We start from the raw sequence: 72,089 nt of genomic DNA, 5'->3' as shown, positions 1-72,089 counted from the left end.
ACACAAACTATAGCATCTCATACTATAGATCTACCTTTGTTCAGTTTGGGGAAAAATAATTAACCCTAACCCACCAACTATGAGAACATAGTATATTTAACACAATAATAAGTTAGTTAGAAAACTTTTAATTGTGACTTTATTTGTGACAGAAATATTTGACAATAAGTATGTTGTATTTTTAAATATTAATGTATATGAATAAATTGATAATATTGCTTACTCAGAAATATTAGTATCAGCTACCTTTAATTGTAAAAGATAAGATCAAAAGTGGTACTTGCATAACTTTGACAGAGGGAAGGTGAAAAGAGGTTCCATTGGGTTAGAGAAAAATCACAATTTTCTCATTTATTTTTTATTATTACATTCTATTAAGTTGACTATTTGTATATGTCTTATATACACATAACATATTTATGTAGATATGTAATAATTTAAGGTTTTTGATTGGTACTCAAGAGAGTCTAGAATCCAATGGATCAGATGAGTTTTGCTAGAACTTCAGTACCTCACAGACAATTTTATGAATTTTGCTGTATTTGACTATTGCTAAAGGTGATTAATGTGCTGCTGAAAGGTATACAGTGAAGGGCTTGGAGATTCAGAAAGTGAAAATCCACATTAAACACTAACTAGATATATAGATGATAGATGAATGGGTGGGTGGGTGGCTGCATGGAAGGATGGATGGATGGATGGATGGATGGATGGACAGATAGACCTAGAATGCCATTTTCTCACAAGATCTTCAGCTAAAATTCACTTAATAAACACTTGGAACATTCATGGTCCTCAGAACCACACCAGTAAATTGTGTTTTCTTTGTAAACTAAATTATAATGACCCTACTTTATTTTTTACTTTGTCCTAAAGAAATAATATAGCTGACACAAATTATTGACATTTGTATAATACAAATTAAGGTAAATACATAACTATTAAAATAATATAATTTTCAGCTAACGCCATTAAAATATCTTCCTCATTCACTCACTATACACATACTCCATTATTCTGCACTTGGAGTAATTAACACTAAATGCCCATTTGGCTTGGTAATCAGAGGCAAGTATGTATAATATACGTGAGAAGAGTCTGAGATTCCTTTCTCTTACCTCTGTCACATGTAGACTTAGGTCATTCAGCAAATAATTCACGTATTGTGACCCTCAGGTTTCACTGCAAGAGAATGTGACACTGTGTATGGGACTAACTCAGTGTTAGGCACATAGTAAGTCACTCAATACATTAGAGCCACTGGCTGCTGAAATATTAGTGTCTTTGTGTTTGTGTTTCCACTTGTTCAAAGGAACTTTCAGCTAATATCGATACTGTGAATCCAGTCTTAATAAGCCTTCAGATGCTGTCCCATTTCTCTCCTCTGTGTTGAAAGCTTGGATTTATGACTGTGGCAAACCAGGAAATTAATTTCAGATCCAATTTTGCAATCTCCAGTATTCCTTTTTTCAGGTATCTAAATGTTGATTTTCTACATCGATGTTCATATACCACATATGAGGAAATGATCTGGTATCTATCTTCAAAATTGTTGCTATATCTCAGTGCTCACAGCTAATATTAAGAGTCCTCTCAGACTCATTTCACCAAGTTTCTGAGTTCCTTGAACTTCATCTAAGGTAGGTACACATATCAGCCTTTCTCATTCTCCTTTCAAAATGAAATTTCCTTTCTGCCTTCTTCTCTGCCCGAAGCAGGAAACAACCCTTGTTCTCTTCATGTTTTTACAATATTAGGAGGCACTGTCTGCAATTTGAAATAATTTTGGCTTATTATAAGGTCTCATACTGTACTTCATTAGCAGGGCTGCTGTGAAACTATGAAACATTTTTGTGAAAATTACAAGATATTTAGACTTGTTTCTCACTGAAAATATGCAAACCTCTTCAGGGAAAATACAGGCAGATGATGTTTGAGACATTTATTGTTTTCCTATATAGTCAGAATAATATTTAGGAAACAGACTAGCATATTAATATATGAACTATTAAATTAAAGGAACTGTGATAACTATTTCCACCTTACCAGTGTTTTGAAAAGGTTTCAGAATTGATTCAAAATCACCTGTCAAAAAGCTCCCTCCAAAAAGCAGCAGCCTCTTTTTTTTATGTACATTTTTTCGGTAACTCACGTTAGCCCTATGATTAACACTACCAAAAATATTATTATTTCTCTTCCACCATACATATATGTGATTATATATATCTTGTGTCTACCCAGAAAACCTTAAGTAACAATTCTACTGACATCTGGAAATGAATTAATTACTTCTGACCATTTAAAGATCTAAAAATGTAATTCATATTCTTTGTGGATTCTCTCTGGGGACTGTTTGTGATTTTATGAAGCTAACAGGTGCTATTTTGAGGCTTTATTGGGGCAAGTGATAGCATGTGAGTAACTGCATGAAGAAAAATAATCTTAGTTCTTAGCTACTTTGACCTATATTATTCCAAGTTTCTATGGCAAGAAGTTACTTACTAGTTGTAATAGAGTTTAAATAGGACTCATGGAAACTGAAGAGGTATATTCTGGTAGCATAAACCACCTATATCTCTCCAATAACTGATTTAATAATTTCCATTCTACTTTGCCTAATGTTATTTCCCCCTTGTTCTCATAGTAATCCCCCTTCACATCCTATTCTTTTGTTGCCCAGTTTTGTTTACAGGAAGGCTGAGAAAAGATCCAAATGAGGTATTTGATCACCAGAAATTTTTCTAAGGAGTATATAGTGGAAATAAAATACCTTTTAGAGTAGACTTTTGAAGCAATGCTATTTCAGTGCAAGACATTTTATTGTCTCTTGACATTCAGATTTTTCTCTGGTTGAAGATGAACACAAATAGAGGAAAAAAACATTCTACTATAGTGAAAAAAGTTAAGCTAGTAGATCGTATTTTCTGACTCTTACAAATAGGCAAGCATTTTCCCAAATATTCTCATAAGAATTAAAGTTAGATATTGAATTGCCTATGTTTTTTTCATTCTCTTTCTCCTTTGCTGTATTCTACCCCATATTCTCATTTTTACACAGAGCTTGATAAATAACACATTTCAGAAACTGCTGGGAGCTTATGGAGGGTTATACTGAATATGAAGATGCTTCTAATGTCATGAACAACTGTTTGGTGCTCCTCTTAAAATATAATGCTGATGAAGGATGAGCTATAACTAGTCCAGCTCCACATTCTTTACAGACTATATGAGTAACTTAGTGAAAATCATTTATGTGAAGTACTAGGCATTTAAATGTGAAGAAGAAATAGTCTCATCTGCTGAAACCCCTACCCAGCAGGAGAAATAATTACAATATAGTTCTCTAGGTCTTTATTAGTAGTTTTGAGTATAAAAATAAAGTTAAATAAAATTGGTTTAAGAAATCCAATACTGAAAGCCTATTCTAGAATGATATTAATCCTCTCCATTTGTTAAACCCTGCTTCTGAATTTGAGTGACTTAATTTATTCAAAAAATTCTTCGGTTGAACTTTTTTATCATGTAGCAGAGCTTCCTAATTGCCATAATTCCCATTTCAGACTGTTCCACTTTGTCCTTAAGAAACCAGTAAAATGTTTGTAAAATACCCTGCAGAAAGTATGGCACATTATCCCCATGAATAGAGAAAGATAAGTAATCTTTCTTCAGACCCAGGACCAAGACTACAGACACTTTTCTCTGTCCTTCACAACAAACATGAGAGCACCTGGAAATATCACAGTCATCACCCTTCTTGGTCTTTCATATGCAGAAAAGAATTATAGATCCCTAACTATCATGTACAGAATGCAGTTCCCTTATCACCTCTCTCCTTTGTTTCCACCTTCCTTGAAAAGCAAATCCAGGTGTTTAAAGTTTAATCACATAAATGGAGTCAGAGAAGGAATTTCCAGACAGTATCCAGAAAGCACTGGAAATTAAAATGTGGGTTCTTCAGAGTTTATATTTGTTTAAGAAAGCCTGGAAACATTTATGATATAATTACCTGCAATATCTTGAAACCAAAATGTGGCCACTTGGGTGTCCAGGGCACATGCTTCAGAAAATAAAGCACCTCGATCGTGTGTATTTTATGGAGTTTCCTGTCTAAGGCTGTGGAACTTCAGAGTTTAGAAGCACCCAGGTACTCTGAGTTAGTGAATTTGTCACCTGAAAATGATAGTTCTGCCTCAAAAATAAAATTGTGCACTAGAAATACTGCTGTGAACAAATGATGAATATAGTTTCCGAAGGGGAATCAGACTACCAGCTTTGGAGAACTGAGATTGACTAAACTATGCTGAAAGAGAAGAAACTGCGCAACTGTGGCAGAAGACAGCCATTGCTGTCATGAAATGATTCCTAGTGGACTTGGGACAAACAACAGGTGCATAAGATAACACCTGGGCATCTCGACATCTGGAAGAGATTAACATTTAGCTTTGGAGCTCTCAAGTTTTACTAAAGTAAGATACAACTTCACATTTCCAAAATAAAATAGCATTTTAAACTCATAAATACATTGAATGGAGAAGCTTTAAAATAACCTTGAATATCCCCCCTTATCTTGTAGATTGTAAAAAGCAGACCCAGAATCAACAAGTAATGTAACCTGAGCCATACCATTAAATCAGGGTATAATTTGAATATGTTTTGTTCATTCAGTAAAATATATATTAAGTGTCTGCTCTATGCCAGGCAACATTCTAAGTAAACAAAACAAGGAACATCCTTCCCCAACTGGGCTTGCTTTTGAGTATGGAAAAGAGACAAACAAATACATAAGTAAATATATAGTATATATGAAAGAGATTAGTGTAATGAATAAAAATAAAGTGGCAGGTAAGAAATAGGGCAATAAATAGGTAGGGGAAAGTTGTTATTTATATAGTGACTTCAGGGAGGGGCTCACTAACATTTAAGTAGAAACTGAAAGAAGTTGAAGTGGGACATTTACTTATCTCCTCACTCCTTTCTAGTGCTTCCCCACCAAACCAGGCTCTCATTTTGATTTCCTACAGCCATTAGAAAATTTAATTATATGAAACTGATGCAGACTTTGTATCATTGAGAGTGTGGTCATTGAGAAGGTCACCTTTCTTTATTCTAGGAGACTCCAGAAGTAGTTCTCCTGAAGAGTCCATACTTTCTAATCACCTGAGCTAATGGTCCTTAATAGGTCTTCATTCTCCTTGGTCTCTCCCTCACTGTTCTCACTTTTTATGAAATGCTTTTCTGTCTTGAACATTGAAAAATTATACAATTCAGATTTTCCTAAAAACTCTCCAAGCCATGCCTTCTTTTGCTCTCTTCACAAATTCCTTGGCTTTTTTGGGTAATCAGTGTAAATTATCTCATAAATGTTCTGTTGTCCACCTGTCTTCTCTCTCTACTATACCCTGTATCAGCTGAAATTTAGGCTTTGTGAATAGATTGCCTGAGTTTGAAACTCTGACTCTGACACCTTTTAGCTGAGTAATTTTGTGGAATTTATTTCATTTTTTGTTCCTTTCTTCCCTTGTTTGTCAAATAGGCAGAAGAATGATATTGTGTTGGTCAAAAAGTTTGTTTAGTATTTTTCTGTAAGATGGCTCTAGTAGTGTTTAGTTGTCTTTCACTTCATTTGAAATGATCTTGTTAGATTGTATTGTGACAGCTATCATATCTGCATGCATTTAAAAAAACATCAAAACTGGTGAAATTTTGCGTAGCCATTTTAATATTGAAGATAAAAGAATGTATGCAACATTCTCAGTATGTCATGCTTTATTATTTCAAGAAAAGTAAAAATGCAACTGAAATGCAAAAAATAAGATTTATGCAGTATATTGAGAAGGTACTGTGACTAATCAAATGTATCAAAAGTGTTTTGCAAAGTTCCATGCTGGAGATTTCTTACTGGATGATGCTCTACAGTCAGATGGAGCAGTTGAAGTTAATAGCCATCAAATCAAGACATTAATTGAGAACAATCAATGTTATATCATGCAGGAGGTAGCTAATATACTCAAAATATCCTAATCAATAAAGTTATTAGTGAAAATGAAAAAATGTATTTTTTATTTTATAAAACAATAATAAATGCACTTTTTGGCCAAAACAATATTTATCTTTCAGGCTATTTGTGTGGATTGAATAATTCAATTCATGAAAAGGATTTAAGACAATTTCTGTCTGTTTTGTTGATTAGGTTCCACTTATAGGTGAGATCATATGGTATTTGTCTTTTGCCACTTGGCTTATTTCACTTAGTATAATGCTCTCCAGTTCCATCCATGATGTCAGGAAGTGGAATCTAATCAACAAGACAAATAAGCAAGCAAAATATAATCAGAGACATTGAAATAAAGAACAAACTGACAGTAACTAGAGGGGAGGGGTGAGGGTGATAACGGGGAAAGAAGGAAAAGTGTCATCAAGGAATGTGTATAAAGGACTCATGGGGAAAAAAAGACAATCTCTGGCATACAAAACCTGCTTAATGTGTGTTAGCCATTACTATTGGTCCTTATGTATCGCCTATTGTAGATTAAAAACTTTTGAATTAACATCTCAGATTCTCAATTCTCTTCTGAGATTTATCTTCAGATTTGCAAATTTATGTTGAAAATTGAGAACTTGAGATGTTAATGGACAGACTTTAATCTACAATAGGTGACATATAATGACTATTAGTAATAGCTAGCACAGATTAAGCATGTTTTGTATGCCAGAGATTGTTTTAAATGCTTTTCATGAATTAGATCATTAAATTCACACAACAAACTTCAAACATAAATATTGGGTTGGCCAAAAAGTCTGTTTAATCTAGGAAAGATCAAAACTTACTACCTCAAATTACTATGTCTCAAATGTCACTTTTTATCTTCCATCAAATCACTCCTTTCTTCTTTGTCTCATTATATCATCCCATTCTGTTATATGATTCTCTGAGTATAGAAAAAGATGTCTCAGTCAGTGTATGCCAAGAAAAACTCTCCCAAATGAGATATTTTTTACAGAGTTGCCTCATTTCTTTTTTAAAGAAAGAAACCTAATACTTAAATAAACATTTATTAATATACTTATATTACAATGAATACCTTAAAAGTGAATCTAGAATCAGGACAGGATAGGTAAAATGTTGAGTCATAGGACAAGTAAAGAAAGGCAGTGCACTCTTTTTCCTTTGCCTTTTTCCCCTTTTTCTTTGTTGTATATTTCTGTTTTGTTTCAATCAGTTATGGTTGTTAAAGTAAATGAACATCTTTGTTTCCATGAATAAATATTCATATATCTATGTGTACATATGTATAAACTAAAGAAAACATTTTAATTACCAGAAAACCCCAAGAATTTCTAGTAATAACATCCAAGAGTAAGAAAATGGTACAGATGCTATAGAGTTGCTGGGAAGCCATCCATCACCAACCAGGAGCCTGTGTCGACTCATGAGTGGCCATAGACATCCTGGAAGCCACTTCTAGTCAGGAAGCACATAAGAGATGAAAGGAAACAAAAAGAAATGAGAAAAGAGAGAAATAGATTTTTTGTGGTTGCCTTGTGAAATCTGAGTACCCATAATGTGTATTATGCACTGCAAAATCTCTGGGCTGGCTTCTTCAAAACTACATATAGTAATATTCATATTACTTCAGATTCTAAGTAAATAATATTCAAATTATATAGTGTTTTATGTGAATAATAATCACATTATTTAGGGTTCTAAGAAATTTGTGATTTAAGAGAAACTTTATGAGAAAGCTAAACCATGTATAATATACATACACAGAAAGAATTAGAATGTAACTGTAAAGATTTTATTGTCTACTCTTACAACTTGAGATAAAACTCCTAACAAGTGATACTAAGTCACCTGTAAATAACATTCACTAAAATCCTGGTCAGAAGTCAGTATTCAATAACATACATGTAAATACAAGGGTAGGCAAAAGTAAGTATACAGTTGTGAGTATATTAAACAGTTTATTCTTATTGTTATTTATTTATTAATTATTGTATTATTAATTATTATCAACCTACTTTTTCTACCATTGTATAAACTATAAGATGTATAGTTCTCTTAGAATTCTGATTCTAATTTGCTGGATCAGACCCAACCTTCGAAGTCAGTGGCAGTGAATATAGGAAGTGATGTATTTTCCTTGCACTATAGGTAAGTTCCAAAATTATTCTGCTATTGAAAGACAAGCAGATGAAGGAGGAGAAGTGTACATATGGGGTCAGCAAAAACACTAATATTAAACTGATTTCCACTTTCTTTCTTCTTTCCAACTTTTGCTAATATGCAAGTTCCCTATACTGCCAAGAATGTCCATTAGAAATACTTCTACACTCATTGATAATGTGACTACCAGGAAGAAAATTCAGGCCAGTTACAATGCATGGTATAAAGCTTTCTAAAATGTAAGTGTGGGTGTTTCAGCTTGGGTCTTATCTCATTTGAAATTGAAATATGTTTGCAATGCTTGAATGTGGGAAGATTAATTATCACCTCTGTTTCAAAATAAGCAGCAGTAGTAACTCATCACATGAAAATGTGGAAGTGACATTGTCGACAGCTAACAAGAGAGGTTTTCAGCTGGAAAAGAGTGCAAACAGAAACAAATGCATTTATATTTCTACTCTGGAGCCAAACAAAAATGGTGTTTGATATGAGCTGAGCTTGCTTTGGAAAACTAGGGCCTCATTTCAGTTGAGGCAGTAAGCAAGATGAACCATGGACTTTTACCTTCCATTTATATCGATTTCACATTTCCAAGGTCAGCACAGGTCTCACTTTTTACCCAGTAAGAAAGAAAATACCTACATTCTCAAAACTGACTAGCAATGTGGACTTAGGCAAATAAATTGATTTCTCTAAGCCTCAATTTCTCCATCTATAAAATAGACATAAGTGTATGATTAACTCATAGAGTGGGTATGAGTCTGTTGTACATTAACATAAACAATTAGTACAGCATCTAGCATGCAGTAAGAACTCAATAATTGTTAGCCATTGCTATTACAAACATCCTGTAAGACACCTAAAACAAAAATTATTCCTGTCAAATGGCAGCTCCATCTGAAATAGTAATGGTAATATGAGGTTCAGTTTATCCCTCCTTAAAATCCAGTGATTATAAGAGATCGTTTTGATTCTTCATTCCAGAAAAGTGTTTTTCAGATATTTTTCTTTCTTTCTTTCTTTCTTTTCATTTTAAATGCCATGTCTCAACTTTAATAGTTAATATCAGGTCTTTAAGAAAGGTCTCTTGGCCCATTTGAGCACTGGCATTTTGAAGCCCAAGTCTCATTATGCATCCTTTTTGTTAATAGGAATGTTCAAAATTAGTCTGCTGTCTGTACCATACATTAAGATAATGAGATGAAAATGGAGGTATAAATTCCCATCATTTGCTCTGCTCCCACCCCATCTTTATTTCTCTCTCAATTTTTGCTGCACAATGACATAAAGTACCACCTTTGGAGGTAAGCCTGCCCTATGGTTAATCATCCCAATACAGGCTGAAACACCCCACACTGTAATTTAACATGAAGAACAGCTAAGGGTTGTGTTGAAACTGTCATGACTCACAAGAATCTACTAATTTTGTCCTGTTCACCTTCATTCTATAACTTTTCAAGAATTTTTGCCAACATTGGCGGAGGTGGAGAGAGAGGGAAAAAAAGAGAGAAAATTAAGCTCTTTGTGAAGTGGCACCTCGAGTCTATGCCATTGACAGCGTCTTTCTGATTCCCCAGGCAAGCTCTTTCTGAGCTGCTCCAAGCCCTCCAGAGACAATTTCTTTTATGAAAGTCAAGCTTCCTTCTATCAGGCTCTCACATCTTCAACGACAGTAATCATTCTCAGAGCTAGAAATGTCGTCTGCTATCTTGATGTTGCTGGTGCTGACGAAAGAGGCAAACAAAATCAGCCTGATTGTCTTAGGTTTGGATTAGTCTGGAGTGCATACAGACACATTTCAAAAGACTTATTTTGACTATCAAAGTGAGTCCATATGACAGCAGTCATCAAGGGGAAAATGTGCTCCATGCAAACACACAAACACCCCAGAGCAACCAGCTCCAGCTACTCTGCAGTAGCACCTTAGAGAGAAAATTGCTTTTCTGAACATCAGAAAGAAGGCAGCTCTCTGAGTCACTTAGGAAAAGGTGCAACCCCAAAGTGGCATCCAAGATGACATAGAGGTCAAACAAGTTTGGAATAAACTCTTACAGCACATAATCTCATTGTGTTTTCTGTGGTTTGATACACATGCACCTGTGAGAATGTAATTCTTTTAAATCATGCATAAATGAACAAATAGTAATCAAAAATGCCAAAAACACTTAACAAAAAGGAAGATAACCTGGGTTAATAAATTGGGGGAAAACAAACTAATATATAAACAAAATAAAAGCAAAGGCAAAATTAACTAGTTATAACAGCATTTTCTTGCTGAAAGCAGCTTTAGAATTCAGCACAACCACCTAAAAATCCAAATTTGTGAATGAAAAGCTACTTAGACCACTCTGATATATTCTGAGACCCCATTTTAGATTTATCATTCAGATGAGAAAGCGCCATTAACCTGGCATGGAAACTACATGACTTCTCACCAAAGTGCATGAAATTAAAGGTGTTTTTCTGCTAATGCTTCTAAATAATCAAACTGATATTTAATTACTTTGAAATGTCATATAATTGCATTTTTCAAGAGAAATTCAATCTTCCAGTGTTTATGCCAATGAAATACTGTTGTCTACCTAAAAAAATTTACATTTACTAGCTCTTTTTTAAAAATAAAAAGAGCAAAAATATTTACTCACTTTGACACAAACAAGTATTATTTGTAAAAATCATTCCCAGTATGTTCCCAAGAGGAAGACACACATTATTGTGTGATGTGCTCCAAATGTACAGACATTTGGAGCACAGAATTTTTATATACTATATTTATGTCAAAATTTCTTACTTCTTAATAGATTCCTACAACAAGCAACAAAGCAGATTCCAGATTTAATATAGCATAAATACTAAAGAAAGATCATGAAAGTAAAATCAATCTTCATCTCATTTGAGAAGCATTTTTATGATTTTTAAGGCACTTGATCAGAAGCTCCTACCCAGTATATAGACTTATAGTGAACCCTGGGCCTCATACCCACCTCAGGATGAGAACTCATTTTGGGTTGGCTTCCATGGACCCTCTTCTCAATACCAAGAGAAGGCAGGCCCATAATGACTTTCCTGACTTCGGTTTCCAAACAAAATGAAATTTGTGCTGAGATATTTCTGATACAGTAGGCCTGACCTGTGTTTTTTTATTTATCTTCATCTGCCCCATGTCAAATCCATCCAGGTGTTAAGTTTAGAAAAGAAACATCAAGATTCATTCTTTCATTATCAAGTAATGTTTGACTTCATGATGAGTATATATTCCTAGAATAACCTTCCCTATTCCTTCCTTATTACTTCACTGAGAGAGCCTAAACCCCAAGTTTAACTTTCTTCTCCCTAAGAATGCTCTTTAAGTAAATTGACCCATCCAGTAATCAGGGCCATTGTGATTTGTAGAGACAGAAATTCAACTTGAATGAAGCCAATAAAAAGGCTCATGAACATGGAACAGATAGTGTAGAGCTAAGACCAGAAACACTATGCTTTTACTCACCCCTGCTTTTTTCTCACCAGTTGTCTTCCTTCCCTACCATGTGTCACCAACAGTTCCTAAGCACACATCCTTCTGCTAACCCTCCAGAGAAGAAAGAGCTCTTCCTATCCAACTGCACTTCCAGTGATTGGGGGGTAGAGGGAACAGATATGGATTCCAATTGACTTAGCTTGAGGATAGGCCCAACTCTATGATCAGTGAAGTAATATAATTGTCAGACCCTTCTTGAACCACATGTAAAAAGTTAAAGATTTCCCCGAAAGGATCTGGTTGGGGAGGAATGATGGTGAAGGCATGTAGTTATCAAAAGAAGGTTAGGGAGCAGAGAAGACAAAAACTGTTGATCTTGCTCCATCTTCCTTCACTATGGACAGTCCGTGCTCTTAGGGAAAAAAATTCATCATCCTAACATTCACATATGTTTGGGTTTCTCTAACATTTACCAAATACATCCATTTCATGGAGAAATATAAAATTACCCTCTGTGTGCTTTCATTCTCTATAGGGAGCCCTAAAGCAAAAAAAAAACAACAACAACCAAAAAACAGTTTAGAACCCCCAGCCAGAGTATGAGTGCCCTTGTACTAGATGGAAACACTGCAGGAAACAACTTTAGCTTTTCAAGGAAAAATTGATGGACCCAGGAGAAAACGAAATTCCAAATTAGTATATGAGTCCTGAAGCCCACTGGTTAGGAATGAGTGGCAATTCTAACATTTTATAATTCCCATAATATATAAAGCAGAATCTTAAGACAACCAAAGGCTGGGACAAAGAGAGCTTTTATTATATCTCCTTACCTTTCAGCACTACCTCTTCTGCCATAGTACCTCATGGAGATTTCATGGAAATTAAATGGCATAGTGTATATAAAAATGACAATTGAATATTATAACACAGAGATCATGGATAACATTTATTCCCTTTTTTTTCCAGAAAAGAGTTAACAGAGCAAGCCTAAGACTGCTATTCTTAGAAAGGATATCTTGGCTGGCATCTGGGAATTTGGATTTCTTGAGGGTTCACATCTTTCCCTAACTGATAATAATGACTCACTCTGCTTAAAATATGCAAACTAAACAATTTATATCGAAAAACTCCTTTTCTTTTGGGAGTCTCAAATTTTCATGCATACTAAGTAAAAGGTGCTTATCTGACCAACCCCTAATAAAAACCTTGGGCACTGAGTCTGCAATAAATTCTCTGATAGACAACATGTGACAATTTAATGCTGGAGCAATTAAGTCTACCCTGTGTGATCCCACAGAGAGAGGACTCCCAGAGAATGCACCTGCTATTTTCCAGTTTTCACCCCATGGACCCTTTTCCTTTAACAATTTTGCTTTCATTATAATAAATCTTAGCCATGAGTACAATTATATGTTGAGTTCTATGAATCCTTCTAGCAAATCACCAAAGTGGTACTGGAGGCACCTGACCCATTTTATAATTTTATAGCCACTCCTTTCAAATTCAGTTCAGATTTTAAAAATTTCTCATATACCAGTGTATGGTATACAAGATCCCACATGCTCAAGGACTATAAACTGGAATACTTGCAAAAGTAACACGAGGTTTAGAAGAGCTGTCCTTATCTTTATGATAATTTGCTGGTGGAGTTAGCTACTTAGATAAAGAAAATACAACCATATATTTTATATAAAAATGTAAGCCTATATTTCTAGTTGAGTCAACACAATTATTTTACATATACAAGTGATGCACAAGGGTTTATGTCATAAGCATAGTTACAACACTTTCTGACTAAATAAGTTTTAAGGCAGGTATGCCAAGATCCCTGCCAAAAAATAAAAATCATCAAGTACTCACAGGATGCATAGCTTTTAAACATTGCTCATTTATAGTAAAATTTCCAAAATAAAACAACTATAAAATCCACATCAAAGTAACTGCATGAGGTGGCTTATTCAGTAGAATTATTTTTACTTTGGACATTTCCTACCTATAGCTCATGATTTCACTTCAGCTGATAATATTAAACCCTTTATTCTCATGTTTATATGAAAAAAGTAAAGTTAATTTCTTTATTACTGAAAGATTTTCTACTTATCTTAATCTATTGATAAAAAATGGTTTAGGACACCAGGATTTAGCATGAGTGGATAATGCTCCTTGAAGATAGAAGTGTAAGTCTTTTTTTTTCCCCAAAATGAATAGGATTTACCAATATGAAAATTAAAAGACCCACAAAACATTCATAAATAGGAGCTAACATATTAATTTAGGTGACAGAATGGAGCCTTGAGACCTCAGAAGATGCAGAATATACAGATGATCCCACACACACTCCCTCAGTTTTCTCTGCCAACGACATCAGATAGTATATGCTGCCCATGTCCCTAAGGGCCCTCTTATCCTCCAAAACTTCCAATTTTTTTCACCTTTGTTGAGACATAATTGAAAAAATAAAACATGTATTTATTTATTTGCTAAAGAGAAAAGCACAAGGAACCAGCCACAACAGAAGGCAAGAAGGAGACTACAGAAACAGAATTAATGAGACTCTACCAACCAATTCTTGAGACCTGCTGTGGCCATCCCATCACCTCCTCTTAGCTCAGCTCCTACTGGCAAACAGGCTTACACCCTTCTCCCAGTGAAATAAAAGAACTTGGTTTTCTTTCCAAGGAAAGCAACCAATTTGAGAGAAAATACCTATCAAATTGTGAACAACCTAATAAAAAAAGCCATGTTCTTACCTGATTATCCAATAATGAATTCCATTATTCACCTTGTTATTCTCACCTTCTCAGGGTTTTTAATCAATGTTTTGTGCTTTTTGATAAACAGCTTGTTATTTTTAATAATCAATAAACTTTTATTAATAAATAACATTTTATTTATACTTTGTTTATAAAACTATGGGAAAGCAGCCAAACATTACTAAACATTTGACAACTCTCAAAAATAAAAGTTAGAAATAAGACTTCAAGATGATTTTTAAAAGTTATTTTTAACATAGAATTATGTATATAACCAAACACTAAATCAAGAGTTGAAAAAATAGTTTTAGTCATGCAAAGGATCAAAATTTTTACCTACTTTTCCCTCATTTTGTGCTCAATAGAGTGAAAGAGTAAATCTAGAAAGAAAAAAAATGGGGTCCACAAAAACAGGACAATCAATAGTAAAAAAGGCAAAAGAAATCCCTGAAATAATAATGAAGAGAAATCACAGAATAGTACACAGGCATACCAAACCACTAGTCCATGTTACAGCAGCAATACAAAAAGCACTGAAAGGGGTATCTTGCAGGAGAACATGGAGTCTCTTGTTTAATATGTGTTTGACTCCTATGAGAAGTTTGTCTACTCTGTCAAAGAGTTTGAGAAACATTTTATGATATATCCATAGATAAAATTCACAAAAGGAAGAAAAGACCATTTTTAACTTACACGAAAACAAAGTTTTCTGGGCTTTCTATCCCATTCCATTGATCTATGTGTGTGTGTTCTTATGCTAGTACCAGACTGTTTTGTTTGTAGTGGCCTTATAATATAGTTTGATATAAGGTATTCTGATCTCTCCTAGTCTTCTTTCTCAAGATTACTGAGGCTATTTGGGGTCCTTTTTGTTCCATATAAATTTTTGAAATTCTTGTTCTAAATCTCTGAAGTATGTCATTGGTATTTTAATAGGGATTGCATTGTATCTATAGATTGCTTTGGATAGTATGGGTATTTTAATGATGTTAATTATTCCAGTCTATGAACACAGTATATGCTTCCATTTATTTGTGTCTTCCTTAATTTTTTTCTTCAGTGTCCTGTAGTTTTCTGAGTACAGGTCTTTTACTTTCTTGTCTCCATGGTCAATTAATATTTGACAAAGGAGGTAATAAAATGAGGAGTAAATAAGGAGTAATAAAGGAGGAGTAAAAATAGCTTCTTCAATAAATGGTGTTGGGAGAACTACATGCTACATGCAAGAAAATGAAACTAGGCCACCAACTTATATCATATGCCAGAATAAACTCAAAATGGATAAAAGATTTAAAATAAGCCATGACACCATAAAACTCCTAAAGAAAAACATAGGCAGTAAAATTTCAGATATCCCACATAGCAATATTTTCTCTGATATATCCTCTAGGGCAGGAAAATGAAGGAAAAAATAAATAAATGGGACTATATCAAATTAAAAAGCTTCTGCATAACTAAAGACAACATCATCAAAATGAGAAAGGAACCAACCATATAGGAAAAGATATTTGCCAATGATATCTTAGACAAGGGTTTGATCTCCAAACTATATGAAGAATTAACACAACTCAACACCAGGAAGACAAACAATCCAATTAAAAAATGGGAAAAAGACCTGAACAGACACTTCTTTAAGGAGGACATACAGATGGCCACAGGTATATGAAAGGATGTTCATCACTAGCCAACGAAGAGATGCAAATTAAAATGACAATGAGATACCACTTCACACCAGTCAGAATAGCCATCATTAACAGATCAACAAACAAGTGCTGGCGAAGATGTGGGGAAAAGGGAACCCTAGTGCACTGTTGGTGAGATTGTGGACCTGTGCAGCCACTGTGGAAAACATTATGGAATTTCCTCAAAAAACTAAAAATGGACCTGCCTTTTGACCCAGTGGTTCCACTGCTGAAATCATACCCTAAGAATCCTGAAACACCAGTTCAAAAGAACGTATGTACTCCTTTGTTTATAGCACTGTACTCTTTTGCTCACAACAGCCAAGTACTGAAAACAGCATAAGTGCTCATCAGTAAAAGTGGATCAAAAAACTGGTACATTTACACAATGAAATATTACACAGCAGAAAGAAAGTAGTAAGTCATAATTTACTATATAGCATAGCATTGAATTATAATCATGTAATAATAATAACTACAATAAATATTGATTGATCCAAAATTCTAGATATTATTTTGATGGATTTGGAGGAGGGTGTGTGTGTGAGTGTGTTTAAAAAGAGAAAAGTGGTATCATAAGTGAGTCAATCTCAATTTTCCATAGTAAGGTATCAATAAATTATATCATGTCTAATGTTGAAAAATCAAAATATAAGTCTAATCACAACACTTACAATTGAGTAATTAATTACAAAAAATATCTACAATTGATGAGATTGGTATCACAATGATTGGAGCTGGGAAGAGGTGGGAGGAGGGAAAGAGAACAAGAAATTAATTACTACAGAAAAATAAGTCATAAGAAAAGGTCCTAAGGAATACAGAATTTAACAACACATTAAGGCATAAGTAAGTTAAAAAGAGTAAAAACTATACAGAAACACTTTTATAAGGAATATTACATTTTACTTTCACCACCTAGCTTATTTAACTTAGCATAATGCTCTCCAGTTCCTTCCATACTATTGTGAAGGGTAGGAGCTCCTTCTTTCTTTCTGCTGCATAGTATTCCATTGTGTAAATGCACCACAGGTTTTTATCCATTCATTTACTGACAAGCACTTAGGTTGAAAGACAAATACCATATGATCTCACCTATAAGTGGAGTCTAATCAACAAAACAAATAAGCAAGCAAAATATAACCAGAGACATTGAAATAAAGAACAAACTGACAGTAACCAGAGGGGAAGGGAAAGAGGAGGAATAGTCGCCAAGGAACATGTATAAAGGACCCATGGACAAAGTCAAAGGGGGGTAAGATTGAGGGTGGGAGGTGGGGTAAGTGTGGTGGGCAAAAATGGTGGTGGGAAAATGAAGACAATTATACTCAAAAAACAATTTTAAAAAGAGAGAATATAATATTTTTAAAAGACCTCTGACTAATCTAATTTTAGCATGCAAAAGGAATTCCCATTTTTTCTCATTTCTCTTAATGCAAATGAAAGGATCCAAGTACACAGCTTTTCACAATCCTTATAAAAATCTCCTTCCAAAAATATGTGCATAGTCTGGAATGTGAGATCACGATGCTCACAGCTACTACACAGATGGAATACTCAGGGCAATTTATTCCAAGGTCCTTGCCTTTGCCTCAGTGTAACTGACATTAAAAGGCTCACAGGGCAGCAGTAGAAAACTAATAGATTATAGCTCTTTCTATAGGGTCCTTTAAAATTTAGAAAGCAAATAATTGTTTTTCTAAAAAAGGCCAGCTTCCTCACTTGTGTCACTCAAGCCCTGCTTGTGAATTTCCAAATAGACCATGAGAGAATCTTCTTGCAGGTGGTTGGCCCACATGCCCACACAATTGCAACAGACAACAGAATTTATTAAGATTAGGCAGAAGCAAAACAACACATGACTTTGAATTTAAAGGTGCTATTTTAGATTAAATAATGATTATAAATACTAAGTTCATGAGTGGAAGGAAAAGTTAAGAAGTCATAGTTCCCATTGATTAATAGAGGTTATAAATAGACATAAGAAAATATATTTTAGTACCCAAAGGTGAAATCAGGGTTAATAAGAAGGACCTGAGAACCAGATAGATGCATTGTACCTTCATTCAGACTACACTGCACTATAGGGATTGCTGTTTCTCACATTCAAGTCCAAGTGAGTCTTGCCCTCTGGAGGGATGGAGAGTATAGATTGAATGGATGTAACTGGCAGCATTATTTATAAATTTTCAGATTTCTGTTGTGGAACCTAACTTTATTTCTTCTTTGGAAGAGGAGATGCACTTGTGAAACTGAAAGAACAATTTCTTATTTGATGTAGTGATTTAGAATCTCTAACTTCTATTTCTCTGGCACAACTAGGACCTTCTCAGGCTTAGGGGGGTCTTCCTCCATGGCTCCACTACTGCAGCTGCAGTCTGAGACCTCTTGTCTGTTGCTCCATGCAGCTTATTCAAATCTGGAGTATTGTTTCTTCTATTTTCTCAAGAATTTACCATATTTACCATATTTTACCATATTTACCATATTTTCTTCATTAAAGGCTTTATACACCATGATTTAATAGCTTCTCTATACTTCCCAACACACACACACAACAGATTTGTGCAATTGACTTTTTACCTTGTGTTGGGAACCGCCCTGACTGGTATCAGAGGCTGAAACCCCCACCTAGGCTAAGGCTAAGGGAACGCCCTTGGAACCGTAAGCCGGCAAGGAGATAAAAGCTTATCTTCCTGGCAGGAATGCTGCTTCTGCTGCTTTATTCATAACTGAACCCCAAAAAGCTTGGTCGGTTAGCCAAAGACGGGTAAGATTCCCCACGGGGGGAACGACCTAAGACAGGCACGATCACTTTGGGAGGCCCCCCCCAAAAAGAAGGACTTGGGGGGGCTGCAGCAAAAGGGGGTGATGGACCCTCGCTCCTCGGCTCTGACATAGCCTGAGTTCTCAGCGTCTGGGAGAAAATCTCCTTATCTCTTGGTTGCCTTAGTTCCCTTGCTCCACCTAAGCCTGAAACAATGACAGGGTGGTGCAGCTCGGTACTGAGAAGTGCGGATTCCCCAGGGTGATCAGGCCTAAGAAAGAATATGTAAATTACTGTGAAACCTTCTTTGTTTAGAATGCTCTCAGTTGAATGAGAAGGGTCTTAGGAGGAAGTTAGTTTGTTCCTCAGTCTTACAGCTCTTTGACCCCCAACTCAATAGACTGGCAGAGTTCTTTGTTTTCTATAGTTCCTTACTTCCCCCTAATATGTACTGTACTTTGCCTGAATTATTATGCAGAATGAGCCTAATAAAAGCAGGTATGGACGGTAAATCAGCGCGCTCTCCACTAGGGGGGGTGGCCATTTCATCCCTACTTCTCCACAGAAACTAGTTTGTCTCTGTGCATGTGTTGTTTTTTCTCGCATGTTTTTCGTCGAGCCATCCACAGCGTTCCGTGGTCACTGCTGGCTGGTGACCCACGCGCAACACCTTGAAAATATTTAACATGTCCATATTTTAATTAATTTTAGGATGCTAAATAATAGCTCACATTCAACATTTCCTAACATTGGCTTATCAATGGATGAGGTATATGGATTCTTTATGTTATGAAACTTGAGATAAATAACTATGTAAACTTATACAACTTTATCACTGTGAATTGTAGTTTATACAACTCAGAACAACCTCAAATGAACAAAAAATAAGTAAATGTATTGTCTAGTGGAATGTAAAATTACATGTGTTTGTCTTCCTCAGGTGACCTGATCTGACTACTCACCCATCAGGATAATCCTTTTGGAGAGCCTCTCCATTGTACATTCAGACAGTGGGTATCATTGCCTTGAAGAAGAAATCTATAGTAGGGCAACACACAGAATGTCCCTAACTTCATTCTCAGTCAAATGTCCAAAAGTCCCTGTAGTCAAGTTCCATTTAATCTTTCGTTTATGATATATTCCATTCTTCAACTGGTGGCCAAGGAAATCTGGGTATTGTTACTTCAAAGTACTAGAGCAACACATCTCTTTATTCAGCAAATGTTTATGAAGTATATTCTATGTCCGAAGCACTAACTTATGTGTTTGGGATACACCCCTAAACAAACAGAAATCCCTCTCAACACACAGTATGCATTCTAGTGTGGCTATTGTGGGGACAGTGAGGTGTTATTAAATAATAGAAAAAGCAATAGATATAATAAACAAGTAACTTATATGGTATATTAGAAAGTTATAACTGTTATGGGAAAAAATTGAGCCAAGCAAAGGAGATTAGAAGTGCTGGAGGATGTAGGTTGCAATATCAAATGGGGTGATCAGTATAAGCCTCATTAAGACTTGAAAGAGATGAGGGAATTTAACAGACACATATATTTGTTGGATGTGCATTTGAGACAGAGGAAACCCAATGCAAAGAATCTGGTGTGAGAGCATAGCTGGTATGTTGAGTAAAAGTAAAGAAGATATTTTGCTGGAGACATTTTGCCTTCAAGGGCCTTTCTTCCCTAGCCAGAGTGCCCTCTCTTAATTTTCTTTATCTCGCCCACTCTCAGGCTCTCAGACATCATTTTTCCTCGGATCATCTCTAAAAATAACCATTTTAACGATAATCTGAAGGTTCTCCTATGTTATCCTCTTTCAGTTTTAAATCTCTGAGGAAAGGGACATAAATGCCTCCACTGCAAAGAAGAAGAATCTGATATTCAGAGAGCTTAACACTTAAGTCACATGGCCAACGTCAAACACTTCACCTTTCAATCCAAGTTCAATAGTCTTTCTGTTTCTGACTATAAAGTCCTAAATTTTCTGTTACTGAAGAAAATCTAGTCAAGTCTTTACTTTGGGAGGATAAAGAAAAGAACAGAACATGATAGACCTCAGGGAAAGATGGAAGGTAAGCTGACATTAATAAATAGTTGGAGTGAGAAGCAATGCCCATTGTGTTGCTGTTCAGGTATGCATATTACACCACTGTTGCTAAAAATAAATCCAACTGCACCCATTTCCCACACACACACACATTTATAAAACACTCACATTCTTCTGCATACTTCTCTACTCTGCTCTCTGCCATGGGAGTGGCAAAATGAAGTTTACCTAGTCCAATGTATAAAACAGATACACAGCATCATCCTCACTAAAAGTCTCCATGCAGTATCTGGAATGCATATTATGTACAAACTGTTTCAATGTTTTTAGGTTGTTCTGAGTCTTAACAGTAATAAAGTTGCATAAACTTACATAGTTGATCTTTCCCTCATGTCTCATCACATAAGGGATTTATACATGTGACCTATTCAACCAGTGTTAGGGGTAAGGTAAGATGCAAATTGCAAAAATCACTCTAAGTGAGCATTTCATAACCTTGTGTGCATGTATGAAGGAGAACAGATATAGTCAGATTCCTCTTCTTTGTCCATATAAAAGGCAATCTCGCCTTGTCTCCTTCTGCTTCCATGAACCATTCCCTTTCTTCATGTGTTCAGGTTTTACTCCACACCAGCTCTGGAGTATGACAGTATTGATCTTCTTTCCTGCACCCTGACAACATCTTTTTCAGTGGTCTCTTTTTAAAACTTGCCTTGAATTATACTAATTTGAGTGTGCCACCTGTTTCCTGCTGAAACCAGGACCGATAAAAGTACCATTTCCATTCTTTTAAGACCATGAAATGATAAAGTAAAAGTTAAGTAAATTATTGGTGTCAAAAGATAAATACTTCTATGATCCCACAATGAAAGAGAGACATAAAGAGTAGTCTGTTCTGAAAAGCAGACCCACAGAACCTCAGGTTTGGAAGCAGGGACTTCTGTTCCTACAGGATAATGGAGCTTAAAAGTTCTTCATGAGAGGAAGGTAAAGTAAACTGAACCTAGGCTCCTAACCTGAAATGTGCAGCTTGTGGCCTCTCTTCTCGACCTACTGAAGGAGACAGAAAACTAACCACTTGACCTAACCTTGAATTATGGCTGCCCAAATAAAGCTATAAACTGTGGCAGATAAATACTTGAGGCAATCTAATAACTTTTAATGGCTGTAACTTTCCAAATTATTACCTCCTCAAGATCTCTTATCTACCAATCTATAACTGGATCTCTTATCTACCAATCTATACCTCATCAAGATCTCTTATCTACCAATCTATAACTGGAATTGAGACCTCCTAGGAGAACAGGTTAGGGTTAGAAAGCTTTGAGAAAAGATGGAGGAAGGATAAGGAGAGAAAGGAAAAGAAGGTGATTTCCTTATTGAAAAGCAATTCAAAACACATGACTAAAACTCATAGTAAGTGAAGCAGTCAATGAAATTAAGCAGAAGATGGATTCTCTCTAGAAAAAAAAATGAAAATAGCATAATCAAAATGACTTTAAATGTACACATTAAAGTGTTATATTAATAGTATAAAATAAGGGTGTATTTAAAACAGGAAAATTATGCTAAGAGACAGAGATTCACAGTTTCAAAAGTCATCCAATAGGGGTTACAGAAAAAAGAAAATAGAAGAAATGGAGAGGGAAAATCATTAAAAAGATATCAACTAAGACTCTTCTTGAATTGAAGAGAGATATATAACCTTATAATGAGAGTAGATATCAAGTGCTGGGCAGGATGCACAGAAAAGAAGTCCACGTTTATTTCTTAAAGATAGAATTATACTCAAAGTATTTGACAATCTGGATGACATAGGCACAAACACATCAGGGGGACGTTAGCCGTAGTGCTCAAGCAGGACTCTGGATGCCCCACTAAATTTCCTTGAAACTACGGTTTTTGGTTCATAGGGAAGCTGGGGATTTCATGAGTATAAGAACTAGGGGCTTCTGCAAGTAGCTATTTACCAAAAGTTATAAAAAATGGAATATGTTTTAAACTAGTATGGGCCTCCTAATATACAGTAATGCCATCTCCTGCCTACACTGTTTGTGCAAACATGTACCCTTCTCTCTGTTCATAATACAATTGCTGTTTCTCTGCTCCTTGTCAGGAATTGCCTGGGCAATTGAATGTCCTACTAATTGTAATGCAGATCACCAATTCCTTTCTTCATAGCTGTGTTCTAGTTAGTGATGATGTAAATCCTGCCTGTTAGTGTTTTCACCCGCTACACTTTGGTAATACTACCATTATTATAAAAATAGTTACTACTTGCTTTATTTTCTTCTCCTTTGATACTTTATTGTTTTTATAGGTATCAGATAGTGTAGGTCTTTACTATTTTAGGAAATTTTCAAAAACCAAGAAACATTTTTATATCTTTATTTTGATATAGCAGAGATGTGCTTTGGGGGCTGAGACTAAGGGATAGTATTGAAAGTAGCACTGAAAATAGCAAAGTTCCTGAACCACCTACAGAGCATTAAGAATAGACCTTTAAAAACACATTTTTGTTAGCCTAGTAGTTTGGAGAAGAAAGCAGCACTTGTCTTTCACTGTAAATAATGTATTTGTGCAATCTAACAAATAAGAATATATCTTAATTGACCACTGCACAGAAAGTAGTAAAAGCACATAAAATAGTAAAATATGTAAGATAATTCCATTCTGTTGTTTTCATATATGGCATGGTGTGTTTTTATAAAACATTGGGTCATATTTAGTGTTTTCCATCACTTCTAGGAGGATTTGAAAAGTTTTGAGCTTAAGCCTAAACTCAAATTGCATGTTATTAAATCAAATACTAAAAGAAGAAATGATCTGCTGATACCTACATGTGATCTGCTTTCAATGTGCACCTAGCTTCTGTCATGGAAATAGCAGCTCTCTGCTCATTTATACAGTTTAAAACTCATTTAGAAGTGAAAGTGACCCCCTGTAACAAACAACTCAATGTAATTCATGGTGCAAAGCTTGTGGGCATGTGGTTGGAGAGATAGTTTTTTGTAACTATTTTTTTTTTTACTGAGCATTTTATTTTCTAGTGCAGGTCCCTTTACAATGATTATATGGTTTTCTTTAAAAAAATGTATATTTCTATTATTTATCCATTTGATCCTGAAGTATATTCAGCTAATTTTTATTTTACTTTAATAAAATAAAAATTAGCTGAATATACTTTTAGCTGAATATACTTTTAGCTGAATATACTTTACTTTACTTACTTTACTTTTACTTACTTTACTTTATTTACTTTAATACTTTTATTTTTATAGCAGTTTTAGGTTTAGAGAAAAACTACAGAGTATATGAGTCCCCATTTATTCCTTCTACTGCCCCAACACAGATTCTCCCATTATTAACTATTTGTCTAATTTTGGTGTTACTGGTTATCATTTGTGATCTAATATTGATATATTACTATTAACTAAAATTGATAGTTTACCTTAGCATTTCCTTTTTGTTCACTGGGTTTTTAATTTTTTTTCAATTACGGTCTACATTCAATACCATTCTCTCTCTACCTTTAGTATATGAGGAAAAAATACAACAAACTGTCAGCATGAACAGGCAATTCACAAAAGAAATTAAACAATTGATAAGCCCTAGCAAGTATTCAATTTGCTAATGAATAGGTGTTCATAAAATAATGTAAGTAATTTAGTTTTTCATTATGAAATTGGAATTTTAAAAATGACAACAGCTCTGACTGGCAGTGGATTGAGCTCGGGCTGCAAACTAAAGCATCACATTTTCGATTCCCAGTCAGGGCACGTGCCTGGGTTGCAGGCCACGGCCCTCAGCAACCGCACATTGATGTTTCTCTCTCTCTCTCTTTCTCCCTCCCTTCCCTCTCTAAAAATAAATAAATAAAATCTTTTTAAAAATGACAATAAACAGTTTAGATGTGAGCAAGGAAGACTAAGTTGGTAACAATTCTAACAAACTAAGAGAAAAACAAACTTCTTTTTGAACATTTAAGTAAATATTTACAAAGAAATTTTTCATAACAATCCCTGCCAAAGTTATAGTCTCTAGAAAAGATTCACCATTTAAAAGAGTCAGTACAACAGAGGGGAAAAAATGGCTGATTCTAAATCCTGTTGTACTAGAAAACAAGTAAGCTTTTCAAAGACTAGTGGGATCACGTCAGAAGAAGTTAAGAGCTAACATGAAGAGTACCACTGGCTAAAATTGGACAATTATAGAATTTGAAATACCTGACAAAAAAATTAAGTCAGTTTTCATTTACATACATTGCAAGAACTTTTAAAGAACTACCTCTAAAGAGAAAACAGTTATCCTTGGTTGATTTCTATTTCTGTTTTGTCTGTTAAATTCTAATATAATAAGTAGTTTTAATGAAAATGTCATGTTTTTATCCCAGTTTTGTATGCTTATCTTTTTCCCTTTCTATATACATGTATTATTTAAGACACTTTTACTTTACATTGCTTGAAGTTATATTAACAATGTCAATTATTTTTTAAATTGTATACTTTCCCAAATGAAAAATGAACTTTTAAATAATTAATAGCCTATCATTGGTTTAAGAAAACACCCATTACAATATACCTGGATTAAGACCAGTGTCTGTAAAAGCTTTGGTAAAATGATTCTCTCTTCTCTGTCCCCTATACATCCTAATACCACAGTTTGCCAAAAATGTTATAGATAGATAAAGAGGGTGTGGCATCATTTTAGAGAAATCAACATCCAATTGCTCAGGGCTTCCCACCATGTATAATGTTAAATTTGACAGTACTTTATTTATTCCAGTTAATAATATACTCAAACAACCCTACAATTCTATATGAAATCTATATCTTTTATGTGATCAATTTATACCCAAAGCAGATAGACTAAGGGAGACACTTACCTTAATCAAAGAGATTAAACAATGAATTTCAAATAAAAGAAAAAATGCTAAACTAAGTTTACTCTCCTTCACTGATTTTTTACTTAAATTATTTTAGAGAATGTGACTGACTCAAACATGTATATTTCTCAGTGCTTCTCAAACTTCTGCATGGGTAAGAATCACCAGGGTCCACTTTTTAAAACACAGATTCCCAAGGCCCTCCCATAAAGCTTCTAAGTGTGACTGAGTACACAGGGGAGGAACCCAGAATCTGAATTTCTAACAAGGTCCCAGGTGATGCTGATGACCAATTGGAGCAGCTACAATTCTGCATTCCCAATTTTATTTGCCTTGGTCCTTAGATGACTGGGCACTATTCTTTAGGTAATCAGTTTTCTTCCTTCCCATGACTCTCCTTTACTTTTAACAACACCTCCTTTTACTTCAGTTTTTATTTTCAAATGTCCTGGAAGCTACTCTTCATATGATATCCCTTTATCCAGGAGATGACTTTAACAGTTCCGCTTATCGTTTCACTGAAGGAAACACTCTAACATGGGAGGCAAGTTTAATCATCCTGTGGGTCTTTGTCATTGCCCCACACGACACTGCAATTACAAACAACTTTGTTTCAGCATCACAAGTAAAACATTTTGCTTTGGGTAATAATGTTTATGGACTACTGTTTAACAATTTTTTTCTGGTGTTGACTTTGAACTTGAAAAGCTTTGTTCCTTTAATAAACTTTTAGAAAGGGATGATATGACAACTAGTTTCTAATCATCAAACATCCTATGGGATTGTGTTCCACAGATTTAAGATTATAAAGTTGCTAGGTTGGTTATCAGCTTATCAGTAAATATCTGTTACTTGCAGTATGTTAGCATTGATAAAAGAAAATAGCCAACACCAACATTTTACAAATAATTTATAAGGTAAAACATTTCTAATAACATGAAACCAGTATTCTCTGAACATCTGGCACCAGAATTTCTTTTAGGAAGAAAGACATGTTTTGATGGAAACTATCTTGATAAGTCACTGAAATTTGAAGATAAGATGCTTAAAGGAGTCCAAGCAAGAACAAAGGAGTAATTTTTAATAAACATTTTTGTTACTTATTCTCTTTCAAGAACTGTTCTAAGTGCTTATGTATATTAACTTAGTGAATCATAGTAACTATTCTTATGAGGCATTAATTCTTCCCTTCCCCATTTTATAGGTGATGAAATTGAGGCACAGAGGTTAAGTGATTTATCTAAGGTCAAATCACTGCAAACCACAGGGCTGGATTTGAACCAAAGAAGCCTCAATCCACAATCCATGCCTCAGTCACTTTATCTGATAAAGAAGAATTTTTAGGTGTTTGTTGTTTGTTTCTTTGTTGTTTGTTCTAGGAAAAAGAAAGAGGGAAATAAAAAGAAATGAAGTGGGAAGATAAAGGAACCAGACAGATGGCAAAAATTTGGAGAATAATGAGGCATGGGCCCTGCTTTTGTTGGTGGCATGACTGAAACTATTAAGAAAAGGAGTGTTTAATATGAAATGTTACATTTTTTACTGATCACTGCAGATTGATGTCCCTTCTCATGACCTCCAAATCCATCTAAAAATCACAAAGTGTTGTAGAAAAGACCAGGAGACTAGAGTTTCACATCGGAGTTAATGCAGAGAACAGAGATTCCCCAGGGGGCAAAAAGATAGCGCTCGTGCACACACACACATGCACACACACACACACACACACACGCAAAAGCCCAGACATAGAAGTGATTAACAGATTACAATCCCAAGGAGTCTCAGAAATCTTGGATCAGGCTTCAACTTCTAGGCAATGAATTTGTGGTTCAAATAATCTTTTCTAAATCTCAAGAGGAAGAGAGCATCCAAAGGACATTTTATGGCATTTTATTTTTGAGCAAAAATTAATTTGTTCTCTCAACTATAAATTAAGAAAGGGGGGATTCTATAATCCAATTTTAACAATGGAGCATTATGTTCAGCTTAAGAAATACCATGAGTACCTACTTTAGTTATAGTAGAAAATTACACGAATTCTTTTAAAGTTAAGATAAGAGTAATAAATAAGAATTGCTTTTAAACATTTTCCTTTATCTTCAGTCAAGTCGGTTTACTTTGAATAGGCAATTCCTGTTCCAGTTTACTTGAATTATTGTAAAGATATATTTCCATAGGCATAGGTAAATCATTTTTCTTCATACATAAAGCAAAGATTTGTCTTTCTCATAATGTGACACCACAGCCCAAACCAGGACAGGCTGGTTGAATGAGAGCCATCCCCAAGCTGATGACCTGGTTTGCTGTGTACACTGGCTGCTATTGCACATCTGAGGCCACCTGAGTCCCTGAGGGTTCCCAAACAGAGTTTAGCAGGTGGGCTTCCTGGTAAAGTCAATGAGAACACTAACAAGCTTGTCTCAGCTGGATAATACTCTTTGCATATCTTTGCATTTCCTTGTTTTTCCAAGGAACTTGCCTTGAGGAGAAAATTCACCCAGTTTACCAATTCTAGTGCTCCACAATTGGTTTGTGGATGTTTCAGCACACTTATTTGTTGGACACAGAAGTTTCTTGGTTACTTTTCTTTAGTTCTCACAAATTAAAAAAAATAAAGTAAGATACCCCAATAACTTTACAAAGAAAACATTTTTATTCATTCATTCATTAAGAAATTAATACATTTTTATTGAAGATTCAATATGATCTTAACCCTATGCTAGGTACTTTGGGGTAAAATATGTAGTAATAATTGTGTATATTGTTTGGTATGGGCCTGCCACTGTGCTAAGGGCTTTAAACCCACCATCATGTCTAAACCCTCACTGCAACCATACCAGATATATCTCTGCACTGCAAATTAGGAAACTGATGCTCAGGAAGGTTAAGAATTTTGCTCCAAACAGCTTCTAGGTTATAAAGACTAGGTATCATCGCTGGTTTATGTGACTCCAGAATTTATTCTCTTAATACATCTAGTAATAAATGGTTCTAGCCCTCAAGAAGTTTACAGTTCAGAGATGTATAGAATTCAATTTAAGAAAAATCAGTATGCATTAAGTACTATATAATGGTATGATCAAGGTCCATTAGCAAGACAGATTAAGATAATTTCCACATTTTTCACTCTCCACTGGGGACATTGAAAATTGTTCCAAATTCTACAGGCAGAAAGGGAACTGTCATCATATTCCAGGTGGAGTGAAAATGAAGTAATAGGCAAAGATTCAGAAGCAACGAAGTGCAAGGGCAGATTTAGGAAGCCTGTACAGTTCACTATAGGAAAAAGCATTACAAGTTGAGTGTGATGCCTGCAAATATAGGTCAAGGCCAGATCAAGAAGAGTCTTGGATCCTATAATCACAATTGGAAGATATCTGTGTGTAGTGATGGTTACAGGACATGAAAACTGAGGAAAACTCAAACTGCAACCCAGTTTCTCACATCAGGGTGTACACTATTACAAAAGAACACCAGGTTTTATGAATTTTTTCTACTTTGCATTATCTTCTTTCCTTTGTCCAGTTAACATAGACTAGATTTCAGTAAATCACACACACAATCCCACATAATTCTAGGTCATGAGGTATATCAAGCTACAACTATACTCTTGCATTGCCCTCATATCCAAAGTTCAGTTTTCCTTACTGGTGGTTGAGATAATGTCCAATTGGCCTTGAGAATTTAACATATGAAAAATAAAAAGGGACAAAAAAGAAGGAGAGCTAAATCAGAGAGTTCTCCAGGACACATACATGTTTCTGTGTGTGCATTTGTGTGCAGATATATGTATGTATGTATGAGAGAGAGAGACAGACAGGAGAGAAACAGAGAGAGGGAGAAACACAGACTGACAGAGAGAGTGTACATGGGGGTGTAGTTTCCCCTTCCATTGTCTTTTATGTAAGATGCTATGTATGTCTTTATTAATAGGGTAAATAGAATTTCCATGTTTTAGTCAAGATTTGAGTTAATTCTTTTGTAATGGGAAACAAGTGCATGGTAAGAGAAGAGGTAAAAAATTATTATAGAATTTTAATATGAAATGTTTTATTATATGAGTTTTGAAATAACCATTAAAGTTCCTGAGTGTTTGTTTTTCAAATATATTTTCTTATCTGTTTAAGAATGCTATAACTTTGATAAAACTTTGTAATGTATACCTATACTAGCTTCTGTTTATAGAATTTCTTAATATGCTACTTTAAATATTTCCAATGGAACATGGATTGAAAGTGGTTTTTACCCTTGCAAACCTATTCATTAGAGAATTTTAAGATTTTGCCTTCCAAAATCAATGTCTTTCTGCTTTGCTGAGTATTACCAGCTAACACAGAGTGATCTATTTTCTTCAGAAGGCCAAGACAAAGATGAGCAATTGGGTTATCCTGTCTGACCCTATGTGTAAAATTGAAGGAGAGCAGAATTAAATCTGTAGATCCTCTGTATGACCTATTAGCCTTTCCTCAAAGAAAGGCAAAGTTTAAAGGCATCTATCCAGGTGATTTTAAGTTCCATTTTGCTCCATGAAAGTAAAGCTAGTGCTAGTGAATGCAGTGCTTTCTTTCTTAAACATTTGTGGACCATGAAATATGTAGTAATAAATATTATGCCATTTTTGCTGTGGCAAGAACAATGCATTGCCATCTAAATCCTTGTGTATGCATCACATCCCAGGTTTTGTGACAATAGGACAAATCACATCAGGGTGGAGGATTAAGTTGATGTCAGTTCCCTTGTTTTGTTTTAATGTCCTGCTTGAATATTTCTGAAATCTCACAAGAGACTTTGCTTTGATCAACATCCTTCAAAGGCATCCTGGAGGTGTTTGTGAAATAGCTGCTTACTCTAACAACCTTGATGGCTTATTCTAAGAACTTCACTGCATGCCTCATAGATTTCTGGAGACACTCTACAAAAAGCTGCTGCCAGCGGCACCCAACTTCATCTCTTATTCAAAGTACTAGTCTCATGAGTGTTACCTTCTTATCTTATAGTGTGCACAAATGTGCTTAATTACAAGCTACCTATGATACTACCATTTCTTACCTTAAATGTTCACCTAATTTTTATGCAAAGTAATGCAGGCTGAATTATAGAAAATTTGATAAATCACAAATATGTGGCCAAGCCCTGGCTGATGTATCTCAGGTGGATTGAGCGTGGGCTGCGAATCAAAGGTCACCAGTTTGATTCCCAGTCAGGGCACAAGCCTGGGTCGTGGGCCAAGTCCCCAGTATGGGGCATATGAGAGACAACCACACATTGATGTTTCTCTCCTTCTCTTCCCCTCTCTCTAAAAAGGAATAAATAAATTAAAAAAAAGAAACACTGAATTTTGAAAAAATAAAAAATAAACATAAAAAACAAACAAAAAACAAATATGTGGCCAAAATGGAGGTATAGGTAGAAACACTTTGCCTCCTCATACAACCAAAAGTACAACAACAAATTGAAAAACAAAAAGTAACCAGAACTGCCAGAAATCAAACTGTATGAAAGTCTGACACCAAGGAGTAAATGAAACATTCATTCAGACTGGTAGGAGGGGACGAGATGGGCAGCTGGGAAAAGAGGACTTGCAGCAAGGTGGTAGCTGGTGGACTGGGTGAAACCGAGGCTGGCAAAGCAGGCAGTCCCACATTTATGTTCAGATAAACTGGGAGGAACAACTAGGGAATGAGACAGACCATGCAGCCCAGGGTTCCAGCTCAGGAAAATAAAGCCTCAAAACCTTCTGACTGAAAATACCTGTGAGGGTTGAGGCAGCAGAAGAGTTCATTGGAGAGACCCACAGGGTCCTAGAATGTACACAAACCCAACCACCTGGGAATCAGCACCAGAAGGGCCCAATTTGCTTGTGGGTAGTGGGAGAAGTGAATGAAAGCCAGTGGGGAGCCAAGCAAGCACCATTGTTCCTGTCTCACCTCTTCCCCACATAAGTACCACAATGCAGGAACATCAGTTGCCTCACCCTGGCAAATGCCTAAGGTTTCTCCCCTTACAAATTAACAGGAGCCCATATGAAAAAACAGATCAAAACTCCAAAATACAACTAAGTGATGAAGTGATAGCCAACCTATCAGATGCACGGTTCAAAACACTGGTAATCAGGATGCTCACAGAAAGGTTGAGTATGGTCCCAAAATAGAGGAAAAAGTGAAGCCTATGCAAAATGAAATGAAGAAAAATATACAGGGAAACAACAATTTAAGGAATGAAACCAGAACTCAAATCAACAATTTGGAAGAGAAGAAAAAAATAAACATTTAACCAAAACAGAATGAAAAAACAAGAATTTGAAAAAATGACAAGAGGCTTAGGAACCTCCAGAACTTTAAACGTTCCAACATCCGAATATTAGGGGGGCCAGAAGGAGAAGAAGAAGAGCAAGAAATGGAAAACTTATTTGAAAAAATAATGAAGGATAACTTCTTCAATCTGGAAAAGGAAATAGACTTCCAGGAAGTCCAGGAAGTTCAAAGAGTCCCAAAAAAGTTGGACCCAAGGAGGAGCACAGCAAGGCACATCATAATTACATTACCCAAGATTAAAGATAAGGAATCTTAAAAGCAGGAGAAAAGGAGATGGTTACCTACAAAGGGGTTCCCACAAGCCTATCAGCTGATTTCTCAAAAGAAGCCTTGCAGTCAAGAAGGGGCTGGAAAGAAGTTTTTGAAGTATGAAAGGCAAGGACCTACATCCAAGATTACTCTATCCAGCAAAACTATCATTTAGAATGGAAGGGCCAATTAAGTGCTTCCCAGATAAGATCAAGTTCAAGGAATTCATCATCACCAATACCTTATTATTTGAAATGTTAAAGGGACTTATCTAAGAAAAAAAGATGATAAAAACTATGAATAGTAAAATGACAATCAACTCACAACTATCAACAACTGAATCTAAAGAAAACAAAAACTAAGCAAACACTGGAACAGGAATAGAATTACAGAAATGGAGATCACTTGGAGGGTTATCAGTGGGGAAGAGTAGGCAGGAAAATGGGGGGAATGGTAGAGGGAATAAGAAGCATATTTGGCAGGTACAAAATAGACAGGGGGAGGTTGAGAATAGCATAGGAAATAGAAAAGCCAAACAACAAATACATGACCCACAGACATGAACTAAGGGGAGGAATGCTGGTGGGGGGGGAGGGGGCGGGTGGCAGGGGCAGGATGGAAGGGAATAAAGGGGAGAAAAAAAATGGGACAACTGTAATAGAATAACCAATAAAATATACTTAGAAAAAGAAAATACACCATTATGAGAGAAGGAAAAATATCTTCTCTGAGATCACCAATGAAACAAGAGTAGTTCTTCCTAGTAATCTGTGATAAAAACAGATTTTTGTGTATTGTTAAAAATTTTAATAAATGTATAAAGATTAGCTCTGGCTGGTGTAGCTCAGCAGATTGTATGCCGACCTACAAACCAAAGGGTTGCTGGTTCGATTCCCAGTCAAGGCACCTGCCTGGGTTGCTGGCTAGGCCCTCAGTAGGGGGTGTGGGAGAGGCAACCACACATTGATGCTTCTCTCCTTCTCTTTCTCCATTCCTTCCCCTCTGTCTAAATATAAAAAAATAAAATCTTTTAAAAAATGTATATGAATTAGAATGCATTGGTTTATGTTTCTGTAATTACAAAATTCATGCCTTTTAATTGAAAAAAAAATGTTCTGCAGTTCACTGACTTTCTATTAAGGCTCCTGTTATTCCATTAGCATTCTTATATTTTCCTGTTTCAGTTCCCCAAGCATTACCAATACTCTCCATTGTGGAAAAAGAAGACAGCCACGTTAAATAGATGGGCACTTTGGAATGCATAAAAATCAACTTCTGAATTATAATTTTTTTTTTACTATTGGAGAAAAACATACTGGTCTTTAAAGTATTACAATTCACTGGACTGTATATAAAGAAAGTGAGTTTTATAGTCACTGTTGAACTACTCAATAAGAAGAGATGGTATGGCCTGACTGGTGTGGCTCAGTGGATTGAGTACCAGCCTGTGAACCAAAGGGTCACCAGTTCAGTTCCCAGTCTGGGCACATGCTTGGGTTGCACACAGATTTTCAAAGCCAACCAAATCAGAAAAGATTTTTTAGAGATTTTTACAGAACACACAGAATTGACAATAACTAAGATTTTATAATAATTGCTTGAATTTCTTTAAAAATTTGAGGTAAAATTTTATCATCAAGATTTCCCCTTACCTTTAGCCACTTTCCCATCTCCCTACTCACAGAAGCTACTACAATCATAAATATGGCCTATCTTTCCATTTTGGTTTTTAAATCTATTACATAATTTTAAAGTTTTCTTTTTAGTTATATATTTTTGTACTGAAAGTGAATAACCATTTTAAAGATGGTAGCATGGGGAATTCTGGTATTGAAAAGCAACCAGTTAGAGGAAAATGTGGGAGAAAGATTCTACTGCAAATTCATGTCAAGGTAATCTTTGCCAGATCCTTAAACTGAATTCATCTTAGTAAATTTCTATATTTAAAAAAGTACACAGCAACATTTCTATTATAGTGGGGTTTATGTTTAAAGAAATATATACATTAAAAATAAAATAAAAAATTAGGTTTCAAAATCCTTCAAATTGGCAATATGTTGTTATTAGAAGAGAAATACTTGCAAAAGAACCTAGCATGGTCTCTGTTATGTCATTTTCTAAGATAAAATATGTAAGTTATATTTTTAATTGTTAAAGAATTCTAAACATGAAGACAAGAAAGCAGTTTTTACCCATCTTGATAAAAACTAGTTTAGTCCAGGCATACAAAATAGAAAATACAGCCTTTTACATTTCTTTGTCAACAAAATTCTTTTTCTTGCATACTTGTTTAATGTAAATTAACAAATGAAAGAGATAATGTAATTATGTTTTGAATATGTTGGACATTGTATTAAATTAACTTTATACAATAGAATTAAAAACTATACTGATTTGATATAAAAGATTTGCTTGTAAGCTATATAACCCATATCAAAAGTTTAAATTAGTAAGAAATTTCTACAATTGTTCACTAGATTTTATGTTATGATAAGAGTTTAGCAAGTTAAAATACAAAACACAACAAAAAACCCATAAAAAATGTGAAATTGGAGGCTCTCCAAGGCCTTTCTATTCTGAAATGCCATGACTAGAATATTCTCATCTTTCCTCCACCCAACTAATAGAAGACCTTGACGGAAAGAAATGGAAAAGGAAGATATAAAATAGCTCTGGTGGATCGATTCACTCATGAGGTATAAATCAAAGGGAAAAGTCTGCATTGTTTTTAAGAAAATCTATGTACCCCCAACCCCAGAAGAACTTTCTTGTACAAAATACCATAATATAACAAAACGCTAAACTCTGTAGTTAAGTAGTTCTCAAAACTATTTTGACTAACAAAATTTTAAATTTTCCATATAGCAACATTTCTAATATCATAATTTATTTTTATTTGTATTTCTTGCGGTGTTGGTTAGTTAGCAAAATTAAAATGTTTAGCATTTGTTAAACCTGAAATGGCATAAAATGACTGATGAATGAATTGAATATGCCTTTTGGCCTTCCTCTGGACTGAACTTTCTGTTGTATTTTGGGAAGGGTAGTGAATGCACTAGGTAAGTAATTAGTGCACTGTGGTATGAGAATTATGAGAATTATGGAGAAATATATTAAAGGATTGAATTCAGCATTATCACAAATTAGCTAATCTACTCTTTTGGCACAAAATAAGCAGCCTGCTTTGTACATATTTGGAAGGTTTTAAAAATAAATCAATGTAGCTGTACACTCAGGACTATGCTAAATAGAGCCACTGATAGGCTCATAGCTCACACTGCTCCTCCACAGTGGGGCCATTGTGGAGAGCTGCCACATCCAAACACCTTCCAGCTGTTGGAGCGACCCACTAGAGGGACGTGTGCAGACCCAGACACCCAGAGTCAGCTAATTACCTTGATTAAGATTCTCAGAATTAAATGGGGTTTAATCAAGGACCCTGTGAAATTGTGAAGGTGCCAGATTTCTGGGCTTGCCCTCCTTTTCTGCAGATGGTGAAAGGCCAAACAAAATCAAAGGAGTCTTACAAGGATGAGAATCAAAGTCAAAAGGGAATGAGAATTTGTGCTTCGTGATGGAGATGGACCAGTGCCAAACAGCAGCAAACTCAGTTTTCCTCTGCGTGGAAAGAGCCACATACATCAAAGCTGAACATGCTATCAACATTCCTGACAATCTGAAGGACTGAATTAATAGCTATGCCAATATATCTGAGGTAGTGGCTAATACTAAATCTTCTTATAATTTAGTGAAATATGTGAACTTTTTTAGGCAAAATTGGGATTGATATTAGAAAAACATTCATTCCACTCCAGCTGTTACTAAGAAACCATGACCCAACTTGAATCTAAACTAAAGCATTATTAAAGATAAATTTCCATATAAATGGAAAGCCTGAAAATCAGTGCCATAGGAAGGTCAATATATTTTCTAATTTTCCCATTTCCTTTAAGTTGAGTTTGTGCTACAAATAAAAGTGATTATAAAAAAGATCCATTCTATGATATGTTAATATCTCTTAAAATCTACCCTTTTCATGAAGGCTACTTCTAAGCCTTTTTCTCCTGTCCTGTGCATCTATATTTGGTCTTTTGATAAGAAAGATCTTATATTTATTTCTGTTAACTTGTTTTGTTTTCATAAACTCAGCTTATTATTATAAATAATATCAATGAATCATTATTTATTTGTGCTGGTTAATTTGCTACAACCATTCTGCGTATAGAATATAATAAAAACCATGTATTCCCTCCTAAAATCAATACTTGTGATAATATATCTTCTCACATAAATGTGAGATATTTTATATTTTGTAAATTAAGCAAATCCCCCATATTTTTTATTAGCTTTATTACTATAAGCTACAAATGCAAACAGCTCATGGAAGATCAATTTCCCTACAGGCTTTCCTCATATACTCTACAATTCTATTTCTAGGACTTTGGATTTGTTATTATTTTGCTTAGTTTTTCCTTTGAACTACTTTTTATAGACCCCTTATTATTTGGCGTCTAAAGTTTTACGTTTTCCTCTTTTACCATGTTCCATATCACTGCCCTTTGATATTTCAACATCTAGTGAATAATAGATTCTTGTATTTTGGGTTTTTTATTCTTATGATTTATTTTTACATTTTGCTCCATTCATGCATCTAGAATCATCTCTGTGGCTCTCATTTCTTTACCTTTGTGGACTTAAAGCCAATTATTTGTCCATATGGCTATTAATTGCTTTCCCCCTGCAAGATCCATCTCTAAACTGCATTTTTGCAACTGTAGTTCATCTTACTTTGCTTTCTTTCTCCTCTTCTTGGTATAAAGTTTGCTATTTATTTCCAAAATTCCACCTAAAGTGTCCTTTTGCAACCTTTCTTTGTCTAACAGAGTACAAGACTTTATTCCAATCATACAAATCCAGGCTACAAGCCCACCTGAGTGATTTTGATGGGGGAAATGAAGAGTTGAAAAATGTTAGTTTAGATAATAGCTAATAAGCTTAGTAATCAATGCATGTAAAACGCTATTGTTCCAGGAACTGAAGGTATGACCCACCTGGACTTCAGGACAGGACACCATAAATAGTTCCACCTTTGTGCCTCAGGAGGACTGCAAACATCAGCATGGTACCTGAGACACTGTAGTTCAGGGTGAGGATTGTGCTCCACGGTGAGAGTTCCACAGCTCAGGACACAGATAAAGACCACCACCCAGGACACAGATGAAAGAATGCTGAAGCTTTTAGCTGATTAAATTTTTCCCTGAGTTCCAAACCCCTTACAAACAGTTTGCTTCTCCTTGTAAAATGGTTTGCTTTAAAATGGAATTTAAGACATTCTGTGAGGGTGCATAACCCGCTGTCTTCTCAGATCACCAGCCATCTGAATAAATTGCCCATAAAGATCGAATCCCTGGCTCTGCTTATTGGTTTTGGTAGTGACAGGCACTCCGAATGCCAGCTTTTCCAGTTTCAATTTGTCCTCTCAGCTGTCTGTTGTGTAGATAGATATGCATAAGCACTTTTTTTACCCTTTAAATAACAGGAAAATGTATTTTCATTATACACTCAAAATTCTCTATCTGCATATTAAAATCAAAACAGTTCATACAATACACCACTATCCAATATATGAGCAGCAGTGTGACACTAGTTTAGAAGTTAGGAAACTTGAATTTGAGTATTACATCAATCATTTATTTTTTGCAAGACTTTGGATGATTTAATGCCACTATGGACAGGTTTTGTTTTGGTTTGGTTTGGTGTTCATTAGAAACTGCAGTCAAGTAAAATGGTTAATTTGCTATAACACTTGGATTCTAAATGAATAGTATTCCATAGAAACCTTTAAAAACAACTGTAATTGGACAATAAAATTTTTAAAAAACACTACTTTAAAAAAATAAGCACTGCAACTCCTCCCCTAAAACTGGCTTTAAAGAAAAACAAAATATTTTTAAATGTGTAAATATCTGCATGTGTTTTCTGTAATTTTGCTTTCTGTTTAATTTTTTATATTTTGAGTTCTATGGAAATTTATTAACTATTCAGAAGAATAGCTGTCTTTTATTTCATTTTAAATTAGACATGAAAAAATGAAGTTGCCACTACACATGACGCTAAACTTAAAAAGACCAACCATATCAATATGACCATATCTTGTCTTCATAGTGATGTCGTGGAGGAACTGGAACCTGTACTCACTGTTGGTAAAGATGTAAAATGGTGCGACCAGTTTGAGAATAGCTTGGCAGTCTCTTAAAAAATTAAACATTCATCTGCCATATAATCCAGCCATTTCACTCTTAAATATTAACATAAGACAAATAAAAGTATATATCCACACAAAGACTTCTCATTAATGTTCATTGCAGTGTAATTTGTAATCACCAAAAAAACTGGTAACAATCCAAACGACCATCAAGAGGTGAATAGATAGAAGATGAATGGATAACCGTACTGGTATAGGTACTATAAACCTGTCCAGGACCAGGGTCCTCAATGCAGTGACAATGGAGTACACGTCTACACAGTGAGCACCAGGGCATCAAAGGAGGGACACCTCTGCGACCACTGATTGTTGTGCCTGGGCAAGAGCCCATGGGCATCAGCTGCAACACCCAACAGAGGAGGCTTGGAGGTTATATCAATGATGGCATGGAGAACAGGAGACTGCTTTTTTCCATTGTCCCAGGCACCTGATTGAATTGCCCTGGCTGCTCTGGCCTGAGCCAACATACATTAGTAATTGTTCATTCTTTCCTGAACCCAAGCAATTTTTCTGAACTCTACATATACTATTCTAGTCAGTCATTCTAAAACATGCTCCAGGAATCCTGAACATCTAGTTTAAAATCAGAATTATTTTTTTATTGAGAATATATAGTAAGTTCTGGATTTATATTGCAATGTTTTACTAGTGTCAAACACAAGCTGATATTTTCTAAGTTATATTTATTGATATAATAAGTTTATCATAGCAAAAAATGATGCTATAATTTCACTAGCTTCTTGATATTTAAAAATAACATACATATACATAATTAGACATGATAAATGCTCAGAGTAGTACATGTTGAGAAGTTAAAGCTTCCCATAGTCACACATCTCCAAGTCCCTCTTCTAAAAGGGGCCCACTACTAACAGTCTACAAACCCAGAAAAAACAGTTGCCATGTGTATAGATATATATACACACACATATATATGTATGTATATATACCTATACATGTATAGATATACCTACATAAATATGTATAGATATACCTACCTATATATACATATATACACCTATGTAGATATAGTATACCTACATATATAGTTATATATATATTTTAAGATATCAAAAGTAATGATACTATACTCATATATATGTATATATATGTTAAGACATCAAAAGTGATAATACTATACTCACTTTACTATACCATACTTTTCACTTAATAATGTATCTTTTTAAAAAATGCATTTTATTGATTATGCTAATACAGTTGTCCTAATTTTTCCTCCTTTGTTCCCCTCCACCAGGTACCCCCATTGCCTCCAACAATCCCCCCCCCTTAGTTTATGTCAGTAGGTCATTAGTATAAGTTCTTTGGCTACTCCATTTCTTACACTGTTCTTAAATTCTTCCTTTCTATTTTGTACCTAGCAATTTGTACTTCTTAATTCCTGTACATTTTTCCTCATTCTTCTTTGTCCCCCCCCCAACTGATAAACCACCACATGATCTCCATATCTATAACTCTGTTTCTGTTCTCTTGTTTGCTTAGTTTATTTTTAGATTAATTGTTGATAGTTGTGAATTTATTGCTATTTAATGTTCATAGTTTTGATCTTCTTCTTTTTCTAACATTTCATATAATAATGGCTTGGTGATGGTGAACTCCTTTAGTTTTTACCTTGCCTGGAAAGTGCTTTATCTGGTTTTCTATTCTAAATGATAGCTTTTCTGGATAAAGTAATCTAGGTTATAAATCCTTAGTTTTCATTACTTTGAACACTTTTTGCCAGTCTCTTCTTGCCTGTGAAGTATCTTGAGAAATCAGCTGAGAGTCTTATGGGAACTCCTGTGTAGGTAACTCTCTGCTTTTCTCTTGCTGCTTTTAAGATACTCTATTTATCTTTAACTTTTGACATTTTAATTGTGATATGTCTTGATGTGGTTCTCTTTAGGCCCATCTTCTTTGGGACTTTCTGTGCTTCTTGGTCTTGTATGTTTATTTCCTTCACCAAATTTAAGAATTTTCTTTCATTATGTTTTCAGATAAGTTTTTAATTTCTCACCCTTCCTCTTCTCCTTCTAGCATCCCTATGATTTGGATGTTGGTACATTTGAAGACGTCCAAGAACCTCCTTAGCCTATCCTCAATTTTGTTTAATTCTTTATTCTTCTTGCTGTTTTGAATGAATGTTTTTTTCTTCCTTGTGTCCCAAATCATTGATTTGAGTCACAGCTTCCTCCCCACTACTGTTAGTTCCCTGTAGATTTTTCTTTATTTCACTTAATGTAAACTCCATTTCTGCCTGTGTCTTTTTATGCCACTGAAGTACCCAATGAGTTCCTTCAGCATCCTGATAACCAGTGTTTAAAACTCTGCATCTGATATGTTCTTGTCTCCATTTTGTTTAGTTCTTTTTCTTGAGTTTTGTTCTGTTCTTTCATCTGGGCCATATTTCTTTGTTTCCTCATTTTTTACAGCCTCGCTATATTTGTTTCTTTGTGTTAGGGTAGAGCTTCTTTGATTCCCTGTCTTAGTAGTGCAGTCTATTATAGAAAAGCATGCTCATCTGGCTGAATGCGGCTTTTTGTTGTTAGTTATCAGACTTCCATACATTTCAACTTTCTGATGTCTCCAGGTGATATTTGTTTTTTAGTCCAGTTGTATTCTTGCCATAGTTGTGTGAGGAGCTGAGTTGTGTTTATCTGCACCTCCATCCTGACCAGAAGTCTAATCCCTCATCTAGCAGCACCATTCCTCTTAATAATGTATTTTGAAGTTTTTTAACCAAATCAACATATATAAGTTCTGCCCAGAAAGTATCCAGCCATGTAATATGAAAAATAGAAACATTTTGTGGGGGTGCGTGGAGTGGAGGAAAGAGGTGATGGAAAAAATGGAGACACTGTATTCAAACAACAATAAAAATGACAAAAAATAGAGACATTTATTGAAGAAAATACAAGAAACATTGTACACAGGACAATGACACCTCTGTCCCTTTTGAAGTAGGCACTATGGGACCTCACACAGTACTCCCAATCACCATCAGCTGCCCCATTGTATTTTCCTGAATCCCACTAATGGTATGAAATCTCTTGCCTTTCAAAGGTGATTTTAGTTTTTGAAAAAGCCTGAAGTCACAGGGCACCAAATCGGGGATGTAGTGGGGCTAAGTCACCTGGGTGATTTGATGTTTTACCAAAAAAACTCTGCACAAGATACAATGCATGAGTGAGCACATTGTCATGATGAAGCTGCCAATCACCATTGCCCATAGCTGTGGCCTTCTGAATCATCTGAATAGTTTCTGTAGAGGAATATTCAAGCTTAATGCAAAATTTGATCTAGATTCATTGCTCTACTGGCTTGGTAATTGTTAATGCAACAGCCACACAACTCACTCAAAGGGCATCTACCATCTTCTCTGATAAGCACAGTGAAGTCATTATTGTTCACACATGCACATTTTAATCCACTCTCCTTGGCTGTCAGGTACATCAATATTATGCAAATGGTTCTCATTATATTAACAATGGTTGGACTTTTCTGGAAAGACCTCATGCATATCTACGTCATTTCAGCAGTATCTATATCATGTGGACATACTGTAATGCAATTAACAACTGCCTTCTTTAGAATGATTTATTTTGTTATGTTTGTTGTTAGTTACTAACAATACATAATGTTATTATAGAGAGCTATAATAACATTAATGTACTTATGTATTGGTGTATTTTATTGTATATATGTTAAATATGGTGAATATTGCCAGATTTTATTTGAGAATAGGTTTCATCAGGCTTGATTTTCACAACAGTATATGATAGGCCTTCTTTCCTCTCCAGAACTGATATCATTAACCTTTAAAACTCTAACTGATTAAGACATTACTATGTGATAATAAATAATATTTGTAATAAATAGCAGAAATTTGAGGCTTTGAACATAATTAAAATAATATGTAGTAGCAGATTAGTGTACCAGGTTTATTAATTAATTTTAAATAATTGTTCTGTGTTCCAGGGATTAATTGTGGGGGGGAGGGTTTCCAAGTATGACATTGGGAAATTTAAAAAGTGAAAGAAAAATAATTAGTTGATATTCCTTTGAAATTAAATGAAAGAAGATAAACTTTTCTCCTATATGATTTTGTATTTTTTATATCTTTCTCCACAAATCAGCTTGGAGTTATATAAGCACCCTAAATGTTGGATTTTTGGAAAATTGAATATTTGTCTTGGAGAGGAAAAATGACATAGTCTCTAAGGATAGTAAAATGAATTTACAAATAAATACATGTTATCATACTAAAGGATATATTTCAATGACATGAGCTTTTATTGTATTGATTTTAGGAAGTAAATTTTTATTATATATTATACTTTTTTGGATGGTACATTCACTAAAGAATGAAGAGTCAAAGAGAAAGAAGGGTAATGAGAGGGGGAAGAAGAGAGAGAGATGTCAGTACAGTGAGAAAAAGGGAGAGAAAGAAAAATACACTGGTGTGAAATTTTTATTTCCTTGTGGGATGCCCTTTACTTACCAAAAGATGTTTCATTCTCACATAGAAGATTCATGCAAAATAGTGCTAGTGAATAACATTTTCTTCTGAATTTTGGGTTGTTTTTAATGAAGCTAAACCCTGAGTAGCTGAGTAGACTGGGTTCACATTTGGGGACTACGACATAGGAACTAGCAGAAAACATAATGCTGAGATGAGAATGAATGATAACAGAACATGCATCAGAAGTTCAGTTTCAAAGAATTCTTATCTAAAGTAATCACATATGACATTGACAAATATCTACCTACCATTAGTTTTGTTTTAAACAGTACAGGATATTCTGGTTTTGTGCCAAGAGAACACAGATGCTTATGCCACCTGCTGTAAATATTAAATAATATGTATATAGTAAAACTTTATAAATAGAAAAATAACAGAGCACAGTTGATCCCCCAGTCCCTCACTATGGCACAGAGACGTGTGCTAAGATGAGCATAGCTGGGCTGCATGCATTCCCATTAAGGGAGGCCCTGCCCTTTGAAAACTTCACACATTTATAAGAACCAATGGGCAGGGAAAATCTCAGCAATTTGCAAGAGTAGAAGCTCCCTAGTCTAGAACAGAAGTGGTGCAGAGTGCTACAGAAGACCTCCATTGATGCATGGGCCACTGGCCAGCAGTGATCAAGGAACACTGTGGATGGCTCGTGGAAATGCAAAAAAAAACATGCACAGAGACAGACCAGTTTCTGTGGAGAAGTAGGGACAGAACGGCCACCCCCTCTAGTAGGGAGCGGGCTGATTTACATCCAAACTGGCTTTCATTGGGTTCGTTTTGCATAAGAATTCAGGTAAAGCACATTACTCATTGCGAGGAAGTAAGGATCAAACGATAGGTAACAAGGAACTCTGAGGGTCTATTTTGAGTCAGGGTCAAAGAGCTGTAAGACTTTAAGGAACAAACTAACTTCCTCCTTGGACCCTTCTCATTCAGCTGAGAACATTCTAAACAAAGAAGGTTTCACAGGAATTTACATGTTCTTTCTTAGGCCTGATCACCCAGGGAATCCACCCTTTCCAGCACAGGGTGGCACCACCCTGTCATTGTTTCAGGCTTAGGTGGAGCAAGGGAACTAAGGCAGCCAAGAGATTAAGAGATTTTCTTACAGAGCAAGAGGACTGGGGCTTTGTCAAAGCCAAAGGGCAAGAGTCCATCACCCCCTTTTGCCATAGCGCCCAAAGTCCTTCTTTTGGGGGCCTCCCATGTGATCGTGCCTGTCTTAGATCATTCCCCTTTCGGGGAATCTTACCTATCATTGGCTAACCGACCAAGCATTGGGGTCCAGTCAGGGTGAGATATGAAGGAACAGAAGTGGTGCTCCTGTCAGGGAGATAAGCTTGTCTCCTTGCTGGCTTAGGGTTCCAAGGGCGTTCCCTTAGCCTTAACCTAGGCAGGGGTTACAGCTTCTGATACCAGGCAGGGTGGTTCCCAACACTCCATAGCTAAGTTTCATTCTATTAAACTAACCCAAATCATCTAGGACAGGTCTTTACTAAGCTACCATAAGCAAATGGAGGACGAGCTTCAGAATCATTAGATTTGTCTTATCTCTACTAGTATGCATTTTCTTACAGTGAATGAAGGTCCTAGGGATACAAATTACACCATTTCAAAGTATGACCTTTTGTGCTAGATTTTATGTAGTATAGGATAAGCATGACCCAACATTTTTGTTTTTTGTTTATCCATTAATTTCACTAAGCATTTATTTGGTATTTTAGAATTCTAAGTCTGCTACCAATTTTTGACCTTGAGCAAGTTATGAATTTCACTAAGTCTCAGCTTCCTCATTTGTAAACTGGGGATAATATTTCCTATTTCATAGTATTCTTTAATGAAGAAATAAAATAAGTCATGTAAAGTGTTGATTGAAGGGCCTAGAGAGAACAGGAATCTCCTAAGTCAGTTATCTAAGATGGGGAAGAACACTTAATGCTGAAATCCTCACTTAATAAAATTCTTACCTGCACAGGACATGTTAAACCAACATCTCTCAAAAGTTATCGCTTCCTAGTTTTTCTCTCTCCATACACAACATCTACTTTAAGAAAACAATGAGGAGTCTTTAAAATTTATAAATATTACAGTAGGAAAATATTTCTGAACAGTTTTCCCATCTCTGAGACAATGGGGTAACAAATGCTGTAAATAGAGCACACTTCCCAAACAAGTCTGAATACCTATCAGAGCCAAATAGGTACAGAACAATACATTCTTGTTAAAGGTAATAGACTGAGGTTATACAGAGAAGGCTGCATTTATTACAGATTTAAGTACTATGTGGCAGGAAGGCCATGATTCTCATCTCCAAAGCCTACAATGTTAGAACTGAATTGTTTAATTATTTTAATGTGAAAAACAAGGTTATAAAAATTATTTTCCAAATAACTATTTTAAATTCATAAAACTAAATGAAACTCTCACTCTGATCACCTGAGAGTTTTTAATTCCTTTGCTTGTAGTTCTTGGTAATTCTTTAAATAATATGGCTAATGTCTAAGCTCAGAGCTGGTTTCAGACCATTTGAACTCATGAACACATATTCTAAGCAGAATATAAGGTCTCTTTGGTATTAGTTTTAGGGAAACATGACATCAATTTCTTCTTTGGGTATTCTACAAAGAGCTTTTATTTCAGAGATAGTGTTTTAAGAATTTGTTTGACCTGAGGCATATCTGAAATGAAATAATGTAGACACATGTCAAAATAGGCTATTCTGTTACGTAAAACATTTCCCCAAACCTACCACTGGGAAAATAATGATATTTTGGTTCTGAAAACTAGGTCCACTCTGGTGGGAAAAGGCAGAGTCATAAAATCGTTGCTTCTGTATTTCTTAACATCTTAAAATAACAGAAAAAAATGCATTTTCCTATTTGAGAACTCAAGTTAAAATGTCTTCAAAAATATAAAATAAGTGAAAACTTCATTGGTATATAATTTAAGTAAGCACTTAAAAACTTTATTGTGTTTTAGATTTGGAGCAAGCACAAAAAACAGTTAAATTACTTTATGATGCTTATCTCTATAGGACAAAGTTATATTGTAATTATATTGTGGTTTACCTTACAGGGATGATAAGCATGATGGGAACCTCTGAATTTTAGATCTGCACTTAGACCACTAGCCACTGTTGGGGAAGCTAATAAGCCTCAATCTCTCCATCTTTACTTCACAGATTTAAAATAAGGATGAAAATGAGATTATAAATAGTCTGGTCATTATGCAGAAGAACTTCAACAAATATAAATTCCCTTTCCCTTTGTGAGAAAATTCGAAGGACCTCATCACACAGAAGATTTAAAAAAATAGCAAATTAGTATGATTCTAAGCCTCAGTTTCAAAACAGTACTTTCCTAACATGCATTGCAAGATGTGATAAGTTTAAAGAGTGGAATTCATCTGTTCCAACAGCTGGCAATTGGCCTCTCTCCTCCCTAGCAGGCCTGAGGAATCAATGTACAGTGTTAAGAGATTGTCTGTTGTGCGTGGGTCACCGGCCAGCAGTGACCACGGAACGCTGTGGATGGCTCGACAATACGCGAGAAAAAACACACATGCACAGAGACAAACTAGTTTCTGTGGGGAAGTAGGGATGGAATGGCCACGCCCCCTAGTGGGGAGCGCACTGATTTACCATCCGTACCTGCTTTTATTAGGCTCATTTTGCATAATAATTCAGGCAAAGTACAGTACTCATTAGGGGGAAGTAAGGAACTATAGAAAACAAAGAACTCTGCCAGTCTATTGAGTTGGGGGTCAAAGAGCTGTAAGACTGAGGAACAAATTAACTTCCTCCTAAGACCCTTCTCATTCAACTGAGAGCATTCTAAACAAAGAAGGTTTCACAGTAATTTACATATTCTTTCTTAGGCCTGATCACCCAGGGGAATCCGCACTTCTCAGTACCGAGCTGCACCACCCTGTCATTGTTTCAGGCTTAGGTGGAGCAAGGGAACTAAGGCAACGAGAGATAAGGAGATTTTCTCCCAGACGCTGAGAACTCAGGCTATGTCAGAGCCGAGGAGCGAGGGTCCATCACCCCCTTTTGCTGCAGCCCCCCAAGTCCTTCTTTTGGGGGACCTCCCAAGGTGATCGTGCCTGGCTTAGGTCGTTCCCCCCGTGGGGAATCTTACCCGTCTTTGGCTAACCAACCAAGCTTTTTGGGGTTCAGTCATGAATAAAGCAGCAGAAGCAGCATTCCTGCCAGGAAGACAAGCTTTTGTCTCCTTGCTGGCTTGCAGTTCCAAGGGCGTTCCCTTAGCCTTAGCTAGGCGGGGGTTTCAGCCTCTGATACCAGTCAGGGTGGTTCCCAACAATTGTCTTTTAAAGTTCACCAGTCCTGAGTTCAAATCATGACTCAATCATTTACCTGTTGAGTCATTTACAAGTTACATATACTTTCTGAGGCCTCATTTTCTCAGAAATGAGCTACAAAATGAATTAAGTGCTGACAACAATGTTTTGCATTGCATATTGCAGGAACTCAATAAAAGTTATGCTTTCTCCAATGTTTCTTTTTTCAAAGAAAAAAATATCAACCAATGGGTAGATTTTGAAATACATGGTATTCAAAAAGTAAAAATAAAAAAGAACATTAACCGCAAGACATTGTTCAGAAGAGTAAATAAAGGTAGTAATTAAGTAAACATAAATTAATATATGTTAAAGAACCCCAAAGTCAGCTTCTTCAAAAGAAATACATATTTTCCTCTACTATCACTGCTATTAAACAAAATGCTAGACTATCCATATGACACCTCAAAACGTCAAGTAGGGCACTTTATTTGCCACAAGTTTCTTGAGTTTGATTTCTAGCTGTCAATCAACACACTACCTCTACTGTTAATAGTTTTGGTCAATAAATTTTGATATGAACCCCAATAAATTTTATTAAAAAGCAATCTTCACAATATAGTTACCAACCAAAGCTAATTAATAATTTATTTTATATTAATTCCTAAAACTATAAATAATGATACATGAACTTTAATCAATTCATTTGAGATATAAACATTTATCTTTAAGGATGATGTGATTGTAATTTTTTGTTAAAAGATCTGCAATTTAGAGACTTCTGGCCAAGATGGAGGCATGGGTAGATATACTGTGCCTCCTTGTACAACCAAAAGAAGGACAACAACTAATTTAAAAACAAAAAAAAACCCATAACTGACATCAAATCTAACTGTATGGAAGTCTGACAACCAAGAAGTTAAAAAAGGAACATTAATCTAGGGGCAGAGGCAGGCAGTTGGGTAGAGAGGACTAACCACAAAGCAATGGCTGGAGGACCTGGGTGGGTGAGGCAGTAGATTTTGGACTGGACGGTACCACATTCACATGCAGATAAACTGGGAGGAACAACTGGGAAGTGAGACAGACCTTGCAACCCAGAGTTCCAGCTCAGGGAAATAAAGCCTCAAACCTCTAACTGAAAACACTTGTGGGGGTTGAGGCAGCAGCAGAAGAAACTCCCAGCCTCACAGGACAGTTCATTGGAGAGACCAATAGGGTCCTGGAACATACACAAGCCCATGCACTCAGGAATTAGCACCAGAAGGGCCCTATTTGATTGTGGGTATCGGGAGAAGTGACTGAAAACTGGCAGAGAGAAGAGCAAGTGGCATTGTTCCAACACAGCGATGTAGGTTGCCTCATCCTGGTAAACACTTAAGGCTCTCTCCCTTATTATATAACAGGCACACCAGGACAAAAAAAATATATATCGCAGATGAAAGATCAGATCAAAGCTCCAGAAAAAATACAACTAAGAGACGAAGAGATATCCAACCTATCAGATGCAAAGTTCAAAACACTGGTAATCAGGTTGCTCACAGAATTGGTTGAATATGGTCGCAAGAAAAATGAACACTATGCAAAGTGAAATAAAGGAGAATGTACAAGGAACCAAGAGTGATGGGAAGGAAACCGGGACTCAAATCAATGGTGTGGACGAGAAGGAAGAAAGAAACGTTCAACCAGAACAAATTGAAGAAACAAGAATTTGAAAAAATGACAAGAGGCTTAGGAACCTCCAGGACATCTTTAAACATCCCAACAGCCGAATCATAGGGGTACCAGAAGGAGAAGAGAAAGAGCAAGAAATTAAAAACTTCATTGAACAAATAATGAAGGAACTTCCCCATTCTGGGAAAGGAAATAGACTTTCAGGAAGTCCAGAAACCTCAGAGAGCCCCAAAGCAGTTGGACCCAAGGAAGAACACACCAAGGCACTTCATAATTACATTACCCAAGATTAAAGATGAGGAGAGAATCTTGAAAGCAGCAAAAGAAAAGGAGACAGTTACCTACAAAGGAGTTCACATAAGACTATCAGCTGGTTTCTCAAAAAAAACCTTGCAGGCAAGAAGGGCCTGGAAAGAAGTATGCCAAGTCATGAAAAGCAAGGACCTACATCCAAGACTACTCTATCCAGCAAAGCTTTCACTTAGAATTGAAGGGCAGATAATGTGCTTCCCAGATAAGGTCAAGTTCAAGGAGTTCATCATCACCAAGCCCTTATTATATGAAATGTTAAAGGGACTTATCTAATAAAAATAAGATAAAAAATATGAACAGTAAAATGACAACAAACTCACAGTTATTAACAACTGAACCTAAAACATAAGCAAACAACTAGAACAGGAACAGAACCACAGAAATACAGATCACGTGGAGGGTTATCAGCAGGGGAGTAGGAGGAGGAGAGGGGGGCAAAGGTACAGAGAATAAGTAGCATGAATGGTAGGTAGAAGATAGGGGAAGGTTAAGAATAGTATAGGAAATACAGAAGTCAAAGAATTTATATATATATATGACCCATGGACATGAACTAGATGGGGGTAATGCAGGTGGAAGGGGGTGCACAGGGCAGAGGGGAATAAAGGGGAGAAATGGGACAACTGTAATAGAGTAATCAATAAAATATATTTTTAAAAATGGGGAGAAAGAAATAGGACAACTCTAATAATCAATAAAATATATTAATTTTTTTAAATCTACAATTTAAACCTTATAATGTCTGTACCTTATGCATTTAAGCTTACTGTCTAGCTACCTGTCTGCCACCACAACAACATATGGTAGAATTAAAAAGATGTCCTTACTTATAGTTGAGGCTTCATATTTTGCTAAGGTAAGACAAATATGTAAGTCAAAAGAATTCTAAGCCACTCTCCTTCCAAATAAGGCATATGGTGAAGTAGAATGCAATTCTCTCAGAAAATAATCACCTCCAGAAAATACCAAGAAAATAATTTGAATGCATTGTTCCCTAGACTTGATGCATTGTTTCAGCATAAGATAGCAAGAAATTTAAAATATTGGCTTTGTGTACCAAAAACACCATCTTTCCTTCAATACTTTATTTTTTTAATTTTTGAAATATTTTATTTGTAGTACATTTTATTGATTATGCATTTACAGTCATCTCAATTTTCTCCCTTATCTCCCCTCCACCCAGTACCCCCATTCCCTCAGACAATCACCCCCTTAGTTCATGTCCATGGGTCATGCATATCAGTTTTTTGGATTCCATTTCCATTACCTATACTGTACTTAATATCCTCCTGTCTCTTCACTACCAGTTTGTATTTCTTTTTTTTTAAGATTTTATTTATTTATTTTTAGAGAGGGAAGGTAAGGGAGAGAGAGAGAGAGAGAAACATCAATGTGTGGTTGCTGGGGGTTATGGCCTGCAACCCAGACATGTACCCTGGCTGGGAATCGAACCTGCGACACTTTGGTTCACAGCCCACACTCAATCCACTGAGCTACACCAGCCAGGGCTAATTTGTATTTCTTAACCCCTTCACCTTTTCCCCCATTCTCCATCTTCCCCCTTTCAACTGATAACCTTCCAAATGACTTCCATACCTATGATTCTGTTTCTTTTCTGCTCGTTTGCTTAGTTTGTTTTTTTTAGATTTAGTTGTTGATAGTTGCAAATTTATTGCCATTTTAATATTCATAGTTTTGATCTTCTTCTTAAATAAGTCTCTTTAAAATTTCATATAATAATGGTTTGGTGATGATGAACTAGGCCCATGTGTCTGGGGCTGCAGGGAAGGAGGGGATGTCTGGTCAAGATAGAAGTATAGGTAAACACAGCTAACCTCCTTGCACAACCACAGCAAAAAATTAAGACTAAACTACAAAACAACTATCACCAGAATCATCAGGAAATTGAGCTGTATGAAAGTCTGACAACCAAGAAATTTAAGTCATATGCATCCATAAGGGTAGGAGAGACAGAGGCATAGAGACATGCAAAGATATGGAGATGCAGAAGGGGTGGTCCCATACCAACATGTGGTGGATAAAAATAAGGAGGGATATTTCAGGGGCGGAGAATCTTAACCGAACAGCAGACCACACAGCACAGGATTCTAGATCCAGGAAGATAAGTCCCCATTACTTCTGGCTTTGAAAACCAGTGGGGGTTGGGGCATCAGAAGAAATTGTGAGATTCTCAGGTGTCTCCTCTTAAAGGGTCCACAAAGGACTTAGGACTTATGCAGACTCACTCCCTCTGGACTCCAATACCAGGGCAGCAGATGGAAGGGCAGCAGTCATACAGGGGGAGAATGTGAAGTGTCTGGCATCAGGGTGGTTGCTGGGGACAGCTTCCTCCTGGACAAAACTCCAGAGGCCAGGCATCAATATTGTCCCCTTTCTGAGCCCTCCTTCACACAGAGCCACAGAGTAGCACCACCGTATCAGAGGCTCCATTAAGCTGGTCCACATGGATTGCCCCACCTTGGTGATTACCTAAGGCACCAGTGTGCTTTTCTACTGTTGGCCATGCTACTAACACAAGGCGTTAAAGCAGCTCTACCTAATACATAGAAAAAAACACAGGGAGGCTGTAAAAATGAGGAGACAAAGAAACATGACCCAAATGAAAGAACAGAACAACAGTCTAGAAAAAGAATTAAGCAAAATGGAGATAAGCAATCTATCAGATGCAGAGTTCAAAACAATGGTTATCTGGATGCTCAAGGAACTCATTGGGTACTTCAATGACATAAAAAAGATCCAGGCAGAAATGAAGTTTATACTAAGTGAAATAAAGATAAATCTACAGGGAACAAAGAGTTGGTGGGGAGGAAGCCTGGAATCAAATCAATGATTTGGAACATAAGAAAGAAAAACATTCAATCATAACAGCATAGGAAAAATAATCCAAAAAACAAGGATAGGCTAAGGAGGCTCTGAGACATCTTAAAATGTAACAACATTCAAATTATAGGGGTGCCAGAATGAGAAGAGGAAAAACAAAAAACTGAAAACTTATTTGAACAAATAATGAAGGAAATTCCCCAATCTGGCAAAGGAAATAGACATAGAAGCCAGGAAGCACATAGAGTCCCAAAGAAGATGGACCTAAAGAGGACCACACCAAGACACATCACAATTAAAGTGCCAAAGTTTAAAGCTAAAGAGAGAATCTTAAAAGCAGCAAGAGAAAAGCACAGAGTTACCTATGAAGGAGTTCCCATAAGACTGTCAGCTGATTTTTCAAAGAAACTTTACAGGCAAGAAGGAGCTGGCAAGAAGTACTCAAAGTGATGAAAGGCAAGGACCTACAACCTAGATTATTCTATCCAGCAAAGCTATCATTTAGAATGGAAGGACAGACAAAGCGCTTCCCAAACAAAGTAAAGCTAAAGTTCATCATCATCATCCATGCTTTTAAATGAAGTCATCTCATTATTATTCAAGGAAAGAAAACACCCACACACCTCTATAAAAATAAAGTCAATAGGAATATCAATACACCAAAAATAAATATTATTGTTGAAGAAAAGAAGGATATGCTGAAAGTATTTTTTACACTGAATAACTTTCTTTTTATTTTGACAATGTTTCTTTTGCTAAAATAAATAGAAATGCAGACTCCAAATTTGGAAGCTAAAATACTACTTTTATTCAGACCAGTCCTCTTCAAATATCAAGCGAAAGATATTTATCCTTATAATTATAATTATATAAATACAAAGTAACACATTATCAAAAAAACATTTTCACTTATAACAAGGGCAAGGTTGTGGAGAAGGTAGAACTTTTATATATTCCTGGTCAGTATATAAACTGGTGCAACTGCTTTGGAGGACATTTTACAATATCTATTAAATTAATAACTCATTAAACATTTCAAGTCCAAATGTTTACAGTGAGAATTTATTCTATGTCTATACTTAGACATGTGAGCATGAAAATGTCAGTTGCTGCTTTTGTTCATAGTCCAAAACACTGAGGGCTCTAGGAAAAGCCACCACTAGGTGGAAAATGCACAAATATAAATTTCTTGGTCTTCAGCAGAGGATTATATCTGGTTGGATTAAGCATTCAGTCACCAAAACAATCTTAAATAAGTACATCCTCCCACTTGGGCTAGGAGACAGTAAGCCCCATTCCTAACATTTGATCAATGGGAAAATTCAAAATGCTAAATATGAAAGAATTAGCATTTATTTAGTATTGAACTGGTAACCTGAAAGCTATACAATGCACAGCTGGCTTACCATCAAAGGCTATTTCTCTGTCTCTTTCTCATGTTTATGTTTTCGCAAATGCTGATCCTAAGCACTGTGATTCCTATAGATTTATAGTTTTTTCCCTTAGAACAAAGATCATTGAAATTATCTTTACTATTAACCCCAACTACATATGAGCAATTTACCTAGTTCATTTCAAACTCACACACACTTAAATGTAAATTTCTCAATAAAATGTAAGCTTCAAAAAGGCACATTCTGTTTTGTTTAATACTGTAACCCAATCTCTAGCACCTAAAAGAAGAACATGTGACACAAAATAGGCAGTCGATATACTGGGTCCAGCAGAAGGAAGGCCTGCCTGAGTGTGGTTGGCAGGGTAATAATATGGATGTAATAGTTTATAGTTTTAAATTCAACCTTTTACTTAAAATGTCATATGGTATGCTTGGATATGATATCATTATTTTACAGAATTACATGCTTAGGATTTTGTAACAAAAGATTTTGTAGCAAAAAAGGGGCTTTATTTGTGCTGGGTCCTGTATATTTGCTGGAAAGTAAGCAGGGTACCTCTGATCAAGATATTCAACTGTAAACATCTCTGAGGTGAATTACACTGTTCTTCAAAATAATAATACATAATAAACATAATTTTTGTCCAAGATGCACACTGACCCTTGTACATTTTCCAATATTTGTCATAATTAAAAATTTTGGATAATTCAGTTTGATTTAAAAGTCTCAGAACTACCAAAAACTAAAAGATTGTCCAATTAACTGCCATCAGTTTTACATGAAAATGGTGGGATCTATTTTCATTCTACAGACTTACTAAGGTTATGATGTTTATGGGAAAAGCCCAGGAATACTTCAAATGACAACTTTGTTGTAGAAATGGCTTATTGTTTTTATTTCTAAAATTGCAATATTTGGTTTGAGGAATCTCTGAGTCTCCTTCCAGCTTTAAAATATTTGATTCTGTGACTCTGCATATACAGGTATCCCCCTTTTTTTGGAAGTTCGCATTCATCAGCAAGCAAACCACCTTGCTTTGGAAAAAGACCTACACTTGTACTGGTTTTCTCATTAATCAAAAGAAACCCGAAGAAGATTTTGCTTTCATGACAAAAGGCGAAGAATGGAGGAGCATTCAGTGTTTATCTTGCAGCAGCTGATCAGAGGCAGCATACACCCCACACAGTAAGAGAGACACAGCTTTGACTATATGTGTTATTTTAGGTCTTATATATGTTAGTTGTTATAATTGGGTAGGTTATTTAGGGGGTCTTGGAAAGCTCATAAATTTCCATATATCAATAAATGACATCTTAATTTTATGTCAGTTAATCTTACAAAGTTTTCATAGGAATGTTCTACTTTCCAATAGTGGAGAAAACCTGTACCAATGTTACTACAAACCTTATGATCAATGACCAAGTTATTTTACAGAATCTATGCCAGATAGAAACCCACCAATGAGGGGAAAAATCCACAAAACAACAACCTGTTGTTCCACTCTTATCCTGTTGTGTGAGTAGTTCTAGAGATAACTGGAAAAAAATTTAGTGTAGATATTCCTCTAAATGCAGTATCTCTTCCTCTTTCCCATAATACCTCTACACTATTCACCTTTCCACAGCCTTCTACCTCCAATTCAGAACTTGCTGATGAATTTATCAAAGAGCAGAAATCTCTTCTCTACATGGATTATTCATAGATCACTTGCTAATTGAGCAAAATAGATATTCACATACTGTTGTGCCACTTATTGGTATAAAATGACAATATAAAAAGAAAGCTTTCAAAACATGCATAGCATTTGATTTAATAATTCTGCTTATTCAAATGTATTATTTAAATAATTTTAGATACTTTTAGAGTTATAGAGGAGTTGCATAGACAGTTGAAAGAATTCCTGTGTATACTTCAGCCAAGTTATCCAAACATTAACATTTGACCACATTGTCATTCTCTCTGACTGTGTGTCTCCATAGATATTAAAGGTTATTTATTAAGGCATAATTTATAATAGAGGAAGCTGGAAAAAATCTAAATGATATGCATCAGGAAAATAATTCCTTAAATATAATACATCCACTGTATAGAATATTAAATAGGAATTAAACTATTTAAAGTAATTATTATAAAGTTTAGGCTTATTAGATAATGCTAAGTAAAAGAAAGTTTTCAAAATTTTAAATGATTATTATAAAGATTATAATGCTTATTAAATATTGCCAAGTGAAAATTCAGGATACTGATGTGACAATATGCAAATAGATTAATATTTAAAAACCAAGAAGGGATTATTCAAAAATAAATGTGGTTATATAAATTTGTTGATTAGGATTATGAATGAAATTTCTCTATTTTTTAAATAACATAACTCTTTTTTTAAAGTTTTTTCTTTTTTTAAAGATTTTATTTATTTTTTTAAGATTTTTTATTTATTTATTTTTAGAGAGGGAAAGGAGGGAGATAGAGAGAGAGAGAGAAACATCAATGTGCAGTTGCTGGGGGTCATGGCCTGCAACACAGGCATGTACCCTGACTGGGAATCAAACCTGCGACACTTTAGTTCACAGCCCACACTCAATCCACTGAGCTACGCCAGCCAGGGCTAATAACATAACTCTTGATAGGCTGTTCTTTAAGATTTTATGTATGACTTCTTGAAAGTAAAGAGGAGCAAATACTGATTTTGGAAAATTAATCATAAGCTTATAGAGTAGAAGCTATAAATTGAACTGCATACTATTAAACTTTTATTTTTCATAGGAGAAAGAAGAAAAGTGGTCATTTCCCACAAGGAGAGAATAAATAGAATTTAAAACAGAGAACAGATCATTTGGATTGAGATTTCATAAAAATTAAGCTCACACAAGTTTAGGATAAGTATTTAAGAGGCAGAATGTTAAATTCTGCTACATATCAGTTTAATTTTTTTTACTGTATTATATGATGAAATTGAGTTGTTTTGAACCTGATATTTTACAGAGACATTTTATTTTCTGCGTGTTACTAGCAGACATGAGCCATCTCACCTCCAGACTGAGCACAGACCTTTACGCCAATGAAACATCATTTTAAGCAGTTAGAATTTATAATAACATCAAAACTAGAAGAGAATCCCTTAGCAAAGAATATTCCATGTATATAAATTTTAAAAGTTAAACTGCTTATTCAACATAAAGAGAAACATGTTTGAAAGTCAAATATTAAAGATATACTGAATTTGGTTGCTGATATAATTCGTGGTATAAAAAAAATCTGTGTTGGAGATTTCAAGTATTAGATGTTTATTAGATATGAAAGAACAAATAATTAAATATCAAGTGGACAGTTTTAGCAATAATAGAAGGTGAATTTCTGAAAAGAAACATCTTTTTTATCAGAACATCTAGTCTACATAAGGAAGAGGTAATCAGGCCCTTAGTAAGACAATGTAGAAACAAGCCAGCTGAACTCTTTCCCAGCATTAGACAGGCTAAGGCCTAACACTTTAGACACTGTACTTGAACCCCAGACTGCATTAAAGATAATATCTTTATGGTAGCTAAGATAGACTTTATGGTGCATTAAAACTTTGCACAAAGAACATTGAAAATCTGAAACCGATCATAGTTCTAGAGGGAAACTGGCTTTTTTCTTTTTTTTAAGAAAAGGATGCTTTTATTCTGCTCACAGCTGAGTTTGTCATCTATTGTTACTTCACAGGTGACATAATTCACAAGTTATTAAAGGTTTCATTGCAGCCTGAACTTTTCATTCCTACACGTTCCAAAACACTTTCAATTTTCTCTAACTACTCTCTAAAGTAATTTCAGTCCCAAAGAATAGAGGAGGGAAAAATATACTTTGAATACATAAAACAGAGGCATAGCACTGATCTATTATGACATTTATCTTTATGAAAGAAAAGATGGGACGACTTGCTCATAGCTATATTATGTGTGTATATTTCTTCTCACTCACCTCATAAAGATCCTTGCTATAAGAGATGTTAGCGATTCTTTGCATTTTATACCAGCTATCTCTCTTCAGTCTTCACAGTTTTCAGAGTTGTCAAGTTTCAAATACTGTAGGACAACTTTTTCTTTTCACAGTTATCACAGTGCCTTTCAACATATCTGTTACTCTTTGGGACTTCTTCCTGAATAAAAGCATGACAATAGTTTAATATTTAGTATATAAAATATATATAAATAAAATTAATGTATATGAAACTAAAAAGGCATCCAGATCTCATGGTAATAATATTTATAAGAGAAACCTTAAGTTTCTTCAATGTGATATTTATTATTTTTTAAAATTATATTTTACTAAAATTTCAGTTTTACAAGATGAACAAGTTCCAGAACCAATAGTTACCCCAACTGTATCATGCAATTCAAAATGTTTTGAGGGGGTAGATCTCATGTTAAATGTTTATAATAAATAACTAAATAAATAATTCTATGTCTATCAAGGTACATATACATATGTGATAATATAAAATAACATGTATTTGTATGTGTTTAGAAGAATGTTATATAAACTAAATTGGTAAATTCAACATACATGTTAAGTAGTTAACCAGTTTCTTTGTGGAATAGCAAAATGAGCAATTATTAGTTTTTTTATGCATTTCTATATTGCTTGCTTTTCACAAGCAATATAGAAATTGTTTATAGAAATTGTTTTGAAAATAGGAATAAAAATGAGTTATAAAAAAAGAAGAGGTAATATGTGGAATAAAACAAATAACTATACAATAACATAATTAGTAAGCATTAGAGTAAATTCACATTCAGAAGCTTAATGCAACATCAAAAATAATTATGAAATATAAAACACATTAAGTGAAAACAAAAGTTAAATATATTCACTATAATCATGCTTCTATAAAATGGAGCAATAGATAAGCCAAAGGGATCACCCTCAAATTCTTTTATTTAATTTAGAAAATATAAAAGCCCATAATGTATAGAAGGATCCATGGAAAAAAATAAAATAAAAAAAAAAACAGTTCTTGCTTTCAAAGTTAATTAATAACAAGTATCACATCATGTACTCCAGCAGCCTAACTGAATTACAAAGGGCTTAATGCTAGAGGCTCAACTATATTATGATTTTGAGGATACTGTAGTATAACAATATTAAAAGAAAGACACACTTTTACTAAATCAGGCTTTCGGTTTTCCTTAAAAACATATGTTACCTTCTCTCTTAAGAAATTAAAATGCTTAGCATAACACTCTCCAGCTCCATCCATATTGTCAGGAGTTTAGGGGCTCCTTCTTTCTTTCTGCTGCATAGTATTCCATTGTGTAAAAATATCAGTTTTTTGATCCATTCATTTACTGATGAGCACTTAAGCTGCTTCCAGCACTTGGCTGGAATTGTAAATTGTGCTGCTATGAACACTGGGGTGCAAAGGTTCTTTGGAATTGCTGTTTCAGGATTCTTAGGGCTAAGAGAAATAAGTCAGACAGTGAAAGACAAATACCATGTGATCTCATCTGTAAGTGTAACCTAATCAATGAAACAAAAAGCGAGCAAATTATAACCAGAGACATTGAGATGAATAACAAACTGACAGTAACCAGAGGGGTGGGGGGAGGAGGAATAATGAGGGAAAGGGAAGTGTTGTCAAAAAAACACGTATAAAGGACCCATGCACAAAGCCAAAAGTGGGAAGGATTGAAAGTATGAGGTGGGAGTGAGTGGGGTGGGGAAAAGTGGTGGTGGGAAAATGGAGACAACTACACTTGAACAATAATAAAAAAATTTGAAAAGAAATTAAAATGTAAAATTTTAAACTCAGTCAAGTTTAGTAGCTAGTTCCTAAATCTGTGTCTTTTTAAAAAAAAATATTTATTTAGTTTTAGAGAGGGGAAGAGAGGGAGAAGAGAATGAGGGAAACATCAATGTGTGGTTGCTTCTAGCACACCCCCTACTGGGGACCTGGCCCACAACCCAGTCATGTGCCCTAGACTGAGAATTGAACTGTCACCCTTTGGTTTGCAGGCTGGCACTCAATCCACTGAGCCACACCAGCCAGGGCTAAAACTACTTCTTTTAATCACTCTGCAAATACTGAGTAGCTGTCATGAACCAGAGATACAGAAGCAAACAAAACAAACAAGCCACTGTCTTGGCAAACCTTACATTCTAGTAGGAGGACAGAGAACAAATAAAATTAATAAGAAAATATACATAATGTTAGCCTGTAATAAAGATGAATAATAAAAATTAATAGGAGGAAAAATAAAGATTGAGGGAATCATTATGAGTTTAAAGGACCCACTATGCCCTGGCTGGCATAGCTCAGTGGATTGAGCACGGGCTGCGAACTAGAGCATCACAGGTTCAATTCCCAGTCAGGGCACATGCCTGGGTTGCAGGCCACGGCCCCCAGCAACCACACATTGATGTTTCTCTCTCTCTCTCTTTCTACCTCCCTTCCCTCTCCGGAAATAAGTAAATAAAATCTTTAAAAAAAAAGGACCTACTAAGGGGATACTGGATTTAAGATCAGAGAGAGGTGAAGAAAGAGGCATGCCACTATGCGGAAGAAAGTTTTCCCAGGCAGAAGGGGTAATAATTGCAAAAGCCTAAGGTGCCTAAAGAGTGAGACCAGTTTTTTGGATCAAAATAGAGAGGGGAGGAATTGCTACACGAGGAAGTCAGAGAGTTTGGACTAATTTTGTGAGACCTCCAACCTCATAACAAGGACTTTGTTTTTACCTCATGTAGGATGGGAAGCCAACAGAGGGTTCTAAGCCGGGGAAAGACACATCTGACTTCAGTGTCATCACCATCCCTCTTACTGTCGTACTCATAGTATTTTGAAGAGAGAGAAAAGTGGAAGCTGAAACATCAGATAGGAAGCAATTGCAAGAATGTAGTAATAGATGATGTCTCAGAGAGCCATGCTAACCTTAGAGGTTATAGCAAATAACACCAATTCCATACTTATATTCCTTGGATTTTATATTTCACTTCATGCCATCCAATTTGTAATTGCCATCATCTACATCCCTTTGCTTGGGACTGTCTGTAGTTTGAAGTCATGAGAGCATTGTTTGATACATGAGCCCTGTCCAGAAAAAGTCCAGCAATTGTTACTATAACAAGAACAGTTTGTGCGACATTGGTGTAACCTTGCAGCCAAGGAGAGTGGACTAGAATGTGCATGCCTGAACAATAACAACTTCACTGTAATAGTCAGTGGAGGGAGTACTCTCTCGTTGAGTGAGCATGTATACTGTGTGGCCATTGCATTCAAAATGACTGAGGCAGTAGAAAATCAAATTTTGCATTAACCTTGAACATTCCTTTGCATCAAATTTTGTGAAAATCTGCATCAAATTTTGTATTAAGCTTGAACATTTCTTTGCAAAAATATTTGGATGATTCACAAGGCTGTAGCAATAGGTAACTGATGGTTGGCAGCTTTATCATGACAATGCACCCACTCATGCATCACGTCTTGTGCAGAGTTTTTTTGGCAAAACATCAAATCACCCAGGTGACTCAGCCCCACTACATCCCAGATTTGGAGCCCTGTGACTTCTAGCTTTTCCAAAAACTAAAATCACCTTTGAAAGGGAAGAGATTTCAGACCATCGATGAAGTTCAAGAGAATATGATGGGGCAGCTGATGGTGATTGGGAGAACTATGTGAGGTCCCAAGGTGCCTATTTCAAAGGGGACTGAGGTATCATTGTCCTATGTACAATGTTTCTTGTATCTTGTATCTTCCTCATTAAATGTCTCTATTTTTCATACTGCATGGCTGGATACTTTCTGGACATACCTTTTATGTGTGAGTATGTGTGTGTGTGTTAGATAAAGATCAAAAGTGGGTGAGCAAAAAGCAGATGTCAGTCCAGCAGTAGATAATCATGATCCTTGCTGAATTTTCAGTCTTGATCCTTTTCTCAGACCCAAAGTCAATCAACTGAAAGAGAAGGTAGGATGACTTGAGGGAACATTTTGCAATGTTACTGTGAGTAAACAATAATGATTACCCCAGTTTTTCCCGAAGACTATGGTCATACACTAGAGAAAAAAATATCCAAACCATTTGGGGGATGTGAAATATAGTGTATGAGTTAATACCAATACCAAAAAACTCCAATCATCTACCCATGTTAGAATAGTTGTGTGCAGAGGCCAAGTGGAAAATGAAGCTCTGGTCCAGATTTATTTAACAGTGGGACCAATGGGTCCCTGAACCTGCTTGTTGTTGTTTACTTACTCCATGAGTAGGGTACATGGTCAAGATGAACATATTTGGAACCTAACAGAACACTCATATTTTACAGTAGATTATTATTCAAAAATACTCACCAATTCCATTCTGTGCTTCCACAACAAAGTATATTTGTCTTTGCTATGAGATTTGGTTTGATCAGTGGGATACTAACCAACATAATATAGTAGAGACTTGAAATGCTATTATGCAATGGGGCTTGTAATTTTTTTTTGTACTTCTGCTGTCACCTTGAGCAAAAAAATGAACACACATGGAAGGGACCCAACTAGTACTGTGAAACCAAGCCCAGCTAGACATTAAGTATCAGAGCTTAAAGCAGAATTGTCCAACTTAGCCCAGCTGAAATCAGCTGAACCTCAGCCAACTCACAGACAAATGAGCAAAAATAAATAAATGCTATTTTAAGGCACTATCTGTGGTGGTTTGTTGGGTAGCAATAGATAACAAATTCCTGAAACATGTGATATTATTTTGTAATATGAAATCAGGCAGTGAATAAACTGTTATAGGATGCTGGAAATAATAGTGATGAAACTGTCATTTGAGGCTAGAAAAATGGGGACCCATATTATGTACCAACAACATTTGGTAAAATTGTGGCCTGCAAAATATATGCATAATGAATTGGTAGAATCAGAAGGAGAAATAAGTGGAAATTTTTTAAAGAATGAGGTGGTTGCCACTAGCACATGTGATAAGGTACTATAAAAATGAGACTTAAAAAAGAACTGGCGACATTGCAAGCCTATTTTGGGGAGGATATTGAAATCTCTAAACTGCAATTTTGAAAAATTTAACTATTTTCAACCAAATAAATGTTATAGCCTTTATAACATGACCTTACCAAATCCAGCAGTTTCCAGACAGATATACCTTTAAAGTAGGAGCCTTTGTTAAGACTTTCGACAGAGTTGGATTGAAGCCTTGTTGATTCTCTCAACTGACAAAAGAATTCCTAGAGTGATGTAGGGCATGGTCTCACAGAATCCTGGCATGTCTAATATAAATATAACTGAGTCTAGAAGGAGACTTATGTCCCAAAATAGAATTGTGTGAGTCAATGTAGCTCTAATACAAAAAAAAACTATGAAATTCTTTAAAAATGTATATTTATAAAAACACTGCAAACATGGACTAAATATGATTGAGACTGTTTGAAATGTGCAAAAATCAGAGACCAGATCAAAGGTCTTGACAAGGTTTTCTCAGAGGGGTATCAGAAATGCTATGAACTAATTATTTTGTCTCCCTATTTTGCCCTTTTAAAGTGGGGATGTTTCTTGGATCTCTCCTACCCCTATTTCACCACTGTATATTGGCTATGAGTGGGCAGGTAAATTGTTTATTTTAGTTCATAGTTTTCCAAATCAAGAGGAGCCACTCTTGATAATTCTGATACCATGATTATCCAAGAGTTTAGGGGATCTTAAATGGGGTAACTGTATTTAGCATTTTGGAGGAGTACCAGTACACATGAACAAAAGAACAGACTGGGGTACATTTAATTATTCAAACTAATTCAGTATTTTGCTTGTTAGTTCAGTTTGTTCATTAGATTCCACATATGAGTGAAACTATATGGTGTTTGTCTTTCTCTGACTGTCTTATTTCACTTAACATAATAGTTGGAGACCAGGATGGCAGGTAAAAAGGTGGGAGTGAAGGGATTAAGCAAAAAGGAAAAAGAACTCATGGACATGGACAACAGTGTGCTGATTGTGGGGGAAGAGGGGCTATAAAGGGACTAAACCATAATGGACAAACTATAATAAAAATTAAAAATAAAATGAAAATAAAACCCTCTATTAGTTGGTAAGAAAAAAATTATTCCCTTGCTCTCCTACCACGCCCTCACTCCTTAACTTGTGGCACAGCTATGTGACAGCTTGGCTAATGAGATGTTATCTAACATGACACAGAAATGAAAATGTGCTTGCACAGTTCAGCTTTATTTCTTGCATCTCTGCCATCACCATTAGGGGAGGCATTTGTAGAGAAGCTGCTGTCACTTTCTGCCTGGACTCTATGTTAAAAGACAAATGTTACTGGACCTCACCTCAACCAGCAGTGTGAGGATAGCATTCTATTCAAGAGGTCACAGAGTATCTGCTTTATTTTCATTAGATGCCTCATAAAATTGTCACTAATGGACTACTCACTTTTTGGCAAAGGAAGTTCAACAGTAGAGACATGAGTACAGAATCCACTGGTTCTTCCACACAGGAATGATTAAGGGATTAGATTGGGCAAAGCACTTTGTAGGGTTCCAGCCCTATTCTTCAAGATGCATTATATGCCTTGAATTACAAGTCATGTGTTGCTTGCTGCATCTCTGAAAATTAAGACTCAATGGGTGCACACAGAAGTATCCTCCTCAAAAGCACTCTCAGAGACCCATTAAAAGAAATATGATTCCAAGCCCAAGAATTTAGTCTCTCTCATACCATAACTTCTTGTTGACAGCAAGAGATGTGAAGTAACAAAATAAGGATTCAAATGGTCATTTGGTAACCACCCCCACCTCTCACCATGCAAATAGAACAGAAATTTAAAACAGAGATTACTACTAGATAAGTAAATTAACCCTGGTTTTCATTAGGAGGTAGGGTTGCTGTTAAATAATGAGGTGGGAGGAGTATGTCCCCAACTCAGGAAACTTACCATGGTGACTCAAGGTATTTCTATCCCTGGGTATAATTTTAAATAGGCATTTTCCAAAAACAGTGGCCACAAATAACACAATAACTAAGGTGTTTCTCTCTTGGATGAAGGTCTGCAGCATCCTATTAGGCAAACAACTATGCTGACTGAGAGTGAGAATGTGGAATAATTAGGACAGGGGGATATCTCATATAAGTTTATTTTTAAGTATTTTGTTCCATTTGATGTTATTATATGTGACATTGTTTTTTATTTACCTTTCAAATAATTTGTTGTTAGTGTATAGAAACACAATGGATTTTTATATGCTGATTTTGTATCCTGCAACTTTGCTCAATTTGTTTATTAGTTCTAACATTTTTGATGAAACTTTTAGATTTTTATGTATATAAGATTATATACTTTTATATATAGGCAGTGAATTTTAGCTCTTACTTTTCTATTTAGATGTGTTTTATTTCTTTTTATTGCCTAACCATTCTGGATAGAACTTTCAGTGTTTATATTGATTAGAAGTAGCGAGAGTGGACCATATCTTGCATGCCAGTATAATGAGAACTTATTAATTTTAATTTGTGGAATCACCTACTCCTAGTCTTACTCAAATGTGTTTATGACTAGAGCAAAACCAATCTTAGTCACAGGGGAAAGGAGAGAATTACAGATATAACATGTTACAGGGTTAGGCTTGGGCTCAAGATGCATCAATGACCTTGATACCATAATCTGATGGTGAGGGTTAGAGAAGGTGATCAGAAATGCACGGAGTGAAATTCATCAGGTATGAGCATGAGAACAGAACAATTCACTTGGGGGAGTAAAACCAATTGGAAATCAGTATAAGATATATTTCTGTCAGAAATAATTTGACATAATCTTACCTGAAGGCAGGAACTCCGTGAACCTGTTCCTGTTCTTGATGCTAAGTTCTAAAAGGAATAGAAACTTTGAAACAAATTTGGTCTATGACTTGAAAGTCTATACATTCAGATTAATATAAAATTTTACCAAACAGTTTCACATGAACAACTGTTTAAAAATATAGTGTTAATAGGAGCTGTGAATATCCAAATACTCACATCCTTGAAAATTCATTTTGCAATACAACCTTGCATGTAGGTTAACAATTTCTAAGGGATACATGGAAACTTTTTTAAGATGAAGGATATGTTTACTATAATACTTTCACTGTGGTGTAAAAAACAAGATTTAACCTGGTGACTTTGGAGACCTAATTGGCTTTTATTAAGGATTCATGAGACAAGCAACTAGAGGAGCACTCTGGGAGATACAGAAAATGGAAGATTTTCATAGGAAGACAGGTGGGGCAAGGGGAACTATTTTAGCAGAGGAAAAATAGGGTTACTTTTAGACCAGGACATGTTTTGGGGGGAAGGAAACAGCAAGAGTTTTTATCATGGAGGTTGTCTTTTCTTTCTATGACAGCAGGGGATGAAGAGAGCCTGTGTGACAGATTACCTTACTGATGCTGGACCTGAAAATTCTAGTGAAACAGCAACTAGATCAGGTATTAAATCTAAGTTTGGTATCGTAAGTTTTAGCACAACTGATACCACTTTGGACCTGTGGCTTTCTCTTTAATAGTGGTGATGGGCATATACATACATATATGCCCAACTCAGCAAATTCTACACATCAAATATGTACAGTTTTTTGCATATCAATCATAGCTCAATAATTGTGTTAAAAATTTCTAATGGAGCACACAAACTACATGTTCATAAAATATGCCTCTATTTTTAACACACGTTCTTCTACTTCTTCCTTTCTGATGTCAAAGACAACGGAAATTACAGAAGAGAGAAAACCATGACCTGCCAAACATGATCAGTGTTCAATGGTCTTTTCAAATGTTTGGATGTGTTTTACAATCTAGAAAGAGGAACACTTCTCTTGTTCAGTTTATTTCATATCAGGAGGGCAGTGATCCAAGTATATTCAGTCCCACGGGAGGGTTTTGAGCTCTTTCTCCCTGGTGGTGATTACAAGAATTAGAAGTTTCCTGTGCTCAGGAAGCTTATGTTTGGGAAAATATTATTTTTAAATTTATATTTCTTCTTTATTTGATGCCATATAAGTTATATCAAATGACTTATAGAATACAAACAAAAAAAGAGAAACTTAATGTCACATTTAAAACTTCACCATCCAGAGAAATTACCATGATCAGTTTGATATATGTCTTTCTCATTTTTCTATGTGTATTTAGATATATTTTTACAAAAAAAATTTGTATACACTATTTAGTAACCTGCCTGTGTCATTAATATTTTAGAAATATCTTTTCATGCCAATAAATATAACTATCATATTGATTTTAGTTGTTGCATGGTATTTTATGCTGCATATTGTGAATGAGCCTTAATTTATTGAACTGTTCTGCATTTTCTTAAATCAAGCTATGCTCAATATTTCACTATCATAAACAAGCATTCTTCATTAGTTCCATTTTTTAATAAAAGTGAAATCCTAATTCTGTTTTTTAATGTATCACATTTCTAAGGTTCTTAATATATTTTCCCAAACAGCAACTAGAATTTAGTAACATTTATAGAATCATTCCATCCTAATATACTTACCATAACAAAGAACAATAGCTAAGCAGTATTTCCTGAAGGAAGATGGACAGATCTCTTCTGCCCTCACTTGGTGCTGCCCAAGACAAGAGTTTGGTTCAAAGAAGTTTGGAGAACATGATATTTCCTGTACTTTGATATTCAATCTTACATTAGCATTTCAAAGATTCTGAGAAGTCCAGCGCTAAAGAAACTTGTTCAATTTTTTTAAGTCAACATATAGTAGCCAGAGCAAACTGTTTGATGTAACACTTATTGACATGCTTGAGGACATCCATTGCTGCTTTAGAATATAATTTGAAAATGTTCAAATTTCAATGAAAACACACTCAGAATTTTACTCAAAACAAGTGTGATTTATATGATTTATTTACTAATTAGCATTTGAAATACAATTTAAAATAATTAGAATCATGAAGAAATATAGTGGTAACTTTGAATAACACTATTATTGAAATGTCTCAGTCTGATATCATTGTTTCCAACTTTAGTGACTATTAAACTTCATAACAGAGTTTTATTTTTACTGCATCTGAATCCATATCATATAAAGTTGTATTGTAATGGGATTCTATAGTATATCTAAGAATGCTATTAGGATAAAAGTTTGCAGCATATATACTTCAATGGTTAAGTATGGTTCTTATACATAATGCTGTAACAAGATGCTCTAAAATAAAGCCTGAAGTAAAATTAACTTCATGGCCATTGTATATAAACTAAAAAAGAAAACCAAGATATTAATGCACAATCAAATGCCTGCTAACCATCTTCACTTTGTTTTTAGTTAATACCAACTTTTAGATGGAAATATAAGGATATATTGATCTTTATGTCAATCAAATACATAGTTAAACATGAGTGTAACATCACATCCATGTGTAAAAGACTGCCTTGTCAATCAAATGTCTTGTTATATACAGATCTGACATCAGATTTAGGTATAATAAGGTATAAGATTGACAAGTAATTAATCAAGTGTGAGAAAAATAAATTGTCTTTTGTTTTCCTTTCCATTTTTAAATGACACACTTTGTAGTTTTTCATCTATTCACTGCTAGTCCAATTTGTAACATTTCACTTTTACTGCAATGCCTGTGTCATAATTCTATTTAATTTTTGTGCCATTTTTGACTTTTATTGCCATGTAGATATATGTGATCTACATATGTTGATGATTATGTAGTACTAATTAAAGGTCAAACTTCAGTGGATATACAGTTTTATTAAAAGAAAATTTTTTTAAATGAGGGAGGTGGAGTATCATGGATTATCTTGAAGAATAGCAACAAAAATTGACCCTGGAAGAATACACAAACTTTAAATTGCTTGGCATTTACTACTAAAACCTATAGCAATCCTGTATGTCACAAATGTCATTAAACTCTTATATTGGATTGGCCAAAAAGTTTACTTTTTTCTGTAAAATGGTTCTAATAGTGCTTAGTTGTCTTCAACTTCATTTGAAACAATTTTGTTAGATTGTATTGTGACAGTTATCAACTGTGAACTTAAAAAAAACTCACCAAATTGGTGAATTTTTGTGTAGCCATTTTAATATTGAAGATGGAAGAAATTATGCAACATGTTTGGCATATTATGCTTTGTTACTTCAAGAAAGATAAAAATAAGTAAAATGCAAAAAAAGATTTGTGCAGTGTATAGAAAAGGTGCTGTGACCGAGTGAACATTTCAAAAGCGGTTTGCAAAGTTTCATGCTGGGGATTTCGTGCTGGATGATGCTGCACAGTTGGGTAGACCAGGTGAAGTTGATAGCAATCAAATTGAGACATTAATTGAGAAAAATTAACATTACACCACACGGGAGATTGCTGACATACTCAAAATATCCAAATCAATAATGTTATTAGGAGAAATGAAAAATGTGCCTTTTATCTTATGCAAAAAACTAAATGGGCTTTTTGACCAACCTAACACTTGCTTTATCTCCCAGAATCTAGGATATTCCTGGGCTTAGCAGGACGCATCTAATGTACAGAGAAATTTAGTACCCTGTTATGGCTTAAAACTGCCTGCCAAGGCAGACCTACCCAAAAGAACACCTGATCAGTCATATCAGTTTAGCAGTTCTGTGATTGTGAGCCATTAGGAACTCACTCTGAGTGCTAAGTTAAAACAGTAAAGACAACCATTGACAATGCCTGACCTCATACCATTTACTCCAATAGGGGATTGGGGCAAGAGATAAAGGAATTATGAAACAAAGCAAAACCTTACTTATGCTGTCAGAGAGGCACCACAAATATCATGAGAGACTGAAAAGGGAAGAGTCCGTAGTTTTAGGCAGTTAAGGTAGGCCTTCGAAGGAAGTATAATTTTGAGTCAGAAAAAAAATGAAGGTGGAATATCATGATGTGGGAGTTTAAATGTATTGATTTGGGGAAAATAAGAAGTTGTTCAACTGGAGAGAAAAGGAGTTAAAAAACCTAAAAGATAAGTTGTTTGTCTCTTGTAAAGTGGCTGGTGAAGCCTGAAGTTTATATACCCAGTTCAATAGGTATTCATTAATCAAGTAAAAAATTCTGTTTATTTTATTTTATTGACTTTAGTTTGGGGAAAAGACAGTAAGAAACAGAAAGGCCATCTGGGAAGCTATTGCATCATTCTCAGCAATGGTTAGGAACATATAAATTAAAACCATGAAAAAGAAAGTCAAGGAGAGAACAGAAGTGAAAGACATTAACGGAGATAGATTGTATTGACACGGCAAATAATTGGACATGGGAAATAGGAGAGGAGGACACTGAAGATCATCCCAAGCTATTGTAGTGAATAATAGAAAGGAAGGTTGGACCAAGAGCTGGAGAAGAATGTAGAGAGTTAAGGCTAGAAGAAGATGGACAGTTCAGAAATAAGAAAAGGTGATTGTGCAGACAGTGAAAGAGAAGTTTAGAAAGGTTAAGAGACAGACTGGAGACAAAAAAAAAAGAAAGAAAGAAAAACACAATATATGATTGAAAATATGAGATATGATGGGTATAGTATTGACACAGAAATAGAATAAAAATAAAGCTATTCAGAATCAGCTAGCATTTCTTCGCACCTCTTGCTAAAGCACCACAAGCCTTAATCTAGAGTTAAATTGTTGCCTGCAGCAGAGGTGCCTCCCAGCTCTATCTAAAGTAATCATACTCAACCATTCACTTCCTTTTTCCCCTCCCTTTTTAAGTTCTGAATGCAAGCCCACAGTGTAAGACTGGCAGAACCAATCCCTCAATTCAGCCATATTTCTTTTCCTCTGACAAGATTTTTAAACTGAAAATGGAAGTTTTCAATGAAACTGTGGAATAAAAAGCTAATCTCTACTGCATCTTGCAAGCATGACATCCCAACTGTATTATGGTCATGAAAGACCTTTTCACACTGATCAAAGATGTGTTTTCTCAGCCCAGTCACACTTCTGTGATGTCCTGAGACTGCATGTCAAAAGAATATTTTTTGATAGAACGTAATTATTTTCTAACAGCTGTGTCCTCTAAATAGTTTTGGAAGGTTAGTACCCAAAAGAGTTTTCACTTGAGTCTGTCAAACATCACATTTTAGCAAAGATATCTTTAAATGGACATATCATTTATTCTGATTTCCCCCAAATTAATCTTTCTTCAAATTAAGTGGCATTCCTTAAATTTAAAATATATATATTACATTTATTGGATTGTAGATAAATGCACAGCATGGTGAGGTGGGTGTATTCTGGTAGTGTAAATATAGAGGAAGAGAGAGACAGAGAACCGAAAACTGGCAGAAAGCAATAATCTATCCTGACACGTGACCTTATCAAACTTGTAAGTGTCATCATTATCATTTATGTGTTCTGTGGAAGACATAATCTGTTATTTCAGGAATCCGATTCTATTTACTAATTGAAAAAAAAACTTTTGGTGGACTAATAAATAAGAATTTACAGAAATAGGGAAGGAACCCACACAGAGACACACAACACATGCACAGAGGTATTTCAACAAAACTACAAATTGAATCTTGAAAGCCAGGTGTTTAATTACCATTTATTCCACTTGAATAAAAATGGAGGGCATGCAATTACTAAATATAATCCTAACTTCAAGAAGCTGTCTACCCAAATGTTAAACAGATATTCAGTTTTTTATATTCTCTTATACTAGCCTTTTTGTTTGAATCAAATAATATGAGTAGAAAGATGGAAATAAATTATTTTTCTCTTTTCATCAAAAGGAAATATCTTGCTTTTCCTGCATTGCTATACTCTGAGTAATATTACATATAGGTTAATAGAAGCCATTTGCCCAAGGCTTTACAATATACATTTTATATCTATGAAAATAAAGTTAATTCAATTTCATATTTATTCAAAAATACTGTTTTTCATGGAATTTTATAATTCTGGTAAAAAGGACCAAAAATCTCACCTACTATTTCTTAGTATTTTTCAACTGAAAGATATTTTAGTGTTATAAATTAACATTAGTCATATAAATACTTTTATTTTCTGAGAAATAGTAGTTAAGCTGAGGTCCATAAAATAACAGTACCTCTATTTTCTTTGCAAGAAATAAATTTTAATATGCATCTCATCTAGCAAATGTATTTGGTTATTGTGGGCTTTACATCAAATGGTCTGGTTCCAGATTCATACAAATATTTCTGGAATACTTATCTGGCAGACCTTCTTCCAAGCAACAGGGATGTACTTATGAACAAATTAACCTAAAATTCCTAGCTGTGATTGAAAATGACAAAGTGACAAAATAGAGGTGGGAAATAGAAAAGAGTTAGGGAATTGGACATGCTGAAGGAGGGGCTTAGAAGTTGTTTTTTAGTTTGTCTTTTGTTTTGTTTTGTTTTAAATTGAAGAGTGGCAAGGTCTGACCACCTTGAGAAGGTGACTATTGAGCATGGACTTGAGAATGGTAAGGCAGGTAGAGGAAAATGCCAGTACAAAATTCCTGT

Source organism: Phyllostomus hastatus, unplaced genomic scaffold (genome assembly GCF_019186645.2).
Source record: "Phyllostomus hastatus isolate PE091 unplaced genomic scaffold, TTU_PhHast_1.1 phas_contig_34, whole genome shotgun sequence".
NCBI classification, from domain to species: Eukaryota; Metazoa; Chordata; class Mammalia; order Chiroptera; family Phyllostomidae; genus Phyllostomus; species Phyllostomus hastatus.
The sequence above is the reverse complement of the archived record's forward strand: the minus strand, read 5'-3'. Positions refer to the sequence as shown.